Raw genomic sequence first — 72089 nt, forward strand, 5'->3', positions numbered from 1 at the left:
CACCTATACAGATTTACATTTTATTTTTTTTTTTTAAAGATTTCTTGTTTTTAACAATCAAAACATTTTTATGTATGTTTTTGAGATTCCACAGCCATCTTACACGGACGGTATCACACTAATCATCAGTAAAACCAGGAAATGTATAAACCTAAGCAAATGAAAGAACTTTGTGTGACTAGTAAATTTTATTGTTATAATAATTTGACAAATTTCCAAACAAAACGTAGCATGAGTACTTAACTGCAGGTTTTTCATTATTTAAATATGAAAAAATACTACAGGTAAAACTACTTGTACATGACTATAAATCAATATTGTGTGAAAATAAACTTCCTCATTGTTTTTTTTTTATTTTTAGATAAATCAGAAGCTAAATGGATTGGGTGTGGTGAATACCACAGTGACCTGGAGGCTGCAGCCAAATTTGAAGATCTTTTACAAGCAAAAAATCAACCCTGTAGTAATAACTAAGGCACTCCAGCTCTGTCTTGCTTAACCTTAAACATTAACTTTAATGTGCAAATAATGTTATGTACAAGATAATTGCAATAGATAGAGAGCCTGAAAATTGCATTTTAGTACAGTCTAACTGGTTATGTATTTCTAGTTAACTATATTATTGTGCTGTAGATTTTTTTCCTTGACTGGAGTCTGTAAGGTTTGAGAAACAATGTAGTAAACATCATACATTTTGTTTTATTAGTATTATAATTTTAATACTGTAGTGTGTGCTAAATGACATTGGTTACAACATTATGTTAAACATTATTTTAATTAACAATTATTGTAGGAATGATTAAATAAATTCACCTATAAAATGCAATTGTCAAAAAAAAAAAGTCTGTCTGTCTGTAATGGAAAAATACCTCAACCATTTTAGTATTTTTTTTTTGCAACCACAAGAGTTAACCACAAGGTGGGAGCAGAGCACAAATCATGACTAGTTTGGACAATGATTTTCCTGAACTTATCTGCACCAATTTTCATTAAAACAATTTAAAAAGGCAGATAAACAATAAAAACAATACAAGCTGGTTGGAATTTACAATTTAACACTAGAAATGTGAACCCAACAGCATAGACAATCCCAACCACTGTGCATGTTCAGTATGGCACTGTTCATGTTGATTATCGAAAACTCAGTGAAGAAAAGTTCTCTAGTTAACATATCCTATTTCATATTTCTACTGCCATAATTAAATAGGAGTACAGTTTTTATAATGTATTTTCTCTGAACTGCCCCCCAAGATTTGCAGATATAACTGAATCTTTCCCACTTTAATGTCTTAATGTGATGTTATTTCACTTTCCAAAAGCCCCTATAATCACATATATCAATTCCATTAACACACTGGAATTTCCGACATATGGCCCAATAAATGGTTAAATGGTAATTTGGATATATATACTCAGCAAAAAAAAAAACGTCCTCTGACTTTTAACTGTTTTTACTTTCAGTAAACATAATGTGTAAATATTTGTATGAACACTAAAAGAGTCAACACCATAAGACATAAACTAAAAATTTTTCCCAATGTGTCCCTGAATGAAGGGAGGCTCAAAATCAAAAGTACCAGTCAGTATCTGGTGTGGCCACCAGCTGCTTGAAGTACTGCAGTGCATCTCCTCCTCATGGACTGCCTATTGCGGACAGTCTGAGCACTGATGGAGGGATTGTGTGTTCCTGGTGTGACTCGGGCAGTTGTTGTGGCCATCCTGTACCTGTCACGCAGGTGTGATATTCGGATGTACCAATCCTGTGCAGGTGTTGTTACACGTGGTCTTCCACTGCGAGGATGATCAGCCGTCCTTCCTGTCTCCCTGTAACGCCGTCTTAGGCGTCTCACGGTGCAAACATGGCGATTTATCGCCCTAGCCACATCAGCGGTCCTCATGCCTCCCTGCAGCATGCCTAATGCACGTTCACGCAGATGAGCAGGGACCCTGGGCATCTTTCTTTGGGTGTTTAGGTGCATGTTAATTAATTGATTATTAAACCCTTCACAATGAAGACTGTAAAGTTATTTGGATTTTTACAAAATTATTGTTGAAATACACAGTCCTGAAAAAGGGATGTTTCTTTTTTGCTGAGTATATACAGATGGAGCCACGCCAAATAGCCGCGGAAGTGTGAATTGCGTACGAATGGCGTACGGCTGCCCTATGCACGCCGTAATCCCCCCTCCTTTTTCTTCGAGAAAGGCGTGTCAAGATTTCACAGTAAACACGCCCATTCAAGCCCTATTTATGTATCTACCTGGTTCCACCACTAGATGGCGCTTCCTTCTCAAGGACACGTTAACACAAGCCAGCAATTTAGCTGCGCTGAGTTGCAATCACGTGATTTTAACAACCCACCCCCACCCCCGCCGAACTGACGCTGCCAAACTGCACTAGAGATGAAGATGGCGGATTAATGGACTATTTGTGGTAAGTGGTGTTTTAATTTATTAAATTTGTTTGGGAATAGTTTACAGTTTATTTCCCAGTTTAGTTTTTTACCGGCCGTTTTGAAAATCACCGGCAGCACCAGCAGCGGTCAGATGTAACTTTAGATAACTTAATGATCTGTTTACCAAGTCTGGAGTTAACATTACAGCTTACTGTCAGTGTCACAAACTCACAATGTCACTCCTCTTTAACTAAAAAAGACACTAAAGCTTCGAAAATACTATTAATGTCCCTATTACAAAAGCTGCACTACCGGAGTGTTTGTGCTCTATAAAAATGCCTTTAGAGTCTGACCGAGTGTTGTCTGGATAAATTCAGCATTTATTTATTCTTTGGTAAGAGTTAATCTACAGGTTATATCTGTGAATATAATGTGATGCAGTTCATGAAGGACACAAGCTGAGGATAGATGTACAGGAGCTCGCGAGCTAAACGCTCATAACCGGGTTTATATTTTTCTCAATTTGGCCGTGACTTTGCGCGGCAGCGCGAGCGCTTAGTTACCGAGCTGGATAAAAACTCTGAAGTGTTTATCAGTTAAGGAGTGGGGGGAGGTGAGGGGGGCTTTAGTACTCGGGAAGTTATAGTTTGGCTTCAGAGATGAACTAATATATACGAGTGTTATAACTTATTTGTATGAAAAGCGGATTTTAATTTAATGCAGGCGGTAATACAGACAGACCGGGGGTTAACACTAACAAAGTTCAATGGTTAAAGTCATCCCAGTTTATTTACATCCCAGAATTCCCCCAAACAGTATTTTACACACTCTGTGGTGTAGGTTTACTAATATCTTTTATATTTATTACAACTAGATATTCTGTAAAGTTTATTTATCTTGTCTTCACTAAATTCTTCTGTTGTCTTTAAGCAGAGCTCCGCTGTGGAGGATTGGGGGGTCAGACGGGTGACGGTTGGCCTTTTGGATCTACTGGAGGAGCCTGAACAAGCTGTTGAGGGAGCTGTAGGAGGGATGACGTCACAGTGCAACAGCTTTAGAATGATGTTTGGTCAGGTCTACTGTATATTCTGAACATAGAATTGCAAAACGTCTGATACTTTAGGGGGGGAATAAAGAATTAAACAGTTCCAATTTTAAAAAATGATATTTTAATATAAAAGAACCATATAGAGACTGATAAGCAGCTGGTGTTATCCGGGTATTTAAATGACCTTTAAGCAAAAATTAAACATGTTTTCACCTGTTTTATACAAATTATTGTTTTACCTTTGACTAGTTTTGGAAGAATAAATTTTATTTTTAAAGTCATGTGTGCGTGTTTTAATTGTTGGGGGATTGTTTGTGTATTTAAAAATACATTTACTTAAACCAACAACTTCAATGTGCAAAAAATGGGACCCGACATTGTTTTAAATAGTCAAAGAGTTATTATTATTATTATTACTGGTTATAGAAACAAATGAAAACAACAGTTAAACACTTGATCATATGTATCTGTGCTAGTTTGTGTTTGTGATTATGTGACCCATAATCATTTTTTTCTCAGTATATTTTTTGGGGGGGTTTTAAGAACTCCATTGAAAGAGCAAAGACAAACTTAGAAGGAGTGGAAGGTAAGAAACCTCAGTGGAGAATACTGACTGTGACATGGTGCTAATTGCTCTCTGTGTGTGTGTGTGTGTGTGTGTGTGTGTGTGTGTGTGTGTGTGTGTGTGGTTTTGGCGGGGGGAGGGGTACTTCAGGCTTACTTGTCTGCGCAATGTTTGTGTTAAACCAACGGAGAAATGCAGGAGCGTGCGCGCGCGCACACACACACACACACTTCTCATCCACAAACGCTTTAACTTGTCTTGTAAATCGTTGATTAAACCTATGAACACAGCTGTTCAGCATCAGTCCTAAACACAAGCGCAGGGTCTGTTTTTGTCCTTAACTTGCCTTTTGTCCTTACACAATGATATGTTGTTTATGTTTAATGTTTATTTTGCGGGAAAAGGTAATAAGCAATATTTAAAATAAAACAAACCAGGAAGTAAGTGTTTTATACATTAAGGTGCTGTGTGTAACCAAGTGCCCCAACAGACATAGCAACAGTGTGTGCGCTGTGGGGGATTGGAAGGTGAACGAAGATAATCATTTACAAGACAAAAGACGTTCAGAGGTGTTCAGACGTTCAAAGAAAAGCCGCCGCCCCTTTTCATTTAAACGCGTTAGCGAGTGTTTTTCTTCCCCTCCGCTCGGTTTTGTAAACACAGTTGCGTTCAGTAACACGGTGGAACCAATTACATAAACAGCAGCAACAACAACCATTATGATCACACTTTGTTGAATTTATATTGCTTAAATAGTTCGCAGCTCTGTCCTCTTTGCATTGCTACATGTTTATTTACTTTCTTTTTGCATCGCACGTAATGCACTCTAAAATCGACACTATCAAACTTGGAAATGATATAATATCCAATCAAACATCACGTTATTAAAAGTAACGAATTTGTCACTACTCTTCTTTTATGCAGCACGGCATAATAAAATTTAAAATAATAAAATAAGATAATAAAAATTACACCAAAGTGCTGCAGGTTTGGTGTCTGTGAGCTTTTCCTAATCAGAGTTAGACGGGGGGCATTTTGTGGCTGCTCCAGTTACGCTCTACTTAGATATTGCACAGAGGAGAGTTCACTTCTGTTCCCTTCACCCTAGCTTAATTTCATCTCATGAAATAATAGTAAGTTTTGTAAAGTCTGAGTTCATCTCCCCAGCCAGTGTTGTGTATGGACAGGGTAGCATCATGGCAGGATTGGTGTCATTTTTATTATCTTTTTAGCCGTGCTGCGTACGAGAAGAGTAGTGACAAATTCATTACTTTCGTTACTAGACTATTTTGTCTGCAAGTGAAATACATTGATACGTTAATAATTGACACCACGATAACATTACTGCAGAAGGATCTAGAGACGTGACTTTGAGACGTTCACAGTATATTTGAACCGTAGACAGTGTTTATTCTGCAGAACATTACAAAACAGCCATGTCCAATAAAACAGTGCATCTTTAAGACTGAGAAGCCCCGTAAACTTGACCCTGACAATAATAGTCGATTGTTTATATATATATATATATATATAGGCTACATATTTTTAAATGTTCAAATTAACGTTTCAGAGTAGCCTATATAATTTGTCTTGTCATCTGTTTACAGCGTTGGCTGATTTTGTGATTGAGACCCATGGGTTACATTGAAATATTTTTATTAGTAGTAGTAAGCCAGTCTTTAGTAACCTTGGACAAATCACAATATAAGCCCTCTCTCGCGCACGCGCTCTCTCTCACTCTCTCTCTCTCTCACACACACACGTACACACACAAACAAATTACACATGAAATCGCGTAAAACCAAATTAAACTATGCCAAAAATATATAAGCAGTAAAAATTACAGTAGTATCCTGTAGGTGATTCCTGTCCTGATAACAGGCGCTGACCCTCTGGACCTGTTTAGTTCTGTTAGTATTGTGTATAAGTGTGAATGTTTATGGGGATTTAATCTGTCTCTGCTGCCGCATCTATTCACCGTAGTGATAAGTGATTAATGTCCCATCAGATCTTTGACGGGAAAACGTTATACTGGTTAAATGACTAAAGACATACTGATCCGTATGGACAGATATTTGTTCCAGATATTATGCGTTATTAATCGATTTGTTATGCCAATTTTTGACTATCAGCGAAAAAAAAACATTAGCGAAAACATCAAAAATATAACGATAACAAACTAATTAAATTTAAAGCTTTACTTTGCAGCAAAATATTATCTACCAGTGTATTAAACGGAAATAGATAAAATACACTGTAATGTAAAATACTGTACATAGCCCGCATTTGTATTCCGTACCTACAACGACTGGTATAGATAAATTACAGATGTTACCGTGTCTTTAAGTATTATTAAGGATGTCGTGAAAAATATTGCAATAAGTAGTTTTATTAATTAATTAATCAATTTAATCATTAATTAAAAATAGCATAAGCATAATGGGTTGTGTATTGAGTGATTTAAATCTGTTTTATGAATCGTTTTTTATCCCTATTTTTTACCACATCATCTATTTATGAAACTATGTTGACGTAAGTTATATTATATATATATTAAATATAGTAACCGGCTGCTTGAACACTGCAGAAGCAGTCAATGCTCCATCTGGCGGAATTATACAGCATTGCAACCATCTTTTTAGAAAGCGCATGGGGGCGTTTATGGGGCGGGGCATCGTTAACTACGTCATCGCGGGGGATCACATTCCGTGCACGGATCGATCATGGTCCTGTCACGGTCCTGTCATGGACCTATCATGCTCCAAGCGGCTGTTTGACGTGGCTCCCACTGTATAGTGTTATGTCACAGTCTTATTCTAAAATTGATTCAATTCATTTTTTTCCTCAGAATTCTACACAAAACACCCCATAATGACTTTTTTTTTTTGCAAGTTTAAAAAATAAACAATTTGAGAAAGCACATGTACATACAGTAGGTATTTACAGCCTTTTACAGCTCAAAACTGAGCTCAGGCGCATCCTGTTTACCCTAATCATCCTGTTTCCCCTAATCATCCTGTTTCCCCTGATCATCCTTGAGATGTTTCTGCAGCTTAATTGGAGTCCACTTGTGGTAAATTCCGTTGATTGGACATGATTTGGAAAGACACACACCTGTCTCTATAAGGTCCCACAGTGGACAGTTCATGCCAGAGCACAAACCAAGCATGAAGTCAAAAGAATTGTCTGTAGACCTCCGAGACAGGATTGTCTCGAGGCACAGATCTGGAGAAGGTTACAGAAACATTTCTGCTGCACTGTGGCCTCCATCATCCGTAAGTGGAAACAGTTAAAATAATTTAAACTTCACACAATCACACATTCTAGCTGCTAGTACATTATAAATACGATTATTAAATGTCCGTGTTTTTATATTATTGATTTTGCACTAAAAGGACAGCCTGACATCTCCCTGACTCAACATGGTTAGCATAGCTAGCTTTCTGACAGGAAAAAAAAAAATCATCAGCACAAAATAATATATTTAAATAAAAAGTTTCTCCCATCAAATATTCCTCTGTTGTACCTAAATATTTTAATCACTTAAAAAAAATAAGTTTGCTTAAATTTATTAAGTGTTTTAAAGCTAAATGGACCTACCTGCAGATCGGGCATCATTGTCATTACTTTCTGCTGAGAATCTTCCAGAAATTTCTCTTCACGCGCTGAAACCGATCAACCGAATCTTTTTTTAAATGAATCGTTTAACCGAACTAAGTGAAAGAGTCATTTATCCACTCGGTTGAATTCTGACTCATTTGCAGATTTACTCTGGATATTTCACTTTTTCACAACCTAAACTAAGCTAAAATCTATCCAGATTAAAAATAAATGTTTTATTTATTTATTTATATATTTTGTATATATATTATATTTTTTTTAATTAAAAAAATGTTTGCTATAAAATTTTAACATAAAAAAGCAAAGTACACCGCATATACCAGCAACAGGAGTGTACCGTTTCAATATTGTACATTCAAGGTTTTTAAATGCAAAACCCTCATATTGGTAAATACTGTACATAGATCTGTTGACTTAACTAATATGTTTGGTCAACAAATGCAAACATGGACATTCTTACAAAAAACATAGAAGTTAGTACAACCCAAGTTGTAATTATCTGTACATATAAGAAAACTTTAGAGTTGCCATGTCTGTACTTTGAAGACAGTAAGGCATTACAGTCGAAGGTATAGGAAAACTAGTTATATTTCCTATATTGGAAATATTTCTGTAAGTAAAGGAAAGCTATTACTAATGATGTGCTTTAAAGGAAAGCCTAAAATTAATAATTACACCAATGGCTTTTACTGCTGCATATGATAAAGGCCATTTAGAGTTTCTGTAATCAAAAAGCTTTTTTTTTCAGTTCCATGTGGACTTAGCACCAGTACATTTGTGCAAATATAATATATTTAATAATAAATTTCCATATATAGGAAACTAGTGCTTATATTTATTAATATATTGCATAACCCTTATAAAAAATATATATTTTGCTATATATTACCTGTCAATATATTGAATGATTTAGTGTTCTGAACTAAATATCTTTACAATATACAGAATAATATATTGTATTAATATATTACAATGCAGCGTGGCCACATATAAGGGTCATTTTATACAGCAGGCTAGTTGGTTATGCGCTAAAATCCCCCCTGCCATGGATTGCACCCCTACTGTACATAATCTCCATCAAATATTATATTAGGACATACATTCATAGGTTTATTATCAAATATACTATTACTATTATAATTAACCCTAGGCACGCGACAGCCGTCAAGACGATTAATACAAATCCCCAAAAATTATTATTTTATGGCACATTTATTTTGCAGGGGTTTGTCAATGTAAAAATAACAAATTATTTATCACAAATTGCACTAAATAAATATAGTTTGTGGTAAATTACACAACGATTTTTATTGTAAAATAAGCAATATAAAAATATATATATTTTTCCCCCTATATATATATATATATATATATATATATATATAGAAAGAGAGAGAGAGATTTTCGGTGCACTTTGTTTGTTTGTTGGTTAGTTGTCACTTAATACACCTTGGGTTTTTGTTTTGAATTGTTGTCATGTCTTTACTTGTTCCGCGAAGCTCATACAACATTGGAAGTAAGTTTTATTATTCCCTATTTAGATTCTCGACCCTGTCGCAGTGTAACTAGGGTTGTTTTCTTAGCAAAGGCTAAGAAATACTATATTGAAATACATAAATTGCCACTTTTTTATATATTGAGAAGTGTTTGAATATATATCTTAATGTATTGAATTTTATAATTAACAATAATAAAAAAAAAATTCTTCTTTGTCTTTCAGCGGTTCCCTTTCAGGGGTCACCACAGTGAATCATCTGCCTCCATTCAACCCTGTCCTCTGCATCCTTTTCTCTTACACCAACTAACTTCATGTCCTCTCTCACTGCATCCATAAATCTCCTCTCTGGTCTTCCTCTAGACCTCCTGCCTGGCAGTTCCAACCTCAGCATCGTTCTACTGATATATTCACAGTCCTCTGAACATCCACCTCAATCTGGCCTCTGACACTTTTCTCCATCCATTCCAACCTGCCTTCACCCACCTCTTCACCTCCTTTTCACAATCTCCATTGCTCTGGACCGTTGACCCTAGGTACTTAAAGTCCTGCACCTTCTTTACCTCTGTTTCCTGGAGCCTTACCGTTCCACTTGGATCCCTCTCATTCACACACGTGTAGTCCGTCCATCCAAGGTTCCACTATAGTTTTTATTTTATCTTGGTTTTGCCATTCATACTGTACCACATCACAAGTAACATTAGACCATTATCTGTAATATAAAATTGCTAAAAAATCAGGGCTCGTTTTAGCTATAGACAGACAGTCTTGCCTTTGTGCCAAAGTAATATGAGCTTGCTGTGGTAATACAAATCATATCATTCTATTTAGAGAGTCCTTTATTTCAAATTTAATTCCTTTTTTTTTTCTCTGATTTGCTATCAGTTTCCTCCTTTTCCTAATCTTTGCTTGTTTATTTAAATCTTGTTTACTGTTTGTTCATGGGAATGTTTTTTTAGTACATTATGTGTTCTTTTGTGTGTTCTTTATGCTCCATAGCAACCCAAACCTTTTTCTTTCCCTAAGCCATCCATGTCCTGAATGAAAATAGGACTGGGCTGATACATACACACAGACACCCATACACACACTTACTCAGATAAACTCAATTACCTCAAAGCAAATAGGGCTTAACTGATCAATAACCAGCCAGAAATCTCGCATACTAACCTGAAATTGCTTTTTGCACAGTATTTATTACCTGCTATTTGCACAATAACTGTTTTTTATATATATTCACTGCTAAGTAGAACAATCCGCAGGCAGTGGACACCAAAATGGACGAGTTTGTGCGCTACTGCCATGAGTCGCTTGAAAAACTGGAAACCCTACTGAGCCTCCTAGACGTTGCCTGGTGGCCCTTCATCCGCAAGAACGTCTGGCGGTACATGGAAGCGTGCGAGATCTGCCAGAGCACCCGGAGCCGGGTAAAGGAGCCAGGAGATACCACCTGCCGGACCGCACCAGGGACTGCTGGAGCAGCCTACCACCCAACAACAGTTCACAGACCCAGCCACATTTTCAGAAACCATCTACCCAAGGACCACAGCGGAGGAAGAGACACAACTTCCAGCACGTCAGCCAGCCAAACACGCCAGCTAACAAAGTTCCCGGCAGAACGAGGCGCCAGAGCTACTGGGCGAGCTGGTTTGGCGACGGACACCTTCTTTCCTTAGCCCATCAAAAGCTTACAGTTAAGCGAGTGCCCAGTGGGAGGGTCCAGAAAAAAGGCAAAAGAACCAAGGACTGACACTAGGTCTGGCAACCCACAAAGCCGAGTAAGTGGTTTAGATAATGCGCTAGTACGGTCCTTCTCCTCACACGCCGGAGGCTGGGGGCGGAGGGGGGGGGCTTCTATGTAGCACAGCCACATACTGTAAGGGGTTGTTTTTATAGGCCACAAATAAAGTGGTAAGAAATAAAACCACCAGGTCTTTTTAGTGATCCCTGTACGGTTATTTTATTCCCCAGAATGACTATGTTTTGGTTCCGGGGTTAAGCTCTCGCGTGCATGCGTAGTTGTCCTATCGGGTCACGTGTGCCGGTATAAAGCCAAAACTGGCATAGTACTTGGGACGGTGAGATGAGACAGCGCGCTGCATTTTGGATGAGAGAGAGAGAGCGTTTGATTGTAGTTACAGAGGATTACTTTCCATGACGGGATTAATCTTCATTAGACACATTCAGTACCCTTCTTGGTCCGTTTTCTCGTGCTCCCGGATTATACATCTTTTATCGGTGATGCCGAGCCATCTTTCCCTTACACCATTTTATACTCACAATAACACAGACTTGGACTTCCATACATTCGCACTCACACACTCCACACATTGTTTATAGTTGTATATATTTTGTATACATTGTTTGTTGGTGCACCTTATTTATTTGTCTTTTTCATTTAATACACTTTGGGTTTGGTTAGAAGTTGTTGTTGCCACGTGTCTTGTCTTGCTCCGTGAAGATTGTGCAACACAGGAAGTGAATAATATTAGCCCGTATAGAGATTTAAGACCCTATCTATAAGAATTTGTGTAATTAGCTCTAAAATAAGATCCGAGTGTTACAAAATGTTTACTGTTCTCATCTCCCTACCTCAACTCATTACCTCATTACCACAGTATTGGATTGTGTCATGTTGTTTGCACATTTGCACTTGCATTTTATGTTATCTTTTTTTTTTTTTTTGGACAGTACTTCTTTTAAGTTAGTGTTAATCTGTTTTGTCTCATCTAGTCAACTTATTAGGTGTCTTAATTAGCTAGTTAGTGTTTGTTTATTTATGTTTGTATATAGCACCTTGGTCCAGGAGAAACACTGTTTTATTTGACTGTGTACTGAACTGTATATGGTTAAAATGACAAATGCCTATTTAAATGTGAGTTATCTAGGAAAAGAGGATTTCAAAAAGGGGCGTGGCATGTCTTTATGGAAGTATATTAGTGCCAAAATTCTTCAAAACAAAATAGCAGGTTGAATTACATGAACTGAAAAACACGTGTTTCAATAAAAATGTTTGAATTTTTTTGCATTGCAATTTAATCTGAATTAAAAAAAATCCATAGAGCATTTACTATGTTTGAAATTTTTGCCACTGCAATTTATTATATATGCAAAATGTATATATGCACTGCAAAATTAATATGCTTCCTGCTCCCTGTGCAGTCTACTCCTCAGAAACTACTTACCGATCAGAACACAGCCCTCTAAACTAACAAGCTGGGTTGCCAGTTGCACAATAAAGGGTGTAATGTGTTAAAACGACCCCTCTCTTTCGTGTTCTCTCTCTCTCTCTCTCTCTCTCTCTCTATCAGTGGCGGCCGGCCCATAGGGGGCGCTGGGGCACCGCCCTCCCTGAAAAGAGGGGCTAAAAATGTATAATATATTTTTACAAATTAAGTTTTTAAATTCGGTTTACCCACCAGTATGTGCCTACATGCGATATGAATAACATATACAACATTTCCCACCTAGTGACATTCATTCACCAGTAAATTTCCACAGACAGACTTGTATCGTTTCTGTCATGAGGCGCTGAGAAAAAGTGCCCCTGAGTGCAGCCAAATAGCCCGTCATGTACTGTTGCTAGGGTAAATTAATAAATATGCGGCCAATCAGTTTCTCAGAATTTTATCGTCTTGGGGCGCTGAAAATTCTGCCCCAAGCAGCAGAAAATACCGTGAGATTTAAGTTTTTTTTTCTTTTGAGGCGCGGCCAATCAGAGTAATGATGGCGAACTTAACGAGCGAAGAGCAGTTTCCACCAAATTCGGTGAGATCCTTATTAATATACCCGTTTTAGACTGTTGTGTTAAATTGCATTTTTAAAACTGTTTTTCTTTGTGTGAACCACTTTGAGATGCAACTTTGCTTGAAAGGTGATCTAGCTGATCATACCCTTTGATGTTGATTATTGTATTTTATACTCTCTTAAGCATGCATGGCGTATTATACAATGGAAATTTGTTTATTTACTTTATTTGTGAAACTGGTGATTTTGAGAAGGAAATTAAATCATTACTGTTAATTGTAATCATCGTCTACTGATTTTAATTCTTATATTGGACTAAGCAAAGAAATATTTTGTCACATCAGCCCCACCAGGAAAAATTTTCACCAGCCGCCACTGCTCTCTCTCTCTCTATATATATATATATATATATCGCGAGAGCGCTGGGTTTCCCGTCCCTGCGCTCGGTAATGTACAGTCACATTCAGCAACAAGAGGGGATTAATTTCCTCAGCAGCAGCAACAACATACATGCTGTTTAGACTTTGTTAAATTTATATTGCTTATAAATAGGGGGAACCATAAAAACTTTGTAATTAAGAAAAACGTAAAGTGTGGATAGTACTGTTTAATGTCAGTCTGATTAAAATAAAATAAAAAAACACATATTTTGGTCACAAATTATTTTATGCAATGCAATTACATCATTTCAGTTTAATATTTAGTATGAAGTAATAAGTCTTTATGTAGTTGTTTGAGCAGTTAGTAGTATATATGTATGTGTGACTGTTTCATATATGTGTACACATGCGTTTCATGTGTGTGCATGAGTGATTTTTGATTTAATATTTTCATATACTGTATGTGTAACAAACTCGCTACTATTAATATTAAAACAACTGCTTGTTACAAAGGCGCCTCATAAATACCTGTCGCACTGTGACTTTGTCATATATACAATTGTACATTTATGGCTGCACTGCAATTAACCACATTTCTCTTTTTTATTGTCATTTATATTTTTTTATTTATATCCTTTTTATATATCTTGTAGTTTTTGTCCATCATTGCACTAGTAACTCTGGTCAGTTCTCACATTTACCCTGTGTATACTGACTGTATGTAAGATATACAGTGGGCAGTCTATAACCTGTCTTACTGTTATTGTCTCTAATGCTGCACATGCACATCTTATTGTCTCTCTTGCGCACAGCTGGTGCATTAATGCGATTGTTAATTAATTAAGAAAGCCTGCTAACATTATGATCAACCGTCAACTATGCAGAATGCTGCTATTTGCTTAAATGGCTTTGTTATACACTACTTCATAAGCTATTATCATTGCTAGTATGGAAAGATAACTTGAAAACTGTTTAGATGTGTATAACAATACAGTGGTGTGAAAAACTATTTGCCCCCTTCCTGATTACTTATTCTTTTGCATGTTTGTCACACAAAATGTTTCTGATCATCAAACACATTTAACCATTAGTCAAAGATAACACAAGTAAACACAAAATAACTGGTTGGGCCACCCTTAGCAGCAATAACTGCAATCAAGCATTTGCGATAACTTGCAATGAGTCTTTTACAGCGCTCTGGGGGAATTTTGGCCCACTCATCTTTGCAGAATTGTTGTAATTCAGCTTTATTTGAGGGTTTTCTAGCATGAACCGCCTTTTTAAGTCATGCCACAACATCTCAATAGGATTCAGGTCAGGACTTTGACTAGGCCACTCCAAAGTCTTCATTTTGTTTTTCTTCAGCCATTCATAGGTGGATTTGCTGGTGTGTTTTGGGTCATTGTCCTGCTGCAGCACCTAAGATCGCTTCAGCTTGAGTTGACGAACAGATGGCCGGACATTCTCTTTCAGGATTTTTTGGTAGACAGTAGAATTAATGGTTCCATCTATCACAGCAAGCCTTCCAGGTCCTGAAGCTGCAAAACAACCCCAGACCATCACACTACCACCACCATATTTTACTGTTGGTATGATGTTCTTTTTTTGAAATGCTGTGTTACTTTTACGCCAGATGTAACGGGACGCGCACCTTTCAAAAAGTTCAACTTTTGTCTCGTCGGTCCACAAGGTATTTTCCCAAAAGTCTTGGCAATCATTGAGATGTTTTTTAGCAAAATTGAGACGAGCCTTAATGTTCTTTTTGCTTAAAAGTGGTTTGCGCCTTGGAAATCTGCCATGCAGGCTGTTTTTGCCCAGTCTCTTTCTTATGGTGGAGTCGTGAACACTGACCTTAATTGAGGCAAGTGAGGCCTGCAGTTCTTTAGATGTTGTCCTGGGGTCTTTTGTGGCCTCTCGGATGAGTTGTCTCTGCGCTCTTGGGGTAATTTTGGTCGGCCGGCCACTCCAGGGAAGGTTCACCACTGTTCCATGTTTTTGCCATTTGTGGATAATGGCTCTCACTGTGGTTCGCTGGAGTCCCAAAGCTTTAGAAATGGCTTTATAACCTTTACCAGACTGATAGATCTCAATTACTTTTGTTCTCATTTGTTCCTGAATTTCTTTGGATCTTGGCATGATGTCTAGCTTTTGAGGTGCTTTTGGTCTACTTCTCTGTGTCAGGTAGCTCCTATTTAAGTGATTTCTTGATTGAAACAGGTGTGGCAGTAATCAGGCCTGGGGGTGACTACAGAAATTGAACTCAGGTGTGATAAACCACAGTTAAGTTATTTTTTAACAAGGGGGGCAATCACTTTTTTACACAGGGCCATGTAGGTTTGGATTTTTTTTCTCCCTAAATAATAAAATGTATTATTTAAAAACTGCATTTTGTGTTCAATTATGTTATCTTTGACTAATAGTTAACAGTTTTTGATGAGCAGAAACATTTAAGTGTGCTGAGCATGCAAAAGAATAAGAAATCAGGAAGGGGGCAAATAGTTTTTCACACCACTGTGTATATGGTCATTAGGTATTATACTGTATTAATAAAATTTTTACATTACATAATTACATTACAATCTACATCGATTTAGCTATGCAAAAAAAAAAACAACCATTAAAATTAAATAGAATGTATAATAAGCTATGTAACTATAATTGCACAATAAACACAGATATTTCACTCCAAACAGTTGAACAAAATTTTTTGTCACAATTATCCCATCTACATATTTGTTCAACTCTGATCAATAAGGTTAATACCACAAACTAAGGTGGCGACAATATATTTATTAAAATTATTTATTAAATAACAGGATTTTTCCACATCATTAAAATAAATAATCTTTACCTAAACATACTGATGCGTTAAACCATGTTTTTATATTTGAACATGCTCACGTTAAGTCTTCTGCTAGCTGTGCCCGTGACTTTGTTCACATGAAATATCCCCAAAAAAGCCAAATTACAAACTGAAATACAGTACATACTCAAACTGTTTATTTACAAGCCAAGTCAAATAAGTAGGTATAGTACAACAGAAGTCAAAGTCACAAAGCAGCTTCCCTGAAAATCTGCATTTTAAGCCTAATCAAATAAGAGCAACAAAACATTCAACACAGCATTATTATAAATCACATATCAATAATAATACCCATTAATATAGAACCAATTTTTTAAACCAAGTCAAATAAAAAAAGCATTTGTTTAAACATTGTATTTATTCCTTCCTATACAGAACCGGAGTAAAAGCGGGAGACTTTAAGCTTTTATTAAGTAGGTTTCAAAAATGTTCAATGCCATCTGTTGAATTTTGAAAGAAAATACATTTTTTACATGTAACCATAAAGTGCGCAGTATAAAGGTATAAGATCATGTTTATTATGTAGATTTTAATTTAACACTCATTAGTGTGTATTAATAAAAAGTATGGCGCCATCTGTTGAATTTTGAGATAAACTTTAAGAATTTAGAAGGTTAATTTTTTTTGGATGATTTTTTAGTTTTTTTTTCACCAATATCTTTAATATACAGACACGCCAAATTTACAGTTACAGGTCGTTACAGGTTTATTTTGTTGAATGTATTTCCATTCGGCTGCACCCTCCAGGTCACTGTGGTATTTTCCAACATGCCATTTTCTTTCAATTTTAGCTTGATCTGAAGGTCAAAATCAGAATTTATTTGTTAAGCCAAAAATATTTTTGCCAGGAACCCAGAACTTATAAAAGAAGCAAAGGCATTTAAGACCAACAGATAATTTAGTGGATGAGCAGTGACAACAGGTGAGTTGAAATACAACTTTCTGTAACTCACCTGCTCTGAAATGAATGACTGCACAACAGGATCAAACACACTCCCATTAGATTTCACCCACAGTCTCATTACCTGACCCTTCATTCGGGAAACTATGGTATAGACAGTTGTCAGCTCAGAGCTTATACCTGTAGCGATCAGACCACTTTGTCTGATTGGCGGAAGGGCTACATTGAAGAAAATAAGACCTATTGGAAACATTATACTTTGTGAAAAAATAATACATTTCCACTGGTTAATAATTGATTATAAATTTACCTTAAGAAAAACAGTGAGGAAAAGTAAAAAGAAAGATAGAACATAAAATAAATATCAATGGAATCATAATTGCATAATTACAGCTCGCATGATTCTAAATTCTATGACTCAATGCTTATCTTTTATTCTTTCCAAAATTCTGCAGTGATTTATGAACCTTTTGAATGTATGTATATGTTAAAATGTCTTTCTTGCTTTCTTTTCTTTCTTTCTTTCTTTCTTTCTTTCTTTCTTTTATTCTTTTTGTCTTAAAAGTTGCTTCTCCCTATCGGTAATTAAAAATATTTTCCCACTACAATTGAAGCATAATCACATAATTCACATAATTGAACAAGTTTTTGTGTATCAAAATGCACATTACATATTAACACACATTTGCATGTTGTGCACACCCTGAACCTTTGAACTTTGCACATTAATCTGCACCTTGTGTTGCTCATAACTGGACCTGATTTACTATATTTTAATTCAATTTAAATTTTCTTTTATTATATTATTTGTACATATAATACATTTTTTGTCTTATTTCAAACTTTATATTCTTTATTTTAAAACTCTATTTAAATTTTTAAGTCATCAACGATATGAATATTTTATTGCATATTATACTACTGTATGTATGACTGTGTACTGTATATGACAAATAAAATGTAAAATCTTTAAATCTAATCTAAATATCTAATAACAGAATCTTTTATTTTAGGAACACTATTTAGTTTAGCAAAATCAAACAAATAAATAATTAAACCTTTTTGTCTTTAATTGCATCCGGAACATATTGAGTACTAAAAAGTGGTTTATAAACAGGCTCTCACCATTGACACACAAGAGGAGAAAAATATTCAACTTCATGATGGATGGGTAGCTGTGGAGAAAAAATATAATCTAAATAAAAAAATACAAGCAGCAAAATCCAAAATCATTAATAATTAACCTGATGCACATTAAAGTGAGCTGAGTTTTACATCATTATATTAATTATACAAGAAGGAAAATTATTGAAAAATTTTTTTTTCAAAGTGTATGACACAAAACATAATAAAACACTGCTTTATTTAACCAATAGTTTGTTACAGTTTTTTTTTTCTTGTTTTAAGCGGCACTGTCAATGAGGATAAGCATAAACCATAAAAACATACCTAAAGCATTAAATTCTGCAAGCTGGTGTTTCTTCAGTAGCTCTGTTTTAGATCTTCACCATTTGCACATGTACTTAGAAGCTTGTCTGTTTGCTTTACCAGTCCTCTTTTCAAACACAGGGACAAATCTGATGCAGGCTTATTTTCATATTGCTTTTAACTTTACCTTAGACTCCAGCCCCCTTATTTACACAAACAAATACTGACTGAGCATTCTCAAATTTAAGAGACTGAATTCATCAGGGTGCCTTTAGTGTGGAATGTGCCAAAAATCAGATACTGTACATGTTCAGCACATACAATATAACCATGGCTGCAAATCATGGATCGTTACTCCTTCTTTTTGGTAACTGAAAAGCAGGATTGACAGGAAATGTACTTATAATTAGGCTATGCCAAATGATGCATGTACAAATGAGCTGTAGAGCATTGTATTTATAAACAAAATGTATATGATGTACTTTATTAGAGTTTTCCAGTATGGGAATAAATGTAAAAACATGTATTACATTTTATTTATATTATACAACTATATAAAAAACTTCTGTTTTACATGGGGAAAGAACTGTCAGCAGTTAGTGTCACCAGACTCAATGTCACAGATAGAGTATCTAATTACACAGATGTAAGATAATGAAACATAAATATTAAATACTGAATTAAATTCAGGATTTGGATTGAACCCATTCATGATCATTTAGTGTAGTCTTCAGAGATTGGCATGAAGCGGTAATTAGGGGATTCACAACAAATACCCAATGTCATTATGATTTAAAAGTCAGATATATTTAAAAACATAAATAAATAAATAAAATCAGACATTACAAACCTAATAGGCTTTTATTTCATAAGTAGTAAAAGCAAAATAGTCAAAGTAGGCTGGATGCAATCACATGCAAACCTCATCACCTGCTTACAAAACAGATGATGCAGGAAGATCTTTGCCTGTGAAAGTCTTGATGATTGTTGCAAGAGAATTTTCAATCCATGTGGCTAAATAAAGGTATATTTTAATGGTGCCCGGCTTATTGCATATCAGATTATTAATAATTGTTCCATTGCCAATTTATGGTTAAATTAGTATTGTAATCATTATTGTTTGTAGAATGCAAATTTTACAACAAGTCTTTATTATCATTGTATAAAGACCATACAACATTTATCATCTACAACTGGTGCATTATATATAAATACAGTAATATATTTAAAATATATTAATAATAGAAAGGTTTATATTCTGTTCTGCACAACTACACCGCCTGGCCAAGAAAAAGTGGCACTTTGCAATATTTCATTGCATTGCTTTTTTGCTTTGATTACGGCCATGCCATAGTTTTAATAAGTAATGCAATATGTAATGTCATAAAATTAATTTACATCCAGAGTGGCATTAATTTCTTTCTAAGAGCTTGGACTGATGATGGGAGAGTCAGACCCCTGTGTTATACCGGTCAATTTAACAACCCATGGTTGAGAATCAATTCAATGTCTAATAGTGAAGTGAGAGTCAGGAATGTGTGCTATTTTCTTTGGATTTCTTAAGCTAAAATTCCTTGCAAAACTTCTCTCTAGCTATCAAGGCAACTGTTCTTGAACATAAGAGACTCTAACCATAGCTATCCCAGGGTTTGCAACATAAAGGACTAACCCCTACCCATGTCTAGGCTGTAGAAAAGGCAACTTAATATCATGGTGCATAGAGAATATCTCTCTTATAACTTTCTTAAGTTAGTTTTCAATGTTTTAAAATCGGGAAAATTACCACCATGGAGTACATTAGGTATGATAGAGACACTCTTGTTTCTATTGGTATACAATGTACTCACAATTCGACGCTTTTAACTCCGGATCCGAGCTGGCCGAGTGAGATCCTGAGGGACAACAAAGGACGCGAAGCGAAGCGGTGGCCACGAGGGAAACGAGCTGGCGTCAGTAAGAGGCTGAGAGCCCGTGCACACCAGACACCTCTGCCTAGCATCCTGCTCGCCAATGCTCGATGACCTCAGGGCCAGGATAAAGTTCCAGAGAGACATTCGGGACTGCAATCTTCTCTGCTTCACTGAGACATGGCTAAACCCAGCGGTGCCGGACCACGCCATCCAGCCGGGCGAGTTCTTCTCGGTTCACCGCAATGACAGGACACGGGACTCGGGGAAGTCAAGAGGAGGCGGCGTGTGTTTAATGGTGAACAGCAGCTGGTGCAACAGCGTGAGCGTTGTTCCTCTCACACACTCATGCACACCAAACCTGGAACTACTGTCCATCATGTATCGTCCTTTTAATCTACCTCGGGAGTTTACATCGGTCATAATCAGTGCCGTTTATATTCCACCACAAGCGGACACGGACACTGCCTTATGCGAGCTGCATAAGGCACTCACAGCACCAAACACAGCATCGGGTGGCGGGGCACTTTAACAGTGCCAACCTCAAACATGCAGCACCGAACTTTCATCAACATATCACTTAACCCACCAGGGGTGAAAGGACACTCGACCACTGTTACACTACAGTTAAGCTTGGTAAATCCGACCATGCCGCCATCTTCCTCATGCCAAAATACAAACAAAGGCTGAAACAGGTAGTTTCGTTTCAGAGGGAGGTCGCGTGCTGGACGGACCAATTGGTGGCCGCGTTACAGGACGCACTCGATGACGCAGACTGGGACATGTTCAGAAACAGCTCCGATGATGTCAGCGTGTTTACGGAAGCGGTTGTGGGATTCATCGGGAAACTAGCGGATGATACCATGGAGAAAAAGACTATCAGAACGTTTCCCAACCAGAAGCCGTGGGTGGATAAAACCATCCGTGACACTCTGAGATCTTCACCGCTGCCTACAACACGGGACTCGCGTCGGGGGACATGGAACCGTACAAGGATGCGTCATACAGCGTCCGGAAGGCGGTGAAAGAGGCGAAGCAGCGCTACGAGAGGAAGCTAGAATCATAGCTCCAACAGAGTGACTTTAGGAGCCTGTGGCAGGGACTAAGTACAATTACGGACTATAAAGCTCCAACAACCGGTATGACGAATGCAGACGCGACTCTGGCAGACGAGCTGAACAACTTCTATGCTCGCTTCGAGGCTGTAGCTAAAGACACTAGCAATGCTAATGCTAGCGGCGCTAATGGCTGCAAACAGGAAGACACTGACAGCACTGGAAACGCGGCCATCATCACCTAGCATGACATCAAGAGAGTGAACACCAGGAAAGCAGCAGGACAAGATGGCATCTTAGGTCGTATTTTCAGAGCCTGCACAGACCAACTAGCACCTGTGTTCACTGAGATATTCAACATCTCTTAATCTCAGTCGGTGATCCCCACATGCTTCAACGAGTCCATCATTGTTCCTGTTATATTATAAAATTATTATTTAGCATTTAATTTAGACATTTGTAGGTCTTTGTATGCAAAAATATTATGATGTAATGGTTTAAATAGTTACTACTAACTTAACCGCGATGCTAAATCCCTACCCTTTCCTGACAATTCCCTTATAAGCCCATATTTTATGTTGATACTTGTACTAGTCTTACCCAAAATTCAACATCTCTTTATCTCAGTCGATGATCCCCACATGCTTCAAAGAGTCCATCATTGTTCCTGTTCCGAAAAAAACTCATCCTGCTTCTCTCAATGACTATCGCCCTGTAGCCCTCACCTCAGTAGTGATGAAGTGCTTTGAACGCCTGGTCAGAGACTTTATCATTTCTTTACTACCGGACACACTCGACCCACTACAGTTTGCATACCGCCAGAACTGTTCCACAGATGATGCAATCTCTCATCTCCTCCACACATCACTTACTCACCTGGGGTGCGTTTCCCGTACAACGATGTAGCTCTTAACTTAACCACCGTTGTACGATGCAACGTTGAAGAAAATAACTAACTAGTCACGACTGTTTCCCAACACCATAGTACCTGTGTCGCACTTCCATCGTTAAAACCATATTGGTTTAATCTGTCGTTCTTCTTCGATACAATGGCGGAGTAGTGCCATAGGCACATATCGCCCCCTACTGTAAAGTGTTTTTTCCCTTTCTTTGGCTCGCATTCAATGCGCTTTCGCAGTGACGATACGTAGAAGTGGTGTAATAATGTCACGAACGCAACATTCATTATTTGTACAATAAAAAATATATAGGCATACACAGTTTAAATGTGCTCTTTTCAAATAACAAAGTCTATAACTTTTAGTTATATTTCATTTGAACTCATTTTTATTTTGTATCAATATATAAGTACAATTAAAATAAAAAGAAATTATGGGTTTTGAAAATGCTGGGATTGTGTTGTAAACACCTGTTAACTATTTTGCTCAAGATCATTTCCTATATAAGTCCCTTTACATAAAGCCATGTTTTAATGAGAGTTGATGTGAAAAAATGACACGGAAACCACAATTTACTAAAAAAGAGCTTGCAGTTCTTTTGGAGGAGGTGGGAAACAATCAAATCTTGCTTTTCTCCAAATTAAAAAACACAGTTACAAATTCTGACAAAAAAAAAAAAAAACATGGAATGAAATCGCACAAAAAATTAATGCTTCTGGAAATGGGTATGAGAGAAGCCCAGAGGAAGTCAGAAACAGGTGGAGGGAGTTTGCAAGTGTGACCAAACAAGCAAGTCCAGTGGTGGCCTGAAACGGAACCCCCCCAAAAGCTGCTATGTAATTGTAGGTACTGCAATTCTCCACAACATTGCAGTCAAGGAAAATTTCCCGCTTTTTGATGAGGAAGAGGGTGTCTTTCTGGTGCTGCTGTAAATGAGGAAGATGACACTTCTGATTTATTTATTTATTTATTTATTTATTTTAAAACCTATGAATAGTCCATATTCTACTTCTACTTCTGAGAGCAAAACAAAGATACTCACTTAAAAACTCACCTTTTCAAACAAAACGAAGGCTGTGTTCCAACCGGCATAAATAATGCTTTCGTAGGGCACTTCGAAGGGAGAATAATTGCGATGGTATCGCTGTTATATCGTTTCAAAGTGAATTTGTAATCAAAATAACCGAAAAATGAAAAGCCTAATATCTGAGCGCCAAAACATTAAGTTTTCCAAATCGCTCAAAGTGGTTGGGAAAATTTTTAGAAACTAATAGAGCGTAGGGTCGTGAACTGTGAATAGAACACACCCAGCCGCGACAAGGAACCATGCTTCTAACCACAGGTCGAAGGCTGTAGGTCCAACCACGTAAGTTTGTGACGCTGTTTGCGAATGTTCGCTTGAACTATGGTTCGAACTATTCGAGAAACACCGAATTGTTGAACTATGTTGGTAACGATGGAACTTGCGACCATAGTTGGCTAACGATGCTTTTGGGAAACGCACCACTGGACACTAGGAAAGGTGTCTTGATCTACAGCAACGGTGGACCTCAGCCATCCCAACAATGGACTGTTCTCTCTGTTGCGGTCTGGGAAGTGATACCGCTCCCTAAAGGCCAACACAGAGAGACTGAGGAGAAGCTTCTTCCCTCCTTTTTCTTAAAAAAAATTTAAATTTGAATTTGAATTTGGTTATAGCTGGATTTATAACCAGGTCTAAGCTTAAGCAAATTCTTAAGATTAACCGTCTGCCTATCCAATCCAAATTCCTGGTTAGGGCCAAATGCTTCTCAAAGGTACATAAGTTCACATCTGTTGCAAAATTAGGTTTACATCAAAACAAGAGTGAGAAGTGGGATTTTGGGTAAGACTAGTACAAGTATCAACATATAATATGGGCTTATAAGGGAATTGTCAGGAAAGGGTAGGGATTAAGCATTGCGTTAAGTTAGTAGTAACTATTTAAACCATTACATCATAATATTCTTGCATATAAAAACCTACAAATGTCTAAATTCAATGCTAAATAATAATTTTATAATACCTTTTAAACCAAAATTTGCTGCGGAAGTTTACCTGGTTCATTCTTGTGAGTGTGCACATTCCTCCAAAAGCATGTGTGAACACAGCACTGCAATAGCTGGCTGATGGATGAACTGCCTAAATACAGTTTATCCATCATGCCACATTACATGCCCCACAAGATATTTTAAATCACTGCTACACCACAATAAAGTATGCCTATTACTTCATGCCCAGAGCAGCTATAGGACTTTGTGGGCACTGCCTCATTCAACTTCTTCTGACCTACAGGCAAAAACTTAAATCTTCTACTAGTAAGGAGCATAAGGGTTTAGACCGGTGAAGGAGAGCAGGAACTACATGCCTGTTTCAACTTCACTGATTGGAGTGTTTTTGAAGCTGCTGCTACAGTACCAATCTGGATAAGCTCACAAATTCTGTAACATCATACAATGGAGCAAAAAAGTATTTAGTCAGCCACCAATTGTGCAAGTTCTCACACCTAAAAAGATGAGAGAGGCTTTTAATTTTCATCATAGGTATACATCAACTATTCAGGAAATCACATTGTAGAATTTTTTTGCAAATTACTGTGGAAAATAAGTATTTGGTCACCTACAAACAAGAAAGATTTCTTTAAGAGGCTCCTCTGTCCTTCACTTGTTACCTGTATTAATGGCATCTATAATGTATATGTAAAGTATGTAAAGTGTAAAGTATAAAAGACACCTGTCTACAACCTCAAACAGTCACACTCCAAATTCTATTATGGCCAAGACCAAAGAGCTGTCAAAGGACACCAGAAACAAAATTGTAGACTTGCACCAGGCTGGGAAGACTGAATCTGCAATAGCTAAGCAGCTTGGTGTGAAGAAATTAACTGTGGGAGCAATTATTAGAAAATTAGAAGACATACAAAACCACTGATAATCTTCCTCGATCTAAGGCTCCATGCAAGATCTCAGACCGTGGGGTTAAAAGGATCCCAAGAACTGTGAGCAAAAATCCCAGAACCACACGGGGGACCTAGGGAATGACCTGCAAAGAGCTGGGACCAAAGTAACAAAGGATACCATCAGTAACACACTGCACTGCCAGGGACTCAAATACTGCAGTGCCAGACGTGTCCCCCTGCTTAAGCCAGTATACAGTATGTCCAGGCCAGTCTAAAGTTTGCTTTAGAGCATTTGGATCATCCAGAAGAAGATTGGGAGAATGTCATATGGTCAGATAAAACCAAAATAGAACTCTGTGTTTGGAGAAGAAAGAATGCCGAGCATCCAAAGAACACCATACCTACTGTGAAGCATGGGGGTAGAAACATCCCACAACCTCATAATTGCTCCCACAGTTAATTTCTTCACACCAAGCTGCTTACCTATTGCAGATTCTGTGCAGACTTTGGGGCTGTTTTTCTGCAAAGGATGACTGATCCATGTAAAGGAAAGAATGAATAGGGCCATGTATCATGAGATTTTGAGTGAAAACCTTCTTCCATTAGCAAGGGCATTGAAGGCAAAATGTTGCTGGGTCTTTCAGCATGACAATGATCCCAAACACACCGCCCGGTAAAACAAAGGAGTGGCTTCGTAAGAAGCAATTCAAGGTCCTGGAGTGGCCTAGCCAGTCTCCAGGTTTCAACCCCATAGAAAATCTTTGTAGGGAGTTGAAAGTCCGTGTTGCCCAGCGACAGCCCGAAAACATCACTGCCCTAGAGGAGATCCGTATGGAGGAATGGGCCAAAATACCAGCAACAGTGTGTGAAAACCTTGTGAAGACTTACAGAAACCATTTGATGTCTGTTATTGCCAACAAAGAGTATATAACAAAGTATTGAGATAAAATTTTGTTATTGACCAAATACTTATTTTCCACCATAATTTGCAAATATATTCTTTAAAAATCCTACAATGTGATTTTCTAGATTTCTTTTTCTTATTTTGTCTCTCATAGTTAAGGTATACCTATGATGAAAATTAAAGGCCTCTCTCATCTTTTTAAGTGGGAGAACTTGCACAGCCATCCCCTAGGGATGCATTCTCTGCCCACTGCTCTTCTTCCTCTACAATGACTGCTCCTCTACAGACAATCTAAAATTTGCAGACGACACTACAGTCAACGGCCTTATTCAGGAAGGTGATGAGTTTGCATATATATGCGAGGTTGAGCACCTGACTGTCTAGTGCAGTCGCAACAACTTGGAGCTGAACACACTTAAAACAGTGGAGATGATTGTCCATTTCAGGAGAAACCCCCCTGCACTTCCCCACTCACCAGCAGTGGAGTCATTCCGGTTTCTGGACACTACCATCTCTCAGAACCTAAAGTGGGACATATCACATTGATATTGTTAAAGACGTTGTATTTCTTATTTATTATTATTTTTGTACACCCAGCCGCGACAAGGAACCATGCTTCTAACCACAGGTCGAAGGCTGTAGGTCCAACCACGTAAGTTTGTGACGCTGTTTGCGAATGTTCGCTTGAACTATGGTTCGAACTATTCGAGAAACACCGAATTGTTGAACTATGTTGGTAACGATGGAACTTGCGACCATAGTTGGCTAACGATGCTTTTGGGAAACGCACCACTGGACACTAGGAAAGGTGTCTTGATCTACAGCAACGGTGGACCTCAGCCATCCCAACAATGGACTGTTCTCTCTGTTGCGGTCTGGGAAGTGATACCGCTCCCTAAAGGCCAACACAGAGAGACTGAGGAGAAGCTTCTTCCCTCCTTTTTCTTAAAAAAAATTTAAATTTGAATTTGGTTATAGCTGGATTTATAACCAGGTCTAAGCTTAAGCAAATTCTTAAGATTAACCGTCTGCCTATCCAATCTAAATTCCTGGTTAGGGCCAAATGCTTCTCAAAGGTCCATAAGTTCACATCTGTTGCAAAATTAGGTTTACATCAAAACAAGAGTGAGAAGTGGGATTTTGGGTAAGACTAGTACAAGTATCAACATATAATATGGGCTTATAAGGGAATTGTCAGGAAAGGGTAGGGATTAAGCATTGCGTTAAGTTAGTAGTAACTATTTAAACCATTACATCATAATATTCTTGCATATAAAAACCTACAAATGTCTAAATTCAATGCTAAATAATAATTTTATAATACCTTTTAAACCAAAATTTGCTGCGGAAGTTTACCTGGTTCATTCTTGTGAGTGTGCACATTCCTCCAAAAGCATGTGTGAACACAGCACTGCAATAGCTGGCTGATGGATGAACTGCCTAAATACAGTTTATCCATCATGCCACATTACATGCCCCACAAGATATTTTAAATCACTGCTACACCACAATAAAGTATGCCTATTACTTCATGCCCAGAGCAGCTATAGGACTTTGTGGGCACTGCCTCATTCAACTTCTTCTGACCTACAGGCAAAAACTTAAATCTTCTACTAGTAAGGAGCATAAGGGTTTAGACCGGTGAAGGAGAGCAGGAACTACATGCCTGTTTCAACTTCACTGATTGGAGTGTTTTTGAAGCTGCTGCTACAGTACCAATCTGGATAAGCTCACAAATTCTGTAACATCATACAATGGAGCAAAAAAGTATTTAGTCAGCCACCAATTGTGCAAGTTCTCACACCTAAAAAGATGAGAGAGGCTTTTAATTTTCATCATAGGTATACATCAACTATTCAGGAAATCACATTGTAGAATTTTTTTGCAAATTACTGTGGAAAATAAGTATTTGGTCACCTACAAACAAGAAAGATTTCTTTAAGAGGCTCCTCTGTCCTTCACTTGTTACCTGTATTAATGGCATCTATAATGTATATGTAAAGTATGTAAAGTGTAAAGTATAAAAGACACCTGTCTACAACCTCAAACAGTCACACTCCAAATTCTATTATGGCCAAGACCAAAGAGCTGTCAAAGGACACCAGAAACAAAATTGTAGACTTGCACCAGGCTGGGAAGACTGAATCTGCAATAGCTAAGCAGCTTGGTGTGAAGAAATTAACTGTGGGAGCAATTATTAGAAAATTAGAAGACATACAAAACCACTGATAATCTTCCTCGATCTAAGGCTCCATGCAAGATCTCAGACCGTGGGGTTAAAAGGATCCCAAGAACTGTGAGCAAAAATCCCAGAACCACACGGGGGACCTAGGGAATGACCTGCAAAGAGCTGGGACCAAAGTAACAAAGGATACCATCAGTAACACACTGCACTGCCAGGGACTCAAATACTGCAGTGCCAGACGTGTCCCCCTGCTTAAGCCAGTATACAGTATGTCCAGGCCAGTCTAAAGTTTGCTTTAGAGCATTTGGATCATCCAGAAGAAGATTGGGAGAATGTCATATGGTCAGATAAAACCAAAATAGAACTCTGTGTTTGGAGAAGAAAGAATGCCGAGCATCCAAAGAACACCATACCTACTGTGAAGCATGGGGGTAGAAACATCCCACAACCTCATAATTGCTCCCACAGTTAATTTCTTCACACCAAGCTGCTTACCTATTGCAGATTCTGTGCAGACTTTGGGGCTGTTTTTCTGCAAAGGATGACTGATCCATGTAAAGGAAAGAATGAATAGGGCCATGTATCATGAGATTTTGAGTGAAAACCTTCTTCCATTAGCAAGGGCATTGAAGGCAAAATGTTGCTGGGTCTTTCAGCATGACAATGATCCCAAACACACCGCCCGGTAAAACAAAGGAGTGGCTTCGTAAGAAGCAATTCAAGGTCCTGGAGTGGCCTAGCCAGTCTCCAGGTTTCAACCCCATAGAAAATCTTTGTAGGGAGTTGAAAGTCCGTGTTGCCCAGCGACAGCCCGAAAACATCACTGCCCTAGAGGAGATCCGTATGGAGGAATGGGCCAAAATACCAGCAACAGTGTGTGAAAACCTTGTGAAGACTTACAGAAACCATTTGATGTCTGTTATTGCCAACAAAGAGTATATAACAAAGTATTGAGATAAAATTTTGTTATTGACCAAATACTTATTTTCCACCATAATTTTCAAATATATTCTTTAAAAATCCTACAATGTGATTTTCTAGATTTCTTTTTCTTATTTTGTCTCTCATAGTTAAGGTATACCTATGATGAAAATTAAAGGCCTCTCTCATCTTTTTAAGTGGGAGAACTTGCACAGCCATCCCCTAGGGATGCATTCTCTGCCCACTGCTCTTCTTCCTCTACAATGACTGCTCCTCTACAGACAATCTAAAATTTGCAGACGACACTACAGTCAACGGCCTTATTCAGGAAGGTGATGAGTTTGCATATATATGCGAGGTTGAGCACCTGACTGTCTAGTGCAGTCGCAACAACTTGGAGCTGAACACACTTAAAACAGTGGAGATGATTGTCCATTTCAGGAGAAACCCCCCTGCACTTCCCCACTCACCAGCAGTGGAGTCATTCCGGTTTCTGGACACTACCATCTCTCAGAACCTGAAGTGGGACATATCACATTGATATTGTTAAAGACGTTGTATTTCTTTAACCAGCTGAAAACGTTTAACCTGCCACAGGACCTGCTTACACAGATCTACTCAGTCATCATTGAATATGTCCTGTGCACTAAATTAGACATCAGAAGACTACAAAGGATGGTTCAGACTGCTGAAAGGATAATCAGTGATCCTCTGCCCACCCCTCAGGAAATGTATATATTTAGAGTGAGAAAAATGGCTCATAAATCAGTTTGGACCCCTCACGTCCAATGACGCTTGCACACACATAACGACAGGCTGATACAGAGAGTTGTATAACTAGTGCATTCTTGACAATTTATTACATAAACTTTCTCTTAGAATGTGCACCCCTTGTTTATACAGGGCTGATGCTACAGTTACTACAGAGGGCAGTGGTGTTTCAATAGGTAGTAAGTTATTAATCAAAGTTATATTTAACACTTAAAAATAATACATTTCTTAAGATTTGTTAACACTTTAAGACAATGTCAAATTGTAACGTGGATATTGAAGTCACAATTCTGAGTGACTTCTGGGCAACAGAGTTATAGATTCATCAGTTTTAAATCAACAAACTTCACATGATTAATTTTAAGCTATCAAACATTATTATACTAATAATTAAAATAATAATATAATTAATAATGTAATTAATTACATTTAAAATGTCCCTGTCAAATTATCATGTTTTTTGCATTTTAAGCACTTTTATCACTGATGATAGCATTAAACCTAACATTAAAACCTGTACCTGTAACCTAAACCTGTTTTGCATCGTTACTAAAAAGGGTACACACAACCCACTTAAAAATGTATTTGTTTACTCCACCTTTCCACTTCTTATACATAAAAATGAGGACATGTACGTGTGGCGTAGACTGATTTCCATTTGACGTGACTTTCCTTTTAATTCTAGAATCCTTATTTAAAATAAACCAAATGCTGAAGGGAAAGAAGGAATTTTACTGTGCTGTAATGTATATGTGACAAATAAAGACTTAACTAATATTAGTCACACTTCCTTTTCTTGGTAACTAGGCTAAATTTTTAATGGTTATAATATACAGTATATCATAAAATATACCAAATATCCTTCCAAAAATCCATATATATATATATCATAACCATCCAATAATCACCAAAAATCCATCCAAAAGTTTAAAAAAGTCGTCATAACCAAAAATCCTGCCTCCTAGTTACCAAGGTAAGAAATTCTTTTCAGAAACCAACAAATATAAAATTAAGCATGAAAAATATCTACAGTGTGGTGCTGTTATATGGACAAATTGCAAGCAAAGTGGATTACTTTCCTAAAAAAAACACTTAAAAGGTTTTATTACTCTCCCCACAGCACGTTGCCAATTTCCATACACTGCTTGGCAAAAAAAAAAGTCACCAACTAAATTTAAATAAGCAAATAGGTAAGAGCCTTTCATGAATACTTACTGCAGTGATTAATATAGTTCAGCTAGCAAAATGTTATTTAACCCTAACTTATGTTTCACTGATAATCTAAATTAAAAGGGGAGGCCTTTTGACCCAAAAAAGAATAATCAAAACATTCTTGATCGAAGACATCGAATTATTAAAAATGCTACAATTGCAAGAATGCGTATTTCGGTTATATAACAACTTCAAACCGAAAAACACTGACATCAAGGCATATTACTTAAACTTTCTTTTAGAATCTACACCCTTTATTTATACAGAACCAAATGCCATAATTATTACAGTGGGCAGTCATGGCAAAGAAGCTTTTTACTTAAAAAAAATTAATAAATAAACATCTTGAGTGACATATTCTGTGGGCATGGCAAAGATTTTACTCGGATTTAAAAGGGTCAAATTACCTTCCTGCATCAAGTAGAAAAAATTTTTACTTCCTGCAAAAGTAAAAAAACTGTAAAAGCTAAGGAAATTTTACACTCTAAAAAAATGATTCTGTAGCCTTGAAAAATTTCACAGCAACAAAAAGGTTATGGTACCTTAATAAAATCTCAAAAAATCACATAGATGATTGTTTGAGTTAGACAAATAAAAATAAATGCTTTAAAAAACTATTCATTTTGTCTTAAACTAACACTATAATTTAAGTTAATTTCACAAATAGAAATTAGCATTTAACTAACTGAATTATATTTTTAACATGCACATAATATTTTTTTTATATAATTACTTAATATTTTTTAAATATTTCAATCAAAATATTCGGTAATGGAGTAATTATACTGATTAGTTTCAAGAACTACAAATATCACTCATTCCAACTCAATATTCCTTTATGTTTAACAACAAAAATAATTGAGTAAATTGCCCTGTGCAAGTGCTCATGGGAAGTTTGGTGTGACATTAGAGACAAAAAGGCGAGGATGTGAGAATGGACATAAAGCACCTGGAACACTTTAGTGATGGGAAGTTTAAGTCATTTTAGTTACTTGGTTCTTTGAATCATGTTCATCAAAATGAATGAATCATTTTTTGAGTCATTTTAGTTTATTTGGTTCTTTTAATCAGAAAAAAAAAAATGTTGCATTTTCATTAAAAGACCCCTCAATACGTCTACATACACAAATTTTGGCTATAGTTCCAGTAATGAAAATATTACAATGCAGCTAAGGACATCTTATAATAAACACAATGAGTAGCCCACCATCATATCTTCCAGTCTGATTCGTTCGTTCTTTTAACACTAGAAGCACCGCGCCAGTGTCACCTACTTTTAATGCGATTCACCGGTCATTTGACCGCCTATTGTTTTGAATGGGAAGCTGTTGCTGACACACAATGATCGCTAGATGGCGCTTTTACCCAAAGCAAATAGTTTAGCTCCAAGATCAACTTGCACTTGGACAATGCGCCATTCAATTCCGCGTTGATAATGAGTTTTTTTCATATTCAACTGAGAAAACCTACTACAGAATCTCTAAGGGGACAAATAAAAAGAAAAAAAATGGCAGAAAAAACAAGTCATGTTTTGCATTATAACGAAAAGTTGGTAAAAAAACAACAACATAATATATAAAATAATATATGATCTGTTCTATAGCCCTAAAGGTAACACTTAGTTCCAGTTTGACTTGAATAATATTGACTTATATATATATATATATATATATATATATATATATATATATATATATATATATATATAAACAGTACCAGTCAAAAGTTTGGATTAAATAACACAATAGCCAGTTATTTTAAGATATACTGTTGAGAGTTTTGTCTACCAATCTGGTTCAGGTGGCCAATGCATGGGAGACAGAAATTAAGTTCCAGCATCAATTTAGTTTTAAGTTAAATGACAAAAAAAAAGTTGATTAACTTATTAACATCTCTGATTCTGAGAATCTCTGATTCTAAGAACTACATTTTATTTGTATAAAAAATAAATTACTAAGTGTTTACTTGCAATCAATGTTACAGTTGAGCTTCTTTTTTGTCAGTTCCACCCTAATAATATTTTTTTTTATTTACAATTGGAAAAGATTATTATTATGTTGTAAACTGGGTTACAGTCGAAGAGGGTTCCGGTACTGGACTGTATTATACAGATATTTTCCCATAACTACTCAAAGGTTACAGTCATATATTTTATAGATACACTGCATTGCTGAAAAAAAAATAATAATGTGAGCGAAAATGCCTTGTTGATGCTAGAGGTCAGAGGAGAATGGGCCGACTGATTCAAGCTGATAGAAGAGCAACTTTGACTGAAATAACCACTCGTTACAACCGAGGTATGCAGCAAAGCATTTGTGAAGCCACAACACACACAACCTTGAGGCGGATGGGCTACAACAGCAGAAGACCCCACCGGGTACCACTCATCTCCACTACAAATAGGAAAAAGAGGCCACAATTTGCACAAGCTCACCAAAATTGGACAGTTGAAGACTGGAAAAATGTTGCCTGGTCTGATGTGTCTCGATTTCTGTTGAGACATTCAAATGGTAGTCAGAATTTGGCGTAAACAGAATGAGAACATGGATCCATCATGCCTTGGTACCACTGTGTAGGCTGGTGGTGGTGTTGTAATGGTGTGGGGGATGTTTTCTTGGCACACTTCAGGCCCCTTAGTGCCAATTGGGCATCGTTTAAATGCCACGGGCTACCTGAGCATTGTTCCTGACCATGTCCATCCCTTTATGACCACCATGGCCTCCTCTGGTTTCCCATCAATCCTGCCTCCTGGTTACCAAAAAGAAGCAGTAATGAGCAGTGATTTGCAGCTATGGTCCTATTGTAAATGCTAAAGTCAACCTGATGAACTTAGTCTCTTTCATCCTCTGCAAGAATTTAAGAATGCTCAGTTAGTATTTGTTTTGTGTAAATTAATGGCCTGGAGTCTAAAATAAAGTTTAAGCAATATGAAAATAAGCCTGTATCAGACATGACTCTGTGCTTGAGAAAAGGGCAGACGAAGTGAACAGATGTGCTTTTAGAATGGTGCTGTGCAAATGGTAAAGATCTAATACAGCTACTGAAGAAACACTGGCCTGAAGATTTTTTTTTATGCTATAGGTACGTTTTTATGATTTATGCTTATCCTTATTGTTAGGGCTGCTTAAAACAAACAAACAAAAAAACTAACTGTTTGTAACTAACTGTTGGTTACATGAATCAGTGTTTTATTATGTTTAAGTCATACACTTAAAAAATGTTAAAAGGTATTTTTCATTGTTTTTCCTGTGTAATTAATTTAACGTTGTAAATCTTGGTCAGCTCATTTTTATGTGCAAAAAGTTTAATTAATGATTTGGATTTTGGTACCTTTTTACTTGATTTTAATTTATTTATTTTTTTACTTCTTTACTACTTTATTTTTTATTTTTGTTACATTTTTGAGGACAATATTTTTTTTTTCAGCCTGTCACGGCGTGCACCCAAATCAATATCGCTTCTCGCTCACTAGTTAGGTGGCTTCCCCTTCAGATATGCAAAGAAGGGGGGCTGCGGAATTAGGCACGAGTGGTGAAGAAAAGCTTTCCTTGCTAATGATCCCGGGCTTTCAACCCGCGCTATAAAATACTTAGGGTATGTTGGTTTACAGTGGATTTTACTACGCGGTGTGGTGAGATGCGCGCACAACAACACGGAAGTGCAGCATGCAAGCGGGGCAAATGAAACGCGCCCCAGGGACTTCAAATTAGCGAGAGGTGGGAGGGGCCGCTCGGGCCATCCGTCCGCTCGAGCTGACTCTGCTCTCCGCGGATGGCCGGAGCGGCCCCTCCCACCTATCGCTAATTTGAAGTCCCTGGGGCGCGTTTCATTTGCCCCGCTTGCATGCTGCACTTCCGTGTTGTTGTGCGCGCATCTCACCATCTCGCGCGTCACACTGTGTAGTAAAATCCACTGCAACCCAACAAACCCCAAGTATTTTATAGCGCGGAGTGCAAGCCCGGGATTATTAGCAAGGATAGCTCACCAGCCGTGCCTTATTCTGTCATGTCATGTGAATAGGCGGCAAAGGGACAGAGCCGTCTATTCGTGCCGGCTGGCGATAATTACTGTTAATATGATCTCGGGCTTGCTCCACATTATAAAAGCAAGGCGCGGAGTTTAGTCCGAGGTCCGGGAAGTACGTGATGTGGTGGAGAATAGGAGAGTGGCATGTGAGTGAGGCAATGTGACGCGCCCCAGGGACTTTAAACAGCCCCCGGAACTGCACATGCATAACCTTTATCCTATTCTTTCCATTCTCCCGCCTTTAACCCTTTCCTTCCCAAATTTACCCAAATAAATTACCCTTTTCCCGTAAGACCTCGCCTCGTGTTCATGTTTTATGGTGCCGCCCGTGCAACATGGGTCGAACCCGTTACAGATCATAACAGCCTACTGCATTTCATTTTTATAATAACCCAAAAACACAAGCGGGGCTGAATGACCGACATCTGCTGACGCAGTAGAACGTCCTGACAATGTTTTAATTTTATGGTCATTTATTTTAGTTAATAAATCTACTATAAATTTAAAGAACACAAGAAATAAGATGACACAAAACCCTACATGCTTCTTTTCTAATTACACGTGATAAAATCCAAAGGCTCACTGTGTTAACTTTTATTTTGCTTAAATTTTTTTTCGAGATATTTATATCTCCCAGGAGAGAGATGGGGCATATAACCTCGTGCCTTCGCATCAACGATGTTCGCATAAAACAAGTCGATGGTACAAAAATATGGGATAAAAAAGGTTTACTCCAAGAACGAGTGAATTCGTTCTGGAGGTCTTTAAAAAAGGGGAGAGAGCGGCGTTGTGGCTCCATCTCCTGGCCACCCGACAGAAATATGTTGTCTAATTTTGACCGTTTTGGGTGAGTAGCTCCTGTTGCCAATCAATGTGCAGTCGCTCGACTGCATGCGTTATAACTTTGAGCAATTCCTCATACTCTCCATTATCCTTAGAGAAGCGTTCTGAGGTAGCTACTTCCATTTTCACAGAAGCAAGAGAATGAGTCTCTTTTACACACTCACGAGAAGCACTGGAGTGCGCTCGTGAAGTGGAAGGAGAGACTTCGCGATCGGGGGAGAGGGCGAGAAAAAGGAGGGACTCTGTCTCGCATGCCTCAGCCAGATTGGCTTGTGATCCCCAGGAGTGCAGCACGGCTCGTGGTTCCCTGAAGAGCGTGAAGCACCTTCATGGGAAGATGATCAGTGTTCACACTCTTCTCTAAGCCCTTCGAGAGAGTGCTTCTCACACAAACATTTAAAACAAAGTGTGTGGATCGCCCTCCAAAAGTAAATTTTCGCATGGAGGGGGACATCTCACTCTAAACTCAAAAATCTATGTCAGAAAGCAAAATGATATATAAAAGCAGTTATAAATGATTGACTCAATTTGCACATAATATTCAGATATATAGTCTGTTCATATGTATGGCCTTAGGATGTTAAAGTCACAGCTAAACCTAAAATTTCATTCAAAACTTTATTTATTCAGTAATTTTTGTACGGTTAAGAATATAGTTAACTTGTTTTTGTAGCATATAAAATTAGTCATTTGTTTAAACTTGTAATTATTTTAACCTAGGATATAGCTGCTGATATGATCTTGAACATTTGATAATGTAGAATAAAACTGTATAAAAATCAAGATTACTATAAAGTTAAGAAGAGCAGAATCTTGTTAGGTTTAGGAGATAAACTGTATCTATCTTCAATTGCTAATGCGGCCATTAAACTTAATGACTGTTGACCAAATAGCTTTAGTTATTATTTAATTCAATTCAATTCAATTTTATTTGTATAGCGCTTTTAGCAATTGTCTTTGCCGCAAAGCAGCTTTACACAATCAAAATAATTATTTAAGTTTGTATGAAATGTAAATTTGTATGAATTAAAATAGTCAGTTTGTCCCTGGTGAGCAAGCCGAGGGCGACAGTGGCAAGGAAAAACTCCCTGAGATGGTAATAGGAAGAAACCTTGAGAGGAACCAGACTCAACAGGGAACCCATCCTCATTTGGGTGAAACAGAAAGCAATAAATGATCTGAATTTATACAGTGTGTTAGGTGGCAGGCAGTTCAACTATAATAGCTGATGTTAATTGATGTTAATATGGAGTCCAGGTTGTTATTGAAGACCCAGGTAGACTTGTAGGAAGTTCCAGTCCTGAAATATCGAACTGTCAAGTCCCCAGAGAAACAGTTGCCAACACCAGTCAAGGCCAGAACCATCTTCTAGGTAAAGAGAATTATCCTCAGACACCAGACGCATCACAAAGAGACACACGGGGCATCCATGTGACGAGATCTTCAACCAGAAGCGGGGCACCAGGATGGTTCAGGTCTGAAAGGCCAAGGGAGTCTGGATCACTGGCAGCTCAGGAACGACATATGTAGCTTGACAGAGAGAGAGAGAAAGAGTGAAAGGGGGAGACAGGGGGAGAGAGAAAAGAGAAAGAGGGGGAGAAAGAGAAGAAGAGGAGAGATGGCAGTTAGGTATGGTCACAGTCACACAATGTATAATGTGAATGTATATTAACTGTAGAGTGCAAGCAGAGACTCCGGCAGGACTAACTATGACAGCATAACTAAAAGGGAGAGCCAGAAGGAAACACAGACATGAGGGCTTCCTGACATGTAAAGCAAACAATCACCTCACCGTCAGCAAACCTGAGTGATCAATGAGAGTGGGGAAGATAGCATCTAACCATACCAGTTCACCTAATACTCTACTTTTATGGGTCCCCCAGATCTGCTTCTTTACCCAAGACAAATCTATTTACAAAAATGCTTGGCTAAATAAATAGGTTTTTAGCCTGGACTTAAACACTGAGACTGTCTGAGTCCCAAACACTATTTGCAGGACTTTCATAACTTTGGGGCTTTGTAAGAAAAAGCTCTGCCCCCAGCTGTATTTTTCATAGTACGCGGTACTAACAAGCAGCCTGCATCCTTTGATCGAAGTAGGCGTGGCGGATCGTAAGACACTAGCAGTTCGCTCAGGTACTGCGGCGCGAGACCATTTAATGCTTTATATGTCAAGAGTAGTATTTTAAAATCAATGCAAAATTTCACAGGGAGCCAATGCAGTGAAGATAGGGGTGCAAAAGAACCCAGGTTCAAACCCCACAACCACAATAAATTGTTTAAATCTATCATGAGCTATTGATCAGTGACTTATGTAAACGACTCAGTTTAGATGTAAGTAAATGCTGCACTGTTTGGAGGAGGGACGCGCTGATGATGATTTGGTCTGCTGTGTGTGTGCGAGAGAGAGAGGTGTCAAGAGGTTTTACATACTCATGAAAAGTCTTGAATTATTTAGTGAAACATAGGCTCTTCTGAAAAAAAGTTCTTACTTACAGTTACTTTACCCAAAATAAAAGAGGGGAAAAATGAATACACATGGATGCGAATGGACATGAATTTCTTTGCCCCACCCCCGTGAACAAAGTGTATACAGAGAAAAGGACATCTGCGAGAGGTTGTGCTCGGACCGCTTTTGCGGATTCTAAAATTGACAGTGTTAACGTTTTTTTTTTTTTTTTTGCTTGAATAAAAGAGATAGAAAGTTTCCTCATCATAACATGCATTGTATTGTTTTTAATCACTCAATACACAACCTGTGAGTTTTATGCTATTTTAGAAATGGGAAATAAAATTGGAATCTTTTTGTTTTTTATTTTCATTTTCTATAAAATATTAACTTTCAATATTTTATAAAAATATCAAAGAAAATTATTGTGTATAGAGTGATTACAACCAATACAATTTATGTTATGATAAGGAAAATCTCCATTTCTTCTATTCGAGTAAAACACTAATAATGTTAATTTTAGAATCTAGAATCCAGAAGATAATATTTAACAAGAGGCCTGAATCACTGCAGGTCTTTAAAATCCACTCTTAAATTGGAGAGGGGTGTATTTCAGTTTCTCTGAATGTATAGGTGAGAACAGCTGATTTACACCTGGGGAGGGTGAATAATTTGCATTTGAATGTTGCCTGTCATTGTAAAGCACACACAGTAACACTAAAAGAACAACATCCCAGGACAAATAGGAATAAGAGCCCCTGATTATACGGTGTAAATATTATTAAATATTACAACAAAATTTTTCCGTGCTGGAAAACTTCATGCGTGCAGGTGTGCGCTGATTAGACTTTGTAGGATTAAAGAGGAGGAGATAAACAATAGCCCACGTTTAAAAAAGCAGTTTTTTTTAGACTATATAAAATAATCCTGCATCTATGTTTAGGCGTCACAATGACGAAAAAACTTTATGATTTTGTATAATAATTAAAGTGAACGCTATTCTGTATTGCTTTGGTGAAATTGAGCGCATCAGAAAATGAACCGAAACTCTGAGTATACGTAAATTATTAAAATGGTCAGAGTTAGTCTCCTTGCTGTTTTTCCCCAACGCATTTTTTGCATTTGACTTTATGCGTGCAGCTGAGCGCTGATAAGACTACGTAGGAAGTTAAAGACGAAGATCACGATATGTCACAGCGTGCGACTGTGATGGGCGTACGCCCAAATCTACTATTGCTCCTCGCTCCCTAGATAGGCGGCAGATATGTAAAGGGACGGAGCCGCCTATTTGGATCGGCTGGCGATAATTAACGTTAGGATCTCGGGCTTGCTCCGCATTATAAAAGCAATGCGTGGAGTTGACTTTGGAAAGTACGTGACGGGTGGAGCAGGACAGAGTGGCATGTGAGTGGGGCGATGTAACGCGCCCCAGGGACATTAAACAGGACACTGGAATTCCGCCCTTTGATCCTTGTGCTCCCGTGCCTCCGCGTGCTCTGTTCTGCCACTCTGCACACTGCCACTTTTCGACAGCATGGCACAGCCTGCGGACCTGCATGTGCACTTCATCCCTTCCCCTTTCTTTTCGTCCTTCCTCTTTTAATCCTTCCTTTCCCTATTTTACCTAAATAAATTGTTCCTTTTCCCGTAGGACTTTACCTCGTGTAAGTGCTTCATGGTGCCACCCGTGCAAATAGGCTCGAACCCGTTACAGATACCAAACCCCAAGCCCATACCCCATTTAAATTAAATTAACAAATATTGTAAGTAAACAACAATGGCCCACGTTTAGAAATTCTTTCTGAAGCTGTGTTGGGCCGGTGTTATGCGCAGAGCGCCGGGAGTTCCCTTTCAAAGGCTACACTCGATGCTGCGTGAAAACGCTATGGGAAACATCTTGTCATGTTGCCGGTTGTGAAGCATGTGTGTATCATACACACAAAATTTTTGGCTTATATACCCTCGGTCGGGTGACGTCATCTGATGAGACGCACCTGCAGGTTATAAATAGGAGTAAACCGGAAACATTCCAGATTCTTGTCTTCACCTAGTTGTGTGTGCGTGTCTGTGTCTTACCAGCAAAATAAGTGTTTAACTCACCGATAATGGCAGAGCTTTAAACAAGATGTCCCTTCGTGTGTATAATCCATATCGGAGGGCGATCTCTACACTTTACTGCTTCGATTAAGTGCTACGCGCGCGCCGCGCATTCTGGGGCTTAAACTCGTGCATCCAGCAGAGCTGTGAGAGACGGATTTAAAAACTCCTTTCTTTCGCGTTCTCATCAGATCGGGAAATTCCTCTGTCAGCTCTCAAGCGCGCCCTGGCGCTTCTTGTGAATATGCAAGGATAAAACATCCTCTCTTGCTTCCGCAGAGATGGTAATAGCCTCTAAGCACCAAAAAACAAAATTTTATTAATTAATTAATTTTAAAAAACATAGACGGCAGGTTCTGTCGGGTGGTCGGGGGATGGAGCCCCAACGACGCTCTCTCCCCTTTTCTTAGCAATCTCCATACGAGTTAACCCTTTCATGGAGTAAGCTGTATTTACCCGTGTTTTCCTGCCATCAACTTAATTATTTATTTAAATATAGTTGAGGTGGAAGCGCGGTGTTATATGATGACACACAGATAGAAGAGACGCTTCCAGGCTATCTCTCTCCTCATCATCCTTTCTGAAAAGTTATTACTTCCTTTAAAGCTGTGTAGACTTTTATCTTTCCTGATGGCAAAAGCTTTTAAGGCAGCAGGCCTTCGGGAAATTCCTTCCCCGCCATGATCAAGAGTCGAGACTGTCGGCCACCCAGTCTCGACCGGGTCTGACTCTTGCGAGGCGTGAAACACACAAGGAGAATGTTTTTAAGTAAGATTGGGGTGCGTCGCGCAATCCGCCTCAAAAGAGGTCAGACTGGCAGATTGTCTTCCTCACAAAGAAGCCCTGAGGTTCATGTGCCCAGGACAGTGGGGGGTGGCCCCCCAATGGGAAGAGGCACGCAGAATTGTTCTCCCTGGCACCCCCAGGAGATCTGTGCTCTTGCTCTGCCACCACTGGTGTTTTGGGCAACACCAGTCTCCAATAAAATGTTAGTTGTTTGTTTTTTTCCTGCCATGTTTCAGGATGCCAAACCTAACCATACCCCCGCCCCCCTTTTAACCAAGCCGCCTAGACTTTGCCCCTTTCTAAGAAACTGGCGGCGTCAATGGCGTGGTCTCCACTTTCATGAAACCGGAAAGTGCTCATCTGCTGACAGAAGTTGCTGGGAAATGGGGCCATGTAACATGTTTCCCTGCCAGTCAGAGAGTCAGGCTACTACAGTCGGTATTTTTTGTTTTCAAGAGGAACAGGGGGCTGCGTTCAATTTTTAGATTTTGCAGGCCTAACCGCTATCTAAAAATAAATCAATAGAAATATTGCCACAACACAGGAGGTTCCTGAGGTTCGATTTTGGGACATACACACATACCCAAAATACCTGAATGTAGTTCTGGCTCTTACGACTCCAGAGCATCTGTATTTAAATTACATGACTGGCTGGCCCAGTCTCAGTAGCTAGCGCTTTGACTTCAGCATGTCGTCCTAGCTCATCTTTGTTTCCTAGGATTGAGATCCAACGCCATGAAAGCGTGCTCTTTCCTGTTTAGAGGACAACATATTTGGGTGTCACATGGGATTCGAGCGTAAGCGGGCACAACTGTCTCCCGCTTGTGTCGAATCCTTTCTCAACACCCTCAAGCAAATCAAGCTAGACCAGAAAGTGACCATCACTTTCAAAAATCTTAGCTCTCATGGCAGCTGTATCCACGGTGACACCTTTGGGCCTTCTGCACATGAGAGCATTTCAGTTGTGGCTAAGAACTAGGGGATTTTACTCTAGGGCCAATCCCCAATAAGGGCTACGCGCCAGGTGCTTCGTACCCTTCCTATGTGGTTCAGACCCTGGTTTCTGACTCTGGGTCCCACTCTAAGTTTGTCTTGTTGTCGCAGATGCTAATGAAAGATGCTTCCCTCATGGGCTGGGGTGCGGTCTTAGATGACCATCCAGCCCAAGGGAGCTGGAGAGGCCATCTTCTCGCGCGGCACATCAATTGCCTCGAAATGATGGCTCTATTTCTGGCCCTAAAGCTCTTTCTCTAGCAGTTGAGACTACCATGTACTAGTGCAGGTGGACAACACTATGGCAGTCTTATATATTTATCGCCAGGGCGGACTGTGCTCGCACCGCTAAATAGCTAGCGCACCAGGTTCCTGTCCCTCAGGGAAATTTACATTCTGGGAAAGTTTCATGTAGCAGAGGTGGACCTCTTTGTCTCTCAAGATCAGCAAATGTCCCCTTTAGTACTCTCTGACTCTTCCAGCCCCTGGGTCTGGACGCCTTGGCGGACCCTGAACGGGACCAACTAAGTCAAGCTGGTCTTCCTATTCTAAGTGCTAGGGCTGCCTCCCCTAGAAAAGCTTATGCCCTCAAATGGAATGTATTTTAAAAGTTGGTGCATGACGAAGCAGGTAGACCCAGTCTACAGCCGAATTGTTTCAGTGCTGGAGTTTCTGCAGGAAAAGTTGTCCTCGGGCTTGTGCCCCCTTGTTGAACCACTAGAGTCAGCACGTCAGGTTTCTGACCCTTAAAATGTTTTTTCTAAATGGCCGTTACCTCTCTAAGAGGATCGGAGATCTGTCAGTCTCCCCATCCTGCATAGTCTGGGCCATTTCGCATCCTCACTGAACTATCTTCCGAAAGAAGATATCTTTCATTCCCAACATGCACACGATTGTTTTTGAAGCCTTGTGTCCTCCACCTTTACAGCTTCCGAGCAGGAGAGACTTCACTCACTGTGTCCAGTACGTGCTCTTCAGATTTACGTCCACTGCATCAGCCAGTGGCGTAAGTCAGAGCAGCTTTTACATGTTTTGTGGCCGCAAGCTGCGTGAGAGATGCTATTGCCCTCTCCTATGAGGCGCGTGGGCTCACTTCGCCTCTAGGAATCAGGGCTCATTCAACCAGGGGGATCGCCTCATCAATTGCTCTAGCAAGAGTTATTCCCCTGCAGCAAGTGTGTGGTTGGGGGGTTGGTCCTCTCCGCACACATTTGCCAACATGCACCCTATTGTTTTTGAAGCCTTCTGTCCTCCGCCTTTACAGCTTCGGAGCAGGAGAGACTTCACTTACTGTGTCCAGTACGTGCTCCTCAGATTTACGTCCACCGCTTCAGCTCGTGGGGTAATTTAGAGCAGATTTGACATGTTCTGGGCCCGCAGCCTGGGGGCGGCCGCCACTACACTGGGCTATTGCCCTCTCCTATGAGGTGCATGGGCTCACTTCGCCTCTAGGAATCAGGGCTCATTCAACCAGGAGGATCACCTCATCTATTGCACTAGCAAGAGGTATTCCCCTGCAGCAAGTGTGTAACGCGGAGGGTTGTCCTCTCCGCACACATTTGTTACATTTATAGTCTGGATGTTCATGCTACTCCGGGCTCACGGGTCCTCGAGTCAGCTACCCAGACATAGTTCTGAGACCTTCTCGGCCTTGTGCGCACTCGCTACACAAGCTTGGAGTCCAGACACGCTGCAGTGCGGCGGCGTTGGCACTCTCGTTCCCATAGCGTTTATGCTATGCTAAATAAAGAATAAGTTGTTGGGTGAAAGTAACCCAACCAGGTGTTCATTTGTTAATGACTCACTACATCTCATTTGACCCAACATGAGCAACACAACAATGTGTTTAAATTACCCAAAATAACCTAGAATGACCCAACATAAACCACCCAACCATGTGCTTACAGAAACAACACAGCATTTTTAGTGTGTCTTTTTTTGAGTTATTGTAATGTTTTATTCTGAAAGGCTATTTTACTAGTTATTTCTATATTTAAAGTTTGATGTATTTTTTAATTTATTTATAACAATAAACAGATACAAAGAGAGATAGGCTATAAAACAGTTCATTCTTCTTACAAATAAAATTATCAGCTACTGAACTTGATATTCTGTCCAAACAACATTTAACTAATGTTTTTTTTACTCATTATTATATAATAAATATCAATATCCCTGGCTCAGATTTTTGTTGTATAAAGTTCTCAGATGTGAAAATTACAATCACTGTAGTATTTCATTGATACAACATATTGTTAAGACTTTTTTATGACTTAATTCTATTTAAAACTGCATAGAGTGAAAAATGTCACTTTGTGCCACCTGGCGGTCATTTTTTACGAATGATTTTAAAATGCAACCCCTTTTTTTTTTGGCTGCTGCCGTTTTCTCACGGCGGAGAGAGACGGTAATAACCATTCTGGTTGTCCACCTGCTGTATGGCACTAAATTTATCAACATCCTACCAAGCAAAAAATGTGATACTTTGTCTTCTTAAGGAGCAACTGACATGATGTTGTTAAAACGAAATTTCCATATCTCATCTGAAAACCTTATTCTAAAGGATGGAGACAGTATTGAGCCACTGTCCCAATTTTAGGAAGTTGTGCTAGATGAATCTGACAGAGATATTAATGAACAAGGATAAAATATATCCTTACAACTATGTCTTACAGGTGTCTTGTTTGGCAAAGACTTGCTCTAAAGTTAAGTATCTTGGAGTAACTCTGTCAGTTAACAGTTGCAGAACTGAAAGGTCTGCTTGTGCTTTGGCTAAATGGTGTGCTGGTAACTCCAGATTTGAGGAACAGTCCTAGATCTGAATGCAGATTTCCGAAACAATATTGTATTAGGCTAACTTTATTAAAGATTATTCACTTTTGTATTTTTGGATAAAGTTTTTATTTAATACAATTTTATTATTTAATTAATTATCTTATTATAAACATGATTCTTATCCTTCATGTCTGCATTTTTTCGCACGCGTTTATCATCCTTTTGATCAAAACGCTGCCTTTTGTTAAGGCTGTGGGTTTATACACATTAAGGAAGGAATTTAAGAAGAATGTTAAAGCATCTTTGTAGGCCTAAATATTCATTTTTATTTATGGCCAGATGTATTACGAAGTGAAAACCAGTTGTTCAGTTCTGCACGGTGTATCGGCACAGAGAGAATGTGTGTGTGTGTGCACGGAGAGTTTGTGTGTGTGTTTGTGATGTTATCTTGAGTTTTAAACGTGCTTCCAACCAATCAACTCTGGCCTTCAAACTCAGAAGGCTATGTGTCATAGCCCGATAACTGCTCGTTTGATATGCTGGTTACAGTGGGGCGCGGACTGCTGATCGGCGTATAGTAGCCTGTACAAGCTATACCTTCCCCCCAAAATAGTGTGAATGTCTGCAACAATCATTTTAATTTAATTGAACACAAATATAAAAATTATATCTTCTTTATACATATTTTTATTATATACTTAGCAAAAAAAGAAACGTCCTCTAACTTTCAACTGTTTTTACTTTCAGTAAACGTAATGTGTAAATATTTGTAAGAACACTAAAAGAGTCAACACCATAAGACATAAACTAAAAATGTTTCCCAATGTGTCCCTGAATGAAGGGAGGCTCAAAATCAAAAGTACCAGTCAGTATCTGGTGTGGCCACCAGCTGCTTGAAGTACTGCAGTGCATCTCCTCCTCATGGACTGCCTATTGCGGACAGTCTGAGCACTGATGGAGGGATTGTGTGTTCCTGGTGTGACTCGGGCAGTTGTTGTGGCCATCCTGTACCTGTCACGCAGGTGTGATATTCAGATTTAATGATCCTGTGCAGGTGTTGTTACACTGCGAGGATGATCAGCTGTCCTTCCTGTCTCCCTGTAGCGCTGTCTTAGGCGTCTCACAGTGCGGACATGGCGATTTATTGCCCTAGCCACATCAGCAGTCCTCATGCCTCCCTGCAGCATGCCTTAGCAGGATCCAAGATCCTCCCCAGTTTGCTGAAACCATGCACAGTGGGGTAAGGTGCATTTTAGTTTTCTCCGAGTGTAAAGGTGAGAACAGCCGATTCACACCTGGGGAGTGTGTATTATTTGCATTTGAATGTGTCTGACATTGCGAAGCACACACAGTAACACTGCAAGAACAACTACCTAAGGTAAATAGAAATAAGAGGTCCTGATTATACTGCATAATTATTATTTAGTAAAACAAAATTACTTCGCGCTGTTAATAGCTTTATGCATGTGGTTGATTAGACTATGTAGGAAATTAAAGAGGAGAATTATAATGCCAGATCAAACTTTTTAAAAATATTATTAAGTGTGTGCTGAAAAAACTGTTGTCACCAAAAATGTAACAGATGAGGACTCATGTCCATCAATCTGATATACAGTATGCTGGAGAAACTCCCGGGTGGGAAGACACTGCTTTGTGTAGTTAACATCAAAGAAAAAACTAAATAAATAAATAAAATAAACATCAACAACTTCCACCAAAGAGTCTGGAATGCAGAGTACAGGTTGCGTCACACAGCCGCGATATATTATACTATAACCATATTATACCAAAGTTAGAAGTGTCTTTAAATGTAATTTTTTTTTTTTATAATAACAATAAACCGATACAAACAGCATACAACATATAACAGTTGAATATAACTGTTCATTCCCTGTACAAATAAAATTGATAGCTAGTGAACTTATTTAGCTAGTCTAAATAATAAATTTTTTTACAAGCCCTTGAGCTGTTATTAGTGCTTGTTTGGCCAGTCAGTTTCCTTGCTGTTTTCCCCGACGCATTCATAATCATTAATCTACTTTTGCCGGTGCGGTGTTTCCCGCGAGAGGTTGTGCGCGCACGGTCCACTACACAGCAAAAATATGTTAGTATATTATGACTGAAATAAAGCAGCTCACATCGGTGTGCTTTTCACACAGCGCCACATAGACAGTGCTTATTTAACACATATAAATGTGTGTTTGTTGTATTTCTGGGAAAGAGAAATCTCTTATTAATTTTTCATATTGACACGCGCGTTCATCTGACATTGGATCAAAACTCGGCGAAGTGAAAGAGCGCACACAAATGTGAAATGTTCACGAGAACATTTTACATTCACTAAAAGGTTTTTACATTCACTAAAAGCTTTAAAATATCTCATTGAGCAATCCATCATCTAAAATGCAAACCTACAGTACTAAGACATGGCTATTCACCTAAACTGCAAGGCTGGGGAAAGGGCACATTAATCAGAGCAAAAGAAGAAGCTGCAGAGATCAGGTCGGAGAATCTGTTCACAGAACAATTATTAGTCATGCACTCCATAAATCTGACCTTTATTTAAGAATTTTTTAAGGAAAGCTATAACAAGTCCTAGTTGCAATTTTCAACAAGCCATATGGAACTACAAATGGGACACTTATATACCATGTATACTGCTTTATCCTGTATTAAGGGTTGTGGTGGGTCTGGAGCCTATCCCAGGAGGCAGGGTACATCCTGGACAGGGTGCCAATCCATTGCAGGGCACACACATAAATTTACACACTATGGGCAATTTGGGAATGCCAATTAACCTAGTGTTTGGACTATGGGAGTGAACCCACTAAACATGGGGAGAACATGCAAACTCCATGAACACAGAGATGGGAATCGAGCCTGGCTGGAAACCGGGATCCTGGAGGTGCAAGGCGAGAGTGCTAACCACTACACCACCGTGCCACAGTCCATAAAGGCCGGAGAATAGATAATTGAGAAAACAATTGAAGCCACTGTTGGAGAATAGTTTTGAAAACCTGATAATGAGAGGTTAACAACAGGGATTTTGAGCCCAGAACATAATCAAGTTTAAAAGTGACCACAAGCCAATTCCTTCTATATTTAACATATCAACCACTACCTTGATCTCAGGTAGTTTTTACTTGCCACCCCCAGCTTGCTTATCAGGGACCAACTAATAATTGTAATAAAAAAAATAAATTTTTTTTTTTTTACTTTTTTGAACCTGTAATGAGCTACATGAAAATAATTTAACTCATTCGCTAATTTCAGTTTTAATCATTCTGGTACACATTAATCTTGGTTAAATCTGTCTGGAGAGTTGTTCTAGATCTGGGGAAGCTTTTTATGTGTTTTGCAATGTTTAATGTGCCCTTTTTTGTTATTGCTGGTTTGCATTTTGACGTCAACCTTTTGAATTTGCATTGGTGAACATGACCCTTGACTGTAGATTTGGATAATAAAATGCCTACTTTTTCCACAGAGTCCTTGACTTGACTAGATGTTGCGAGAGGGTTTGTCTTCACGTTGTAATTTATCTTGTACACTCCTTTTGCACTCCTTTATTGGTCTGTTTTCTTCACTCACATCAACACCTCTTTGAACCACAAATTGGGACGATAATTGCTATATCAACAAATAATTTTGGCAATATTTACAGGGACTGTAAACACTATAATTTCTAAATTATTAATGCATTTTTGTTAGAACTTTTTGTTAGAATTAAAATAAGACCTAACAAACAATTAGAAGGTGTAGACTTTTTGTTCAAATTTAAATTAGAAATGTTCACTTCTAATCATTACAAATCTTTAATTTTATAGCTGTTGTGGTTGTGTCCCATGGCAAAATTACAAAATGTGTATCAATGTCCACATATTAATATATCATGCAAAACACATTAACAGTATTTTTTGGTCTAGATACTTCCATCTGTGTGACATCAATTGCCCCTGACTGTCACTTTTGCCTAGAAGCACCTCTATTCATTTCCCATCCTGGTTACATCCTGTAATGTAATCCTGTAAGAATTATTGTAATTCTATCTTCTTTGCTTCCCCTTTCAGGATACAATATAAACATCAACTGGTTCAGAATTCAGTTGCTCATATTACTTAAACTCCATCCACAGAACACTACAAACTGTGTCTGTAAATTAAGTTCATGGTATATAAGAGGACTGATGGCAGCAGTATGATTATACCATGATTTATTAATGACATGAAGTGCAAGATAAATTGTTTTACTCATGTGTGTAAACAAGGGCACGTTCAAACAAAGAAATATGCAATATAGGGCAATGGTGGGATAATAGTATGTAATTATACTGGCCTACCTGCGATGGCGATGGCACCCTGTCCACTAAGTACCCGGCCTCTTGCCCTACCTCTCCTGGGATAGGCTCCAGGCCTTCTGAATCCCTGAATACAGAATTAATAAGTAATAACGATGAGTGAGTGAATACTGGCCCATTAGCAGAAATACGGGGGGCAGGTGTGGGTGTTGTCTGAGCAAGTCTTGCTTAGTCTGTGGTGGTTCCTGTGGTGAGTGCCTGACTAGCATTTCGATAAAGCCTTTTCCATAGCAGGTAGAAGAGTCTATTGTCTGAAGAGCTGAGGTCCTACACAATCTTCCTTGATCGAGCTCCACTTGCTGAACATTTGATGAACTTGATGAACACTTGCTGTAACTCAGGGAATCCAGTGAGGTTGGTGCACATGATCACACTACTATCTGGATTGCTCGTCTCCCCTCTTTGGTGCTGTTTCCAAACAAGCCCTTGATGCTTTTCATCAGGATACTCTTAGTAGTCTAGTTGCAAAAACTGTAAGGCAGTTTATTACATACCAGTAATAAATTTGCAGGAAAAAAATAGAATTTTAAATTTAATGCAACTATAGTGAAAGGAATGGCAGGGATGTATCGAAGACATACATTAATGACACAGAGTCTGTAGGTTGCCATATTTAAGTTACTTAAGTAAGTTACAGAAGTAGCCACTTAAAACCACCTGGCCCGTGCAACTGGCATGTGAATGGTGTGATTCCCCCTCAAGTCAGGTCAAGTCAAGTAGGTTTTTTTTTGTCACATTAACCATATACTATACAGTTTAGTACTGTATACAGGAAAACAAAACAATGCTCCTCCAGGACCAAGGTGCTGCATACAACATAAATTAACGGAAACTAACTAGCTAACTAATAAACCTAATTAGTTGGGACAAGACAGATTGGCATTTTAAGTTAACTTAATAAAAAACGGAATTTTTTATACAAAAGGCACAACATAACGTGCACGTGCAAATGTGCAAACAAGAGTGACAAAGTGAGAATGTAACAACATGACATTTCACTACTTTGTGGTAATGAGGTAATGAGTTGAGGTGGTGGGAGGAGAAACAGAAAACAGTAAAAGTTCCAAGTAAGGAGATAAAAATAGTTTGTGCAAATTAGCGATTTGTGAAAATTGTGCAAAAAAAGCCTTTACAGGTTGGTGTGTACAATAGTTTGATAGTGTTGATCAGTGTGTTTGCGCAGGTGTTGATTTATCAGTCCAGTCTGTTCCACTCCTGAAAGACAGGCATGTTAAGATTTCACAGTAAACTCGCCTATTTAAGCTCTATTTATTCATTTACCAGGTACCACCACTAGATGGCGCTTTTGTTCATAAGAAGACGTCAATACAAGCCAGCAATTTATCTGCGCTGACTTGCAATCATTTGATTTTAACAATCCACCCCACCCCCACACTCACCAGACTGACGCTATCATAGCATATGCATTTTTGCCATAATTAAATTCTGAAAATACAGAGATGAAGATGACAGTTTAATAGACTCTTTATTTGGGGTAAGTGGTGACCAGTAAATTTAATGCAAACATTAATAGAGACAGATAGTGGCTGATGTTAACAAAGTTTACCAGTTAACATTAGCACAAGCAGTTTATTTACATTCAGAATTTCAAAAACAGTATTTGACACACTCTGGTGGTACATAGGCTTGATTATATATTTTATTTTTATTAAAACTAGATATTATGTAAAGTTTATTTATCTTTGTCTTCACTAAATACTCTGTAGTTTGGTCTGGTGTGTTCTCTTTAATGAGAGCTCTGCCGTGGGGGATTGGGTCAGACCGGTGAGGGCTGGCCTTTTGGAGCTACTTGAGGAGCCTGAACAAGCTGTTGAAGGGTGCTGTAGTCTTTGAGGGCCTGTGCAACAGCTTTAGAAGTAATGTTTAATCAGATCTATATTCTGAATATAGAATTGCAAAACGTCTGACACATTGGGTAAACAAAGACTTAAACTTTTACTTTTTAAAAATAAATACTTTAACATAAAAAGAACCATACATTCACATTATACATTATGTGAGTGCGACCATACCTAACTGTTATCTCTCTCCTCTTCTGTTCTTTCTCCCCCTCTCTCTCTTCCCTCTCTCTGTCGAGCTACACATGTCGTTCCTGATCTGCCAGTGATCCAGACTCCCTCTGCCCTCCGGACCTGTCTGACCCATCCTGGTGCCCTGCTTCTGGTTGGAGATCTCGCCACATCGATGCCCTGTGTTTCTCATGGGATGTGTCTGGTGTCTGGGCACGGTTTCACTCTACCTAGAAGACTGTTCTGGCTTCGACTGGTGTTAACAGCTGTTTATCTAAGGACTTGCCAGTTTAATAGTTCAGGACTGGAATTTCCTACAAGTCTACCTGAGTCTCCAATAACTACCTGGACTGTATATTAACATCAATTAACATCAACTATTATAGCTGAACTGCCTGCCACCTAACACACAGTATGAATGCAGATCAATTCCTGCTCTCTGTTTCACCCAGATGAAGATGGGTTCCCTGTTGAGTCTGGTTCCTCTCAAGGTTTCTTCCTATTGCCATCTCCGGACGTTTTTCCTTGCCACTGTCGCCATTGGCTTGCTCATCAGGGACTATCTGACCATTTTAACCCATACACATTTATATTCCATACAAACGTAAATAATTCTTTTGATTGTGTAAAGGAGAAACAGGTAGGAGGGTACTTGGTGTATCAACAGGTAAGGGAAAAGTGGACAAAAAGACTTGGTGGTGGAACGAGGAAGTCCAGGAGTGTATACAGGGAAAGAGGCTAGCTAAGATAAAGTGGGACACTGTGAGCACTGAAGGTAGTAGACATGAGTGGAAGGAGATGCAGCATAAGGTGAAGGTAGAGGTGACAAAGGCTAAACAAAGAGCATATGAGCACTTGTATGCTAGATTGGATAGTAAGGAGGGAGATACAGTGGAGATACAGTCTGTACAGGTTGGCAAGGCAGAGAGATAGAGATGGGAAGGATGTGCAGCAGGTTAGAGTGATTAAAGATAGAGATAGAAATGTACTGACAGATGCCAGGAGGGTAATGCGAAGATAGAAGGAGTACTTTAAAGAGTTGATGAATGAGGAAAATGAAATAGAACAAAGAGTAGAAGAGGTGACTGTTGTGGAGCAGAAAGTAGCAAATATTTGTAAAAGTAAGGTAAGCGTTAAAAAGGATAAAGAGTGGAAAGGCAGTTGGTCCTGATGACATACCTATGGAGGTATGGAAGTGCTTGGGAGAGGTGGCAATAAAGTTTCTGACTAGTGTGTTTAACAAGATCTTGGAGAGTGAGAGGATTCCAGAGGAATGGAGGAGAAGTGTATTGGTGCTGATTTTGCTGTGGCAATTACAAAGGCATAAAGCTAATGAGCCATACAATGAAGCTGTGGGGAAGATTAGTGGAAGCTAGGTTAAGGGCAGAGGTGAGTATTTGTGAGCAGCAATATGGTTTCAGTCCTAGAAAGAGTACATCAGATGCAGCATTTACTTTGAGGATGCTTCTCTACAGAGAAGGTAACAAAGAGTTGCATTGTGTCTTTGTAGATTTAGAGAAAGCGTATGACAGGGTGCTGAGAGAGGAGCTGTGGTGTTGTATGAGAAAGTCTGGAGTGGCGGAGAAGTATGTTAGAGTGGTGCAGGACATGAATGAGAGCTGTAAGACAGTGGTGAGATGTGCTGTAGGTGTGACAGAAGAGTTAAAGACAGTGGGTCTGCATCCAGTGGGGCAGTGGGTCTGCATCAAGGATCAGCTCTAAGCCTCTTTTTGTTTGCTCTGGTGATGGACAGGATGACAGATGTGGTTAGACAGGAGTCTCCATGGACTACAGTGTTTTCAGATGACATTGTGCTTTGTAGCAAGAGCAGGAAACAGGTGGAGGAAAATTTGGAGAGGTTGATGTATGCTCTGGAAAGCAAAGGAATAAAGGTTAGCCACAACAAGACGGAATACATGTGTGTGAATGAGAGGAACCCAAGTGGAACCGTGAGGCTACAAGGAGCAGAGGTAAAGAAGATGCAGGACTTAGTACAGTACTTAGGGCTAATGTTCCAGAGCAACAGAGAGTGTGGAAAGAAGGTGAAGAGGTGGGTACAGGCGGGTTGGAATGGGTGGAGAAAAGTGTCAGGTGTGTTGTGCGATAAAAGAGTATCAGCGAGAATGAAAGGAAAGGTGTACAAGACAATGGTGAGACCAGCGATGCTCTACGGCTTAGAAACAGTGGCACTGAAGAAAAGGCAGGAGGTGGAGCTAGAGATAGCAAAGCCGAAAATGTTGAGGTTCTCTTTGGAAGGGACAAGGATGGATAGGATCAAGAATGAGTTCATCAGAGGGACAACCCATGTTAGATGTTTTGGAGAGAAAGTCAAAAGGCCAGATTGAGGTGGTTTGGACATGTTCAGAGGAAAGATTGTGAATATATCGGTAGAAGGATGCTGAGGTTGGAACTGCCAGGAGGTCTAAAGGAAGACCAAAGAGGAGATTTATGAATGTAATAAGAGAAGACATGAAGTTAGTTGGTTTAAGAGACAAGGATGCAGAGGATAGGGTTAGGTGGAGGCAGATGATTTGCTGTGGCGACCCCTGAAAGGGAACAGCCGAAAGACAAAGATGATGAGGAAAAGGCCCAGCGTTGGCTCATTGGTGGGGCCAAAGATAGATAATAGCAAAGTTTAAAATTAAATTAGACTTTTTTCATCATCACCAATAATAAGAAAACACATTTATGTCTTTAGAAATTTATTTATAAATTTTATTTGTAATACAATTATCACAAAGTAAGAAAATATATGTAACCATTACGATGATAAACTACAAAATAAACATCTAGTACCACCACTTTTTCTCTCAGCAAGGGATAAAAAAATAAATGCATACAAAGTACCATATTGCCTCAGACTGTGTTATATAGCAGGTGCTCTGCATCTTCTTCATCATCTTTCACCATCAGCTTAGTCACTGTAGCTCAGCTGTTCTTTATCATCTTTATCATTAACATTATACACATTTTCCACATTTGCCTCAAAGTTCAACAACAGTTCCAGTTTTACAGCACACTTATTTTTCGGTTCGACAGTGTTTACAGTTAAGCACAAAGCACAATGAATTTAACATTTATCATTTAGAAAACATCAAGTTAGATATATTGTTCTTTCAATGTTATTTATGTACTAGATTGGTGATCAACCCTAATATGAGCTCCTGATATGATGGCATCATTGAGAAAGCCTGCTGCACAAAGCTAAAGCAATATAATTTAATTTTCAACCTTGCCATTGTTTTTATTTACTAAACCAATGTTGATCTTGTCGGTTCACAAATGTGTCGGTGTGACAAATGCAGGAGTGCACACAGACATACAGTGGTGTGAAAAACTATTTGCCCCCTTCCTGATTTCTTATTCTTTTGCATGTTTGTCACACAAAATGTTTCTGATCATCAAACACATTTAACTATTAGTCAAAGATAACACAAGTTAACACACAATGCAGTTTTTAAATGATGGTTTTTATTATTTAGGGAGAAAAAAAATCCAAACCTACATGGCCCTGTGTGAAAAAGTAACTGCCCCCTGAACCTAATAACTGGTTGGGCCACCCTTAGCAGCAATAACTGCAATCAAGCGTTTGCGATAACTTGAGTCTTTTACAGCGCTCTGGAGGAATTTTGGCCCACTCATCTTTGCAGAATTGTAATTCAGCTTTATTTGAGGGTTTTCTAGCATGAACCGCCTTCTTAAGGTCATGCCACAACATCTCAATAGGATTCAGGTCAGGACTTTGACTAGGCCACTCCAAAGTCTTCATTTTGTTTTTCTTCAGCCATTCAGAGGTGGATTTGCTGGTGTGTTTTGGGTCATTGTCCTGCTGCAGCACCCAAGATCGCTTCAGTTTGAGTTGACGAACAGATGGCCGGACATTCTCCTTCAGGATTTTTTGGTAGACAGTAGAATTCATGGTTCCATCTATCACAGCAAGCCTTCCAGGTCCTGAAGCAGCAAAACAACCCCAGACCATCACACTACCACCACCATATTTTACTGTTGGTATGATGTTCTTTTTATGAAATGCTGTGTTACTTTTACGCCAGATGTAACGGGACACGCACCTTCCAAAAAGTTCAATCATTGAAATGTTTTTTTGGCAAAATTGAGACGAGCCTTAATGTTCTTTTTGCTTAAAAGTGGTTTGCGCCTTGGAAATCTGCCATGCAGGCCGTTTTTGCCCAGTCTCTTTCTATGGTGGAGTCGTGAACACTGACCTTAATTGAGGCAAGTGAGGCCCGCAGTTCTTTAGATGTTGTCCTGGGGTCTTTTGTGGCTTCTCGGATGAGTTGTCTCTGCGCTCTTGGGGTAATTTTGGTCGGCCGGCCACTCCAGGGAAGGTTCACCACTGTTCCATGTTTTTGCCATTTGTGGATAATGGCTCTCACTGTGGTTCGCTGGAGTCCCAAAGCTTTAGAAATGGCTTTATAACCTTTACCAGACTGACCAGTCTACTTCTCTGTGTCAGGTAGCTCCTTTTAAGTGATTTCTTGATTGAAACAGGTGTGGCAGTAATCAGGCCTGGGGGTGACTACAGAAATTGAACTCAGGTGTGATAAACCACAGTTAAGTTATTTTTTAACAAGAGGGGCAATCACTTTTTCACACAGGGCCATGTAGATTCTTCTCCCTTAAGATTTTTCTCCCTTAATAACATAAACCTTTATTTAAAAACTGCATTTTGTGTTCAATTATGTTTTCTTTGACTAAGAAAACATAAATTTAAAAACATAAATTTAGGAGTAGCTCTGCATTTACGAGCGTTTAACAGTTTTACGACCTTTAACATATACTACTATAGAATGTGTTTATTGAAAGTACAGCTTGTGTCGTGAGAAAAGGAAGAAAATCACTCTGTTCTCATGCACACAGAATATAATGAAACATACTAAAAATCAAATATTCCCACTGTAACAGTTTAAACAAGAATGCCACAGCCTCTTACTCCTTCCTTCCCTGTGCTTGTGTGTGTGTGTGTGCGTGTGTGTGCCTGCTTCAGTGCAGCTGCTTTAACCATTTCACCACACGGGAAGCTGTGGAGGTCATTGGTTGAAATTTTCCTTTCACCTCCACCAATGTATGTGAAGAATACAACATTTACAAGACAAAAGACAACCACATGTGAATGCGCGTTTTCTTGTCCACAGGTGTGTCTTTGCATAGTGTTAATATTTGTTTCTATACATTGTAACACTCTATGTCAAAGAAAAAACACTCATGATCTCTCATAAGCATGAAATTACTATAGCCTATACTTAACTGATTTATTTATTTATTTACACAGCGTTATTAAGTACTACATAAAAATAAATATTTTATTTTTATATTATTATTTTAAAAGTGTATAAAAGTGACAGAGAAGAAAGCCAACTTTGATGTAATGATGACTCAGACACTGACACTGCATATATCTCCAAGATGACAAGTTTAATTCACTTTACCTGGCAGGATTATACAACATTCCAACCAGTTTATTAGAACAGCGCTAGAAGCCCCACTTACATAGATTAATCAGCATTGTCAGTTTTCCTTCAGTCTAGTTACCCAGCAGGCACAATATATTGCATCATCACACGCAGAACCTTGCAGCCACATCTAATAACACAGACATAATAGAATGAGAAGGGTCAAAGTCATTGTGCAGTAACTAAACATCATGTAATTCGTTGCCTTCTGCCTTTTGTCACCTGCCTGCCAAGACCTTTTATCAGAGGTTTTACAACTTAGCCTCACTCATCAGAGGAATTATCAATCTTATCATTTTAATTCATACACATTGATATTTCATACAAACTTAAATAATTATTTTGATTATATAAACCTGCTTTGCGACAATGTCAACAGTTAAAAGCACTATACAAATAAAATTTAACTGAAATGAATCTAAACCTTTTAAGCAGTTTCTGCAATTGAAAGCTGTGTATGGACAGTGTATATGTAGAAGTCACAGAAAAATAAGGATAAAGATGCATTAGCTACACATAGAGCAAGATTCTGAAGTTAATGGTAGAGTGGAGCAGGAGTACTGAAGCAAGCTGGACAGGCAAGTATGAAAGTGGTCACAGGGGCATAAACTTTTAAAAAAACATTTGCTATTGAAAATACAAAGAACAAATTTGAAAACCTGATGAGTAAACAGTGTAGTGATCTTCTACTGTTTTGTTATGATGCATAGCCAATCCGTTAACTTTGGCAAAAAAGAATGTAAAGCACTGCTGACAACAAGGGTAAAGTGACGATTGGCATGAGGCAAAAGCAAGTGCAAACCAAACTATTCTGGAAGGCCAAATGACACTGACATGGAAACTATAAATGTACAGTAAATAAGTAAATTTTGAAAGTTTAGAATCCAAAGTTTCCATAGGACTTATGGTTGTCTGGAGCCACAGCCTGTCAAAAACAAATGGTCTAAAATTGATGATTATTTTTGATATTATAAATATGCTTTTAGATAGGTTGACATGAACATTGGTGTGGTGGTTAGCACTGGTTTGCATGTTCTCTGCAGTCCAAATATATGCAGGTTAGGCTAATTGGCATTAGCCTAACCTTGAACATAAATAAAAGAATTAATAAAAAAAGGGTAAATGAATACAGAGGGCCTTTTGTCCAGATTCTGTGTTGCAAAACCTATAGGGCATCACATCATTATAACCCAAAATATACAGCAAAAGCAGCCCAAAACTCCTTGAAGCAAAGAAATTGAATTCACACACTATGTGCAATTTGGGAATGCCAATTAGCCTAACCTGCATATCTTTGGACTGCAGGAGTAAACCAGAGAACCCGGAGGAAACCCTATCCAGGGTGTACCCTGCCTCGTACTCTAAGCCTCCTGGTATAGGCTCCAGGTCTCCTGACCCTTAATACTGGATATGGAAGATGAAGATGTGTGAGTGAGGTTGACATGAGATGACTGATTTTTATTCTTTAAAACATTCAATTTTACATGCAACATACATTTATAACATAAATTAACAGAGACACTAAACTAGCTAACCAAGAGGCCTAGTTAGCTGGCTAGCAGAGACAGGACAGAGAGACCTAACATAAATTAACAAAAACTAACTAGCTAAGTATAACATTTTTATAGACAACATAAAGTGCACATGCAAATGTGCAAACAAGAGCAACAACAAAGTGACAGTGCGCAACCACGACATAACAGAACATAAAATATGGTGTTGAGGTAGTGGGTAAACATAAACATTCCTTAAAACAGCAGCAAGAGTTGAGGAATTAGTGCAAAAAGTAGTCCAGTAATGATCATTGTGCAAAAGAGATAAACAGTGAAGCATTTACAGGTTGGTGTGTACGATAATTTGGTGGTGTAGGTCAGTGTGTCTGCACTTGTGTTGATTAGTCAGTCCAGTTTCAATATTTTAAGGTGGTTAAGTTAAGCTGTGTGATAATGTTTGTGTGTGTGTTTGTGTGTGTGTGTGCGTGTGTGTGTGTGTGTGTTTGTGTTTATCAGTCCAGTCCCTTTTGTTGAGGAGACAAATGGCTTGTGGAAAAAAGCTCTTGGACAGTCTGGATGTGTGTGCCCGAATGCTTTGGTACCTTTTTCCAGATGGCAGAAGTGTGAAGTGTGTGTGAGAGGGGTGTGTCCGATCAGCCACAATGCTGGTGGCTTTGCGGAAGCAGCGGGTGGTGTAGATGTCTTCAATAGAGGGGAGAGAGACCCCGATGATCTTCTCCGCTGTCCTCACTATCCGCTGTAGGGTTTTGCGGTCCGATATGGCACAATTCCCAAACCAGACAGTGATGCAGCCGCTCAGGATGCTCTCGATAGTTCCTCTATAAAAGGTGGTCAGGATTGGTGGTGAAAGCTGGGCCTTCCTCAGTCTTCTCAGAAAGAAGAGACGCTGTTGGGCTTTCTTGTGTAGGGAGCTTGTGTTGAGGGACCAGCTGAGGTCCTTCTCCAGGTGGACACCCAGAAATTTGGTGCTTTCGACGATTCCCACAGAGGAGCCGTTGATGCTCAGCGGAGAATGGTCGCCTTGTGTCCTCCTAAAGTCAACAACCATCTCCTTTGTCTTGTCAACATTTAGAGACAGGTTGTTGTCTTTACACCAGTCTGTTAGCCTCTGCACTTCCTCTCTGTACGCTGACTTGTCGTTCTTGCTAATAAGACCCACCACGGTCGTGTCATCAGCGAACTTAATGATGTGGTTCGAACTGTGTGTTGCTACACAGTTGTGAGTCAGCAGTGTGAACAACAGGGGACTGAGCACACAGCCTTGTGGGTACCCAGTGCTCAGTGTGGTGGTGCTGGAGGTGCAGTTCCCGATCCGTACTGACTGAGGCCTACCGGTCAGAAAGTCCAGGATCCAGTTGCAGAGGGAGGTGTTCAGGCCCAACAGGTTCAGCTTCCCAATCAGTTGTTGGGGGATGATAGTGTTGAATGCTGAGCTGAAATCTGTGATTAGCATTCGAACATATGTGTCCTTCTTGTCCAAGTCCGTGAGGGCAAGATGTAGTGTAGTAGAGATGGCGTTGCCCATTGAGCGGTTAGGACGATACGCAAATTGCAGTGGGTCCAGTGAGGAGGGCAGCAGGGTCTTGATGTGTCTCATGACGAGCCGTTCAAAGCACTTGATGATGGTGGGTGTTCTTTTATTTATGTTCAAGGTTTTTTTTTTTTTTCTTTTGAAAAAAGAAAATACATTTATAGGCAAGAACATATACAATCCAATGACATACAGACTAAATACCAGTATAGAGTTTCGCATGTCCCAAGCCCTAGAAAGAGAACATATCCAAAATGTTACATATATGTTGTATTTTTTAATTTTTTTTATTTAACAACTATATACAACAGAACATGGGGAGCTCTTACAACATATTATAATTTACAGTTATTACAGTTCAGGAAAAAAATCTGCCCCTGCCTACTTAGTTTGGATAAAATTTTACCTCTTTTAACTGAACTAATTATGCCATTGCCATTAAATAAAGCAAAATGTTACACAAGATATACAACATAAAGTGAACTTCCAAAACTGAAGTCATTGTCATGACTATAGTCGATCCATCACAAGGCTCCAAGGGAAAACCCCTCTTTGTGAGTCTGTAAAAGAGGCCCTTGTGTAAGGCCATTTGAGTTAAGCATATCGCAAGTCCCGATTCAAAACTTCACCTTCTTCAAACTAGGCGGCTTGTTTAACTAAATGTACATGGACTTTATGACTCTTTCCCTCTTATCTTACAGTAAATACCTTCACTGCGTGTCGACCACAATCAAAACAGCACAGCATTCTTTTAGCAACTTACTTCTTTGACATATCCCTCCTCGACTGTGTTATATATATTAACTTCATCCTCGTACAGCACTTTCAAAGGATACGATGTTCTAAATTTTACTTCTTTGTCTTTCAACACCTTATGTATTATGTAGCCCTATGCTGCCATCTTGTTGATGTCTTAATATTCTCTTCTCATCTGCAGCATATGGGGGCAGTGGTGGCTCAGTGTCTTAAGGCACTGAGTTACAGATTGGAAGATTGCCGTTTCGAGCCCCAGGTTGCTGCTGTTGGGCCCTTAACCCTGCCTGCTCCAGGGGCGCCGTAAAATGGCTGACCCTGCGCTCTGACCCCTGCCTACAAACAAGAAGCTGGGATATGTGAAGAATTAAAATTTTTGGGGCAGTGGTGGCTCAGTCTGTTAAGGCTCTGAGTTACGGATCGGAAGATCAGCGGTTCAAGCCACAGCTTCGCCAGGTTGCCGCTGTGGGCCTTTGAGCCGTAAAAATCTGAGATATGCAAATAATTAGGCATTTCACTATCGTACTGTGTATGTGACAAATAAAATTTGAATTTAAAGCACCTTGGCGTAATCATTATTGAAGCTGACCCCGCTTTCCTTGCCAGGAGAATGCTATCATCTAAGTTAAGCTAAGTTAAGGCTATATTTGTCACACATACATTACTGCACAGTGAAATTCTTTATTCTTCGCATATCCCAGCTTCTTGTTAGTAGGCAGGGGTCAGAGCCTTAACACACTGAGCCACCACTGCCATGGCTGTCGAATTAAAAATTTTTGGGTTGTGAAACTTTAAAAGTTGACCACTATTGATTGTAGTTGAGCGTCTGCTGGTGGCGATTTGTCAAATGCTCTGTGTGCACGTTCAATTCGGAGAAATATGCCCTTGGGTGAAATTTGATTTTTCTTCAGTAAATTTTCTATAAAAGGGACCATTGTCGGGGAGTCTTTTTCGGTACCTTCAGGTACTCCATATATTTAGGCATTTTATATATTCTGCTTCAATGTCCTCAAATTGGGTTTTGTTATCCTGACGAAAGACTCTTAATTCTCTAAGAATTCAGTCAATAATCTTTACGAAGAGATTTGCTGTGTCTTCCTCCTGGCCACTTGTTTGTAAGCAGCGGAGAGAGCGTTCCGATTTATCATCATGTATTTCTGCAGGTTGCTTGACTTTGACCTGGTGTATACTGCTTAAATCTCTAGTTGAATGTTTTTAGAGAGTTTTCAAAACCTCACTAATCGGTAGCGCTAGCTCTATCCTGCAATCTTGTTGATGTCCAACCCAGAAGCTCTGTACTCAATTACATTTACATGTAGGCATTTGGCAGATGCTCCTAATCAGTAAGCGAATTGTCAATATGCTCAAGCCATAACATTCCATGCTTCACCGTGCTTGAATCAGAATTCACCATGCTTGATGATAATGTGGTGTGCTTTGGAACATAAGCTTTTTCTTATTTTCACCATACTGTTTTCTTTTCCTGTCATTCTGCTAAAAGTTAACCCTATGAGTCATCTTTCTGAAAAATCTTTTTCTAGATCTGGTCAAGCTTTTTCTTTGTTCTTTGTGCTACCACTGGTCTGGCATTTGATGTCAACCCTTTGTATTTGCATATGTAAAGGTGTTCTTTGATTATAGATCTTAATAATAAAATCCCTACCTTTGTCACAGACTTCTTTACTTGACTAGATGTTGTGAGGGGGTTTAGTTTCACCATGAAAATAATTATGCAATAATATACTTTAGTTTTATTGGATGGCCTTAAGGCTTATTTGTACTGTGCCTCGTTCTTTTTGCCCACTCCTTATGTCTCTTTAATTGGTCTCTTTTTTTAAGCTTAATTATGCTTTCAACACCTCTCTGGACCACATATATTTAGATTTCAAATGAACAGCTCCTAAATGCCAATTTAGCACTTTACTAACTACAACAAATGAATCTACTACAAACCTTCGATTGTCATAATTTTGCCATAAAATAATGAGAGAACAGGCCATACGTGGGATTTGAACTGCAGGAATTTCTTTAATTTCCATAATATGGCTTTGGTTACTATTTTATTTAGAGATATTTTTAAGCAAGTAATTGTCATTATGTCATTTGTTAACTTTTATTGCTTATTGCACTGACATTGGAATGTACTGTACGTTTGGATGCAATTCTTTTGCAGCTGAACACCAGAGTTAAGCATTAGTGTATTGTTTGCTAGTAAAATTTATTCAAAAGAGAGGATAGTTTCTCCTTGCCCTGCTTCTTGTCTTTAGTACACAGTGAAACCTCAGTCCATGACTGCCCCGAAGTATGACCAAATCGGTTTATGACAAAAAAAGGCCTAAAATTTGTCATTGGTCACAAACTACTTCTCGAAACCCCCATTCCAAGCTGCCGCTATCAGCTGAACAAAGTCATGAGTGCGTCACGGGGCATCAGTTTTGCTCAGTCCATGGTTACGGATAATGCACATGATAAAAGAATTTTGCCAATAAATATTTATCTTCTTCATCAACAATAGTGTGGTGCCCTTTTTGCGCAGTTGCGCAAGTGTACAGCACAGAAAAAAAAAGTCTCTGGATAGATTTTTAGTGAAAACGGCGGCCACATACAAACCGGAGGCCAAGAAGCAAAAAGAGAGAAAACTCCTGAAAGAGAATTAACTCTCCTTCCATGTATTAACTTTTTCCCCACCCGTCTTCCTTTCTTCCATTTTTTCACATCATCGATTCTCCTTAAGAAGGGTTTATAAACAGTACATGTAAAAGTGTTCGCTCTCTCCTGTACAGTTTATATTTATATTTACTGCTGGATTATTTTTGTATAGTAAAAAAGGCTTTTTTTAATACTGTGTTTTGTATTTCGTGAAATTAATAAAATACATCAAAAGTTAAATATGGTTCATAGTAACAGAGAATGGATTAATTCTATTTACATGTATTCCTATGGAAATCTTTTTTTATCAGTCTATGCCCAAATTGGGTTACAACCAGAACTTTTATAATTTTAGGAATTAGGAATTTATTAAACTTGTAAACTGAAGTTCCACTGTACTTTATAAATCTTTTAAATAGTTGCAATAATATAAAATCTTTTTGTACACATATGATTATACAATTATTACAATGTTTGTTTCCTAATTGTTCACAATATTTTTTTAAATGGCTAATGACACAATGCCTAGTCAGCAACCTTTTGCTTTTGCTTATATACTGTGTCAGTCAAAAAGTAAAAGGCATGTCCAAGCTTTTGAATGGTACCGTAACGAGACATGTGTTTTAACATAAATGGAAATTAGCTTCCATTTCTATTACAAGTACATCCCACTGCTTCAGCCGTATACCAGACAAAAACAGAACAAGTTAGGCTAGGACACTTTTAAGTCTCAGGAGCTATTGTTAAAGGGCAACTCTGACAGGTGTGTATCAGTGTTATATATGTTGTCCTTATTATGAATTGGTTATGATTTGGTTATTATTTGATGGCTCTGTTTTGCTTTCAATATTCTTTTAATTATTTTAATATTATTAATGGAACTTTTCCACCAATACTGGTCCAATAGGTGCAAAGCTTGTTACCCTCCTTCTTCTTTGTCTTTCGGCTGTTCCCTTTCAGGGGTCGCCACAGTGGATCATTTGCCTCCATCTAACCCTTTGCATCCTCTTCTCAAACAAAGCTTGTTACCCTAATGTTACTCATGTAACCCTAAACTAACCTATTAGGTGATTAAAAGAAAACAATACTGGACTATACGACTATACATTGTCACTATAAGTACAGAGCAGCAACCAACATAACGACAAATATAAAATTTTATAATTGTTTTTTTTATATATATATATATATATATATATATATATATATATATATATATATATATATATATATATAAATATACAGCCATTTATCATCATGAAGCCCTGTCTATTCATCACTGGTGAGCATATTTTTAATACTATTAGAAAATTTATGTATTTGAATTGTCTTGCTATTGTTACTATTATGGATGCTACATTGATTAATGATCTCAATTGATTAATTGACATAGATTACATTTACTGCATGCATGCATGCATGAACTAGGGCTGGTCTTAAAAGGCCAGCTGGCTAAAAGTAAGCAGTATGGACAATTTAGAAGCAGGTCTTTGCTAATGCTTATTTCTGGTGCAAAAGTCTCATAATTTCAATAACCATATATTAATTACTGTGACACTATGATTAGATTGCAATGACAAATTACACTTGCTCAGAAACATCATATAGAGGATATTTCATTAACTTTAAGCTAAAATTACATTTTATATACAATAGTTTTATATCATTAACAGGTCTTGTCCCAGTTGTTTTTTCCATCCTGCAAACTGTCCCTCACAAGTATTATCCGGTCATGACACCAGTGACATGGCCCATTGCACAGAATTACTGCAGGGTCATGTACACTGACCTGGCAACTGTAGTAAGTGATGATGACTGGGTAAGGCTACGAAAATTATTATCAAGCCAAAGTATAACAGCACCTTTCTGGACTGGTCTCTACAATGACATAAAAAGTTGGCGCTGGTCTTATAATGAAGTCCCACTTCAGAATACCACTTTTAGAATGTGGGGTTCTGGAGATCCTGATAATAACAATGGACATGAATCATGTGGTCTGATCAACTCAGACGGATACTGGTGGGATGCCTACTGCCCTGATCCCAGGCCCTTCATCTGCTACAATGGTAAGTCTGTATCATAATTTAATTTGCTGTTTCGCTTTGTTGACTGGTTATAAAAAATTAGTTTTTATTCAAAGTTTCTATTGTGACTTATGACATACAACTAACTCAGCACTGTTATGCTTATATATTTATATTTATAAAATATACCCTGAAAATGCTTGGGAAATTACTGAAATACAGTAAGCTTTGAGATTTTTAATTAAAGCAAGAAGTATTAAACTAATAAAGATAAATTTGGGAATATACAAACTGATCAACAATTTTGGTTATACCAGTGTAATTTCTGTTTTATTCTGCAAAACACTATTCCAACATCAAAATGGACAAATCAAGCTTGTGTCAGTTCCTTGCCATAACTGGCACCAAAGCCTCATAAACACAACACATTTATTCAAGGTAACTTAAATACTAACAAATGGCTCCTGAATTCCATTATACCATCATGTCACCATACAGGACCCTAGCACTAGAATGCATTGCAAAGTATACTCTATAAGTTAGGCCAGTGCATTACAACAATCTTTTTCTTTAATTGCTATTTGTGTGGTCCTGGCTATTGACCTTGTGAAGAAATAGCACAGTCTATTCCTGCTGCACATCAATCAACCGTTGCTTGTTACTTGACTTGATCTACTGAAGACTGATTTAAATAACCATTGTTTTACCTGCTATTGCATTTTCTGCTCCAGAAGCCTAATTAACTGCAGCTGCATTTATGATAATTTAAGTATGCAATTTATTATCAATAAAATGTTGGTTAAGGTTTAATATAAAATACGGTTGAACCTTGAATTGTAAGCATAATTGGCTGGCATATTAAAACACTCATAAACCAAATTTTCCCAACAAAAATAATGGAAACTCAGATTATTTATTTCATAAACCAAAAAAATAATCACATAAAAAAGTATACAAAATATAAAGTAAAAATACAACAAATTAACCTGCACTTTACCTTGCATTTTGTGCAACACCTCTTTCTCGACTCGTCTTACAAAGTAACCCTTTCTCCTCTCTTTTTTGTGCGGGACGACTTTCTTACACACACACACACACACACACTCTAATGGAAACACTGCAAACAGAGCAGTGTCTCCGTTAGAGAGGAGGAGGAATGTGTGTGAATTGACGGTTCTGCAGTGCAAGAGAGAAAAACCGTTGACTCAGTTATGATTACATGATGCTCGACATCAAAACAAGAAGCACATGCGTGATACATGATACTCGGTACTCGTAAACCAAGACTTGTTCGTTTTACAGATTTATTAAAAATTTTAAATTTATTCAAAATCTCTGCTTGTCATGCAGAACACTCGCAAACCAGGTTACTCGCAATCTGAGTTTTCACTGTATACAAAACTTATTGTGTATTTGATTTGCTTTTAATGCAATTTTTAGTGAGAAACTGGCAGAAAATTAGAACAATAAAAAATATTTGCTTTTTTTGTTGCGCACAATTTGTTTTAAATTACAATGAATGTTAAAGATCATGAGACACATTAAAATATTTAGAATTTCAAGAAGGTTGTTTCGAAGAAAAAAAAAGTTCCGGAAAGCCGGATGATGTTGTTCACATTGAATAAGATAACAAATAGCACAAATGTGCTTCAGTTTATATATTTAGATAGTGACCTAGTGAAAGTACTTTGCCTGACTTAACATATGGCATGCAAAAATGGCCCCCAAGGACTACATTATCCAAAGACTTTACCTTTACCAAATGCTTCACTGAACTGCATTTTCATCCAGCTGTGCTTATCTGACATCTATTTAACTTAGTAAAATTATACTTTATTTGTTGTATGTATATATATATATATATATATATATATATATATCAAAGAAAGTATTATTTTACTGTGTTAAATAGATGTCAGGTCAATGTATATATAGTGAGATCAATAAGTATTTGATCACCCGGTGATTTTGCAAGTTCTCTTACTTAGAAATCATGGAAGGGTCTACAATTTTTAGCATATGTGCATTTCCACTGTGAGAGACAAAATCTAAAAAAAAAAAATCCGGAAATCACATTGTATGATTTTTTTTTTACAATTTATTTGTGTCAAATATGTATTTGATCACTTGCTTATCAGCCAGATTTCTGACCCTCAAAGACCTGTTATTTTGCTTTTAAATATTCCAATTCACTCTGCTCATGGTTCTAAATTAGTAGCACCTGTTTGAGGTCGTTAGATGTCATAAAGACACCTGTGAACCCCACAATCAGCCAAAGTCTAAGTAGATACATGGGGTATCAGTGATGCTAAGAATAGTGAAGAATCAGCCCAGAACTACACGGGAGGAGCTGGTCAATGCCGTAAAGAGAGCTGGGACCATCGTTTCCAAGGCTACTTTTAGGCCTTGTTCACACGGGCGTTAAGTTTATGGATAAATGAACGTGCTCTGAACGTCCTAGACATTTATGTTGCATTTTGTGGTGGCGCTTAATTGACTTCTAGACCGGCGTTGGTTTGTCTCTGTCTAACGTCAGCCTGCAGCCCAAATTGTAGTTTGTGTGTTAACCTGTGGAGGCAGTGTCGGGATCTGGATATGAAAGCCCGCCACTTCCAGGTTCACTCTCTGACTGCACAACGTCGGATTAAAGGAAGCTTTTTTTTGTGGTATATGAAGAAATGCGAAAATTTCCGCGTAAGTTTTTCAACAATTATTTTTTTTTTATTTTGCCCTTTTCCACATTTCCCTATGTATAGCATGTAGGATCATGGGATATATCCAGTCCCCCGAAGCGTAAAATGAACATGAAGAAAATGCACTAGAAGTGTTCGTTGGGTTTTGAACGCCAAGAAAAAGCTGCATGCACCATTTTTTATTGCCGTATAAGCGCGCAGCCGGACAAATGCATGTCACCAAAGCCCGTGTGAACACTCTCATTGACTCCTATGTGTAGAAAACACTCCGGACGCTACGAACGCCAGAAAAATGCTCGATTTTAACGTTCGTGTGAACAAGGCCTTAGTAATACACTAAGACGTCATGGTTTCAAATCTTGCATCGCACGGAAGGTTCCCCTGCTTAAGTCAGCCCATGTCCATGTCTAGTCTTAGGTTTGCCAGTCCTGTGATCAGATGAGACCAAAGTAGAACTTTTTGGTCTTAACTCTATTTGCCATGTTTGGAGGAAGAAGAATGATGAATATCATCCCAATAATACCATACCTACAGTGAAGCATGAGCTGGAAGCATTATGCTCTGGGGGTGTTTTTCTGCACAGGGGACAGGACGACTGCATTGTATTAAGGAGAGGATGAACAGGGCCATGTACAGTATTGTGACATATTGGGCAAAAACGTCTCGGGTTACTTTGCTGTAACCCTGTTCCCTGAAAAGCGCTATGGGAAACGTTTCGTCGTGACCGGTTGTGAAGCATGTGTGTGTCAAACACGCTAAAATTTTTGGCATATATAACCTCAATCAGGTGATGTCACTCGATTAGGTGCACCTGGAGGTTAAAAATAGGCATGAACCAGAAACATCCTCAGGTCAATTTTGTCTGAAGGATGTCCAGTCACGCATGCAGTGCGGCATTGGAGCGCAGCATTTCGTTCCCGCTTTTTCAGGGAACAGGGTTACAGCAAAGTAACCCGAGACATTCCCTTACAAAAGCTACACTCGATGCTGCGCGAAAGTGCTATGGGAACGAAAATACCCACTCTGCCGCATTGCAAGAGTCCCCCCAAGGATTCTTAGACATAATTCTGGAATGCTGACTCGAGGACCCGCGAGCCTGGCATCCAACTATGAAGCCTGACAGATGTCTTGTGGAAAAGGCAGCCTGCCGCATGACATACTTGGAAACCCCTCTTGCCAGAGCAATTGATGAGGCAAGCTTCCTGGTCGAATGCGCCCTAAACACTAGAGGTGTGCCCCACACCTTATAGGCTAGGGTACAAGCATCTGTTACCCGACTCGTCCAGTGGTGGCTGCCCTTCGGCCGTGGCCCCATGACATATGAAACCTGCTCTAATTTACGCCACTGGCTAGTGCTGTGGTGTGCTGTAGATTTTGAAGAGCATGAACTAGACACAGTGAATGAAGTCTTACTGCGCCGGAGCTGTAACAGCGGAGGACAGAGGCTTCGAGAACAACTGCGGAAGATAGTTGGGCGAGGATGCAGAATAGTTTTAGCTAGCCAGTTGGCACAGCCTAAGCACCGTAGAAAGGCTGATGAGGCCAGCAAATAAGCCGGCAACTAAGGGGTGCTTTTCACAAACCTCATTCGTTCGATGTAGGCCGAAATAGCGGCTGAATACGTTCCGAGTGTACTAGGGCACAAGCCCGAGGTTAGTTTTCCCTGCAGAAACTTCCAGCACTGAAACAGTAGGACTGGGTCTACATGTTTTATGTCCTGGAATGTAAACAGAACCTAGTGCGCTAGTCTCCCTAACGGCACAAATCTATACCCCTTTTCCACTGCTCTGGTTCCCGTGCCGGTTCCCAATTTTGGAACCAGTGCCGCGCTTTTCCACAGAAAAAAATTGGTGCCGGTGGCCTAAAATAAGCACCAAACCGGGCGCTAAACTCTGCTGGTCTAGTTGACGTCACAAGCGGTGGGCGGAGTTATAGGGAGCGTAAAAAAAAGGAGGATACCCAAATTCCATTAATGTGAAACATGGACGAAACAAAAGCGCTTTTGGCATTTTGGACATCCGCCAAGATTCAGCAGAAAATGGAAAGTGCTTTAAGAAAAAAAAGTGTATGAGGAAATACGAGAAGAACTAATAGTCGCAGGCTTCACACAAACAACCGACCAAATAGTAAATACGCTAAAAAAACTGAAGAAAGACTTTCAGCGGTTTTAACACATCGAATAAGCTGCCTTTGGATACTGAAATACATTTTCATACTAGTTTGGAGAATAACCAGTAAACTGACTTTGGCCATGGTCGTTTCTGTTTAGTGGGCGTGGCCTGTGACATATTATCATGAAGCTCCCGCTGAGTTCCTGTTTACTGTAAATGCGGGCCGGTTCTCAGTGGTTCCCGGCACCTGGCACCAGTGTAGTGGAAATGAGGTACTAGTCTGCCCAGGCAATATTTACAGGACTACCGTGATGTTGTCCATCCATGCTAGGATGTGCTAGCCTCCTGATTGCTGAAGGGAGTGTTTCAGGGCCAGAAATAAAGTCATCAATTCAAGTCGGTTGATATGCCACACGAGAAGATGACCTCACCAGGTCCCTTGGGCTGGATGGCGCTTTGGCCCGTAAGGGAAAAACGTCTGTCGTTAGCAACTTGCGACGACAGTACGGACCTAGAGTGGGACCCAGAGTCAAGGACCAGGGTCTGAACCACATAGAGTGGGTACGAAGCTCTCGGCGCGTAACCCTTATTGCCTCTGGGGATTGGCCCTTGGATGAAATTCCCCTGGCACTTAGCCACCACTGAAGCAGTGAAAGTTACTTCCTGGCCTAGCTTGAACTCCTTTAGATTGTTTAAAATGGATTCGATGCGCACAGGAGACAGCTGTGCCCGCATTGCGGTCGGATCCCACATGACACTCAATGTCATACTTTGTGTAAGAAAGAGAACGCTTTCCCTGGTGTTGAGACTCCATCCTAAAAAAAACGAGGTGAGCTAGGATGACATGTCGATGCCGAAGCGCTGGCTCCATTGAGAGGGTACGAAGCTTTCGGGCGTAGCCCTTGTTGCCTCTCAGCTGCTGAAGGGTATTTCAAGGCAATTGATGTGCCATGCGAGAAGATGACCTCTCCAGATCCCTTGGGCTAGACAGCCATCTTAGGCCGCACCCCAGGCTGTGATGGAAAACGTCTATTGTTAGCAATCTGCGACGACAACACGGACCTAGAGTGGGACCCAGAGTCAAAGACCGGGGTCTGAACCACATAGAAAGGGATCGAAGCTCTCGGCGCGTAACCCTTATTGCCTTTGGGGATTGGCCCTTGGATGAATTCTCTCTGCACTTAGCCACTACTGAAACTACTCTAGGAGTGGTAAGGTTACCTCCTGGTCCAGCTTGGACTTCTGTGAGGAGACAGCTGTGCCTGCATTGCGGTTGGATTCCGCATGATTCCGCACTCAACATCATACCTCGTGTAGGAAGGAGGACACTTTCTGTGGCGTTAAGACTCCACCCTAAGAAAATGAGGTGAGCTAGGGCGACGTGTTGCCGTTGAATGGCTCTGTCTGGGAGGAGAACATGTGCTATGGCCCCTTTTACCAGCAAGCCTGTGATTTTGAATTACCAGAGATGCTCCCTGTGGTTTCACGGAAGTGGAAAACCCATGCCGTTGAAACACAATGATTGAATCCTGTAGCCAGGATGACATGCTTGGCAGTAGCTTACACGCTGCCAGCTTCTCCGAAGGGGCGGTAGCTTTGTCGCTTAGCTAGGTGGAGAAGTGGGGGTGATGGTGGTGGCTGTTAGGTGTTCGGTGTCCTGAAACGTGACAAGAGGGAACAGAGCACCTAACACTTTGGCGGAAACCGCTCTCTCCCTAAACACCAGTGGCGGCGGGAATTGAACACCGGTCTCCTGAGGGTGCTGGTCTTCCACAG

This window comes from Clarias gariepinus, chromosome 20, assembly GCF_024256425.1.
Source record: "Clarias gariepinus isolate MV-2021 ecotype Netherlands chromosome 20, CGAR_prim_01v2, whole genome shotgun sequence".
In the NCBI taxonomy this organism is placed as follows: domain Eukaryota; kingdom Metazoa; phylum Chordata; class Actinopteri; order Siluriformes; family Clariidae; genus Clarias; species Clarias gariepinus.